At 41.4% G+C, this 55,000-nt stretch overlaps 2 protein-coding genes across 2 annotated transcripts; one reads left to right on the top strand and one right to left on the bottom strand.

Moving 5' to 3' along the window:
• The first annotated feature begins 11,396 nt into the window (after positions 1-11,396).
• Positions 11,397-28,931, top strand: LOC147640320 (uncharacterized). The gene is made up of 19 exons (XM_086825134.1): positions 11,397-11,816; positions 12,205-12,371; positions 12,798-12,906; positions 13,047-13,111; positions 13,389-13,524; positions 13,773-13,882; positions 14,360-14,625; positions 15,617-15,757; positions 23,706-23,907; positions 24,007-24,107; positions 24,388-25,286; positions 25,381-25,791; positions 25,964-26,093; positions 26,195-26,293; positions 26,522-26,580; positions 27,028-27,091; positions 27,259-27,351; positions 27,434-27,895; positions 28,083-28,931. The coding sequence occupies exons 2-19, from the start codon at positions 12,230-12,232 to the stop codon at positions 28,929-28,931; spliced, it is 4,338 nt and encodes a 1,445-aa protein (XP_086681260.1). The 5' UTR covers positions 11,397-11,816; positions 12,205-12,229.
• Positions 16,292-23,447, bottom strand: LOC147640321 (uncharacterized). Its single transcript, XM_086781829.1, has 3 exons — positions 23,071-23,447; positions 18,375-18,405; positions 16,292-16,633 (listed from the first exon to the last, which is right to left on the bottom strand). The coding sequence occupies exons 1-3, from the start codon at positions 23,445-23,447 to the stop codon at positions 16,403-16,405; spliced, it is 639 nt and encodes a 212-aa protein (XP_086637955.1). The 3' UTR covers positions 16,292-16,402.
• Positions 28,932-55,000: the final 26,069 nt, after the last annotated feature.

Raw genomic sequence — 55,000 nt, 5'->3', positions numbered from 1 at the left:
GCAAGAGCTCCTCAGGATAAAATAAAAATTGTAGATATTACACATGATATTAACACGAGCCACGGTGGCAGAATAGGATGCCAGACGGGAGGAAGAGAAGAAGGCAAGAAAAGACAAGGATCAACAAGTAAAATTGAACCCAAAGAATCTCCACAAACAATACATCAAAGAAACAGAAGAGTTGGAGTCAGTCAACCTGGAGATACTAGTAAGGAGCTTATAGAGGGGCATTTTTGTCTTCGTCGTGAATATGGAAGATGGTGAGCAACAGCTCTCCCTTGACATCGTGGATGTCAGAACTTTGATGGAGAGGACATCACAAATCACATATACTATCCTATACGTCTGTTTAAAGTAGGTATTCGAATTGCAGTTTCTGATGATATGGTAGTTCGGTCTTTAGTTCTTCCCTTTTTCCTCAGTGAGTTACCCTTGTTTTTGCAGTTTAATAAAGTGCCGGCTTCCACGTGAGAGCCACTCTGAGGTGTTTATTCTCAACTCTCAGCTGGCACCACTGCTACTACGAAGTACTTCCCAGCAAAAGATTCAAAAGTGGTTCACCTATTTGAACATGCTGGAGGTTATCGTATTAATTTTTCCATACGAATCAAGGTATGTTACTCCTCTATCTTGTTAATTATATACATTTAATAGATAGCCTGGATGCCTTAGTTTTAGATATTTCTACTTTTGCTAGAACCATTGGAGCCTTGCCGTTATAGAATTGGATAAGAGAATCGTGTGGACTCTTAATTCAGTGTACCAAGATCACATCTTGAGTTAGGTCTGTAGTAGGTAAACATTCAAAGCACCTTTCTCTAGTATCTATGGCTCCTTGAAGTTGGTCTTGCTAAGAGGAATGTGTCCAAATCTTTGCAGACAAGCATGGTTCTCGCTATCTTCACTTGAAATAAGCTAAAAAGTTTCACAAACACAATAATTGGTAGGTAAATAATAATTTTTACTACACGAGTTGGAATGCTCCCTTGTAGGGAGCGTTGCAAATCCTTGAAGAGCTTGCTCTTTGCTGACTCCATTACTAAGGGGTCTGGGATAGGCCAATCCATGTAGTTCCACTCAGCTTGCAAAGGTAGCTCCTCCAAGCAGCCACGATTGTGTTTTTTGTTTAGCAGATGGTAGAAATGATCATAGAAAAACATTCCTGTATCTACAAGGGTTTTGTTGCTCCTTCCCTCATACTATAGCCGACCAATGTGTGCGTGAACCACATTCATAATTCCAATGATGGACTGAACTGGCTCCCACTCCTCATATGATGAAGGGTACACATCTGCAACCATAGACGTGGACAGTTTACACAGTTCATTAGACCATTATGAGAAAATGAAAGATTGACAAGCGATAGATTTACTTACAGTTTTGTCTATGTGAGGGTAATTTTATGTCATCTGGATTCTCAAGCACAAGCTCATTATGCATATATATATGCTGCACTAAGACTTCCTTGATAGTTGTCCTTCCAGTCTCTATCTTGAAGTCTTTTACTCTTCCTTTCCATGACGCCCTAAATGTATTCTTGTTGCTTGTCTTTCGTTTCTTCCTTGACTGCATAAGGACCCATGTGCCCTTGGTGATTAGCACTTCTGTCCACTAATTTTACGCATTGAGAGAGTTGGATACAAGTATAGCAAACACTGATGATCTTGGTCTCCTTGCCCTAGGAATTGAATCATCTATAGCAAACACTGATGATCTTGGTCTGTCCACTTCTGTCCACTAATTTTGCGCATTGAGAGAGTTGGATACAAGTATAGCAAACACTGATGATCTTGGTCTCCTTGCCCTAGGAATTGAATCATCTATGATGGCATTAGTGGGGAAAAATCGGGATGATATAAAACGAGATTTGCTACCCATCTTTTCAAGAAGGAATGTAGTACAAAAGCCTGAAGCTTCAGAAAATGGAGTGCAGCAGAAGGTAGAGGAAATGAAAAGAGTGTGAGATATTGTTTAAGGCCAAGAGGAAGTTTGAGAGGGGGGGAATTTTCCCTTCTTTTCAAAAAGGTGTATTTAATACATGGATTCGAATAGAAGTTTCCCTCCCTACAAAAGTGTAGGTGTGTTTAATGCATTCGGGTGTGAAAAGTGACTATCAAGTGTAAGTAGAGTATATTTGACATGAGAAAGAAGAGTTTTTGGATTTAGAAAAAAGAAATAACCTATTTTTCAACGTAACGTTGCCTTCTTCCTGATTGGATGCGCTCATTTTTCTCTCTTTACTAAAAGGCCCTACGAATGACCTCCAAAATGTCCTAATGGCACATACATCTTCTTTGTGTACAACCAACATAAATAAGTACTCGGGCCTAAATACGACAACATTATACCACCTTTAGTGTAGCAAGAAGAAATCTATGTGATGTAGGCTGCCAGTGGCCCCATCAGCAACAAATAAGCTTATTTTTTTGGTTGGCTTTGAGAAAACTTAGAAAGATAAATTGGTGTAAATTTTTTTACATAAGAGGAGGTTCATATAGCTAAGAGTAAATGACATTTGAAAAGGGATTTAAAGGTAAGTCCTTGTTCACATGGGTTTATAAGATTTACCAATGTCTTTTGAACCAATAATAATGACATTGATATCTTTGATGGTATCAGTGCCACAATGTGGCCACCATGGGTGTCATCAAATGGATCTACATTGACTCACATGAAATTGACAAGATCACCATTGGATCATGCAACACTAATGATAAGATCACCATTGGATCAAGCATCACAAATGACAAGATCACCATTGGATTGGGCACCAACAAATTCTTCATCAAAATTTCTTCTACATTTTAATCTTTGTTAGAAATAGTTGAGTTGAGGCATGAAAATATTTAAGTTATGTGTGTCAAGAGTTTGGGATCTTAGGCTCATTTTAAGTAAATAAGGGCATGGATTCACTTTATAGGTCTATCACCTCTTCCCTAAATTGTAATGTTGTTTCCAGTTGGTTAGGGTGGCATTAAGGTGGTCCATCTAGTTGTGAACTTGACATTTATACCCTAGGATGTATGGACACAAAAGGAAAGCATCACCAAAGGGAAATGTTAAAATTATGGTGATGGTGGACATTGTGTTATTGAGGGGAACCAAGAACCTTTAGATCATTGTTGTTTAGATATGGTTCATTAGAGTAAAGTTTGATTGGTTATTGTCAAGGGCTATTGGTGATTGTGAATGGGTGAACGTGAAGATGCCATTTATAAGGCACATGGATTGGATGGGGTTACATGCTTCATACTCATCACATAAGGTGTACCATGGGGTGAAAAAAGTGTATCATTAATGCTCTTGGATAGACTTAAAGAAGTATTTAGGTGAGATACTTGATGTAATGTAATGATATGTTTTAGAGTGTTCTTATTGTTTATTAGGTTTTCATAGTAGCTTCAAAAATCATTAATTATTTTATTTGATGTATTCATGACTTTGAGCCTGTATACATCTCAATTTTAACTTATGTGTGTGCTTGTGTGTGCTTGTGTGTGTGTGTGTGTGTGTGTGTGTGTGTGTGTGTGTGTGTGTGTGTGTGGTGTATATGCAGGTATGTACGTACGTACGTACGTACGCATTATAGCCATTTATTTGGTAGTGATGTGTGGACATAGGCTACTAATGGGCCGGGAACCTTTTTCCCTTTTTAGGAGGTTTTTTCCCTTAAGTGTATATACATACTCTTATGAGTGTGTGTAAGTGACCTTATCATGTCACTTTACTTGTACTTCACTTATTCTCTACTTGGAGTGTTGTGCATCTATTTATCTCTCGTTGATTGCTACATCTATGTATGTATTGCTACCTTGATCTCGACTTCAACAATCGGTATCACATTAGGTTCTCTTGGGTCTTGCCCCATTTTCTCCTTGAATCAATCTTTTAATTGTCTCAGATTGAGCTATCCTCTTAGGTCGAGAAGGTATACCCTATAGTGTAATGTTAACTTTGTTCTTTCTTGTTTTAGGGCATTTACAGATGCGTTATGGGGCTCGTTTGCATGCTATAAAGTTTTCGTAGACTTTGTGGGGGAGTGTTAATTCGAACTATCTTTATTCAATTTTGGGTTTTCTACACTACAACAACATTTGGTGCGTAGATAGGTCCATCGTCATCTTCGGCATCACATCTTTAATCTCATCATTAAAAGCTTCAACATCATCGTCAACATTATCTTTGATTTTTACATTCCTGCTAAGTAACATTTCCACACTCTACACTGCTATAAGCTTTGTAAATTTCATTTATCACATCGGTGATCTATTAGTACCCATCTCAGTTACATTCAATGGGCATTGATAGTACCTACAAAAGTAGTTACGATATTCGCATTTTTGTGTCAGAGATTAGTTATTTGTAGGGCAAAATGCCAAGCAACGATGTATTTAGGATGCTTTCCACACTAAGGATAAGCTTGATGGGACTAATTAACTATTGTGGTCATATATAATACATAATGTATACAAAGGGCTTTGGAATGTTGTCATTGGTATGGAGGCACACCCTATCTCATTTAGCACAAGATAGTACATGTACTTTGGAAGGTGACACTAGTTCAGATATGATTGTGACATATATCTTTGTACCTCCCACAATAATGAAACAAACTAGGTGGAATGATAGGGATGCATAGACACATGCATTGGTGGCACTTTCTGTAAAGACGATCATTATTCCTTATAATCACTCATGTAAAATTGTAAAGCAGTCTTGGGATGCGCTTGGTATGCTTTACCAAGTGCACAACGAGGCACAAGTGGCCTATTTACACAAGCAGTTTAAGAGTGCGAGCATATGAATGAGGGAGATTTAATGGATGAGTTTCTCACAAGGATCAAAGATCTCAGGGATTGGCTTGCATATATTGATGAGACCTATCTAGATTATTCATTGGTGTCTACTATTCTCACAGCTTTACTAGATTTATACGAGGGTTTTGCATCCACACTTTGGCTCATGAGATGAAGGGTGACCCCAAAGCCCTTATGTTTGATGAATTGGTTGTAGTACATGTACTTTGGAAGGTGACACTAGTTCAGATATGATTGTGACATATATCTTTGTACCTCCCACAATAATGAAACAAACTAGGTGGAATGATAGGGATGCATAGACACATGCATTGGTGGCACTTTCTGTAAAGACGATCATTATTCCTTATAATCACTCATGTAAAATTGTAAAGCAGTCTTGGGATGCGCTTGGTATGCTTTACCAAGTGCACAACGAGGCACAAGTGGCCTATTTACACAAGCAGTTAAGAGTGCGAGCATATGAATGAGGGAGATTTAATGGATGAGTTTCTCACAAGGATCAAAGATCTCAGGGATTGGCTTGCATATATTGATGAGACCTATCTAGATTATTCATTGGTGTCTACTATTCTCACAGCTTTACTAGATTTATACGAGGGTTTTGCATCCACACTTTGGCTCATGAGATGAAGGGTGACCCCAAAGCCCTTATGTTTGATGAATTGGTTGTACTAATCTTGTAAGAAGAGCAATCTCGACAAAATTGAATTAGTATGCCAATCAAACAGGTAAAGGAAAATCCTTTTCCTACGGTGGCTATAAGCCAAAGCCAAAATCAGCCTAGTGTTCTAGCAAACGATGTCGAGAAGGGGGGCGATAAGCCTAAGAAGAAAGAAAATATAATTACTCTATCGAAAGCCATGCTATTATATTAATGTAGGCAGAAAAAGGCTGGAGAAAAAGAAGAAGAAAGACTCAATCATGGCTTTTCTTGATACTTTAGCACCAAGTGCTCTGGGTGATACATCCACACCAAGTGCTCAAAAGAAGGAGTCAATAAACTATGCACATGTTGATTAGTTATGACCCTTCTATCCATGATGATGTATGCATGTTAGTGCATATATGCATATAAGCATGTCTGGTACTTTGATAGTGGTGCTAGCAACCAAGCACATTATTTTTGAGTGTGATTTGTTTTCTTTCCTCGAGCATGCTCCTCAAGGAGGCATCATTACATGTGTAAACAACTCCTCATATCTAGTGAAATGAGTTGGTAAGGTTATTCTCACTACTATAAAATGGTGAGACAATCACTCTGTGAGATCCCCCCTCCGGGGTTCCGACAGCGCGGCAGAAGCGGCGTTAGCCTCCCGTGCGGGGCGGGGATCCACACTTGGGGCCTCGCCCGTGGATGTCCGAACGAGAGACTAGCCCGGCAGTTCCTCCGAAATCGAGCTCGAAAAAACTCCCCTCGCTTGGAAGAAGGCACGGGCGATTCCACCATGGGAAAATCTTCTAACGGGGGAATTACTCTAACGAGTTAAAATCTTAACTAGTTAAACTGATCTGACTAAACTTGAAGTCACATGGTCAAATCAAGAAGAGACTTGCACTTGGTCCATCACTGATTTTTTCCTCATTTACGAGCAACATCCCCGCTGATCCCCTCCCACAGAACAAGGTCTTCTCAGGATTTAATTTAATGAACGTAACTAATCGTATCTAGTTGTTTCATAGGAATCCTCCGATCCACCCCATCTGGCCCATGGGTTAGCCAACCACCTGACCACTATATTGGTGGGATTCTTTTATAAAGATTTGGTTGTGTTTTTGCCCACGTACCAAGGAAAAGAGTTCCCAGGCCCTTAGCCGGTGATTCATGCAAAAATTAAGGTAGGCATACCACGTACACACCTAATATGAAATTGCCATTTATAATAGATTCGATTGGCCTCCATCATATGTCTCTCAACTTCACTTTCAATATGTATTGCTATCTTATGCACATGTCTTGTAACTAATTTCAGCATTGAGTTATTTGCAGTTGTTTTGTTATTCATCTACCATCTTCAATATCTTTTTCCTGTGCATAACCATTTGTAAAAAGCCTTGCTTTTATATTACTCTACACTACTGTCAGCTTTACGTTTAAGCTTGTAAACCCATTTCGTGCCAATGGCCTTCTTGCCATGAGGCAAATCAAACAACTCCCAAGTACTATTTTTGAGTAAAGCATCATATTCACATTGCATAGCACTCATCTATTGTTTCGATTACTCTGCTTCATCAAAGGAGATTCCTTCGCTTCATCAAAGGAGATAGGTTCATATTCACATTGCATAGCACTCATCCATTGTCCGATTCCTCCGCTTCATCAAAGGAGACATGCTCATCTTCATTACATAAGCTTTTAATAAGAATTCACACAAGAATCTAGTTGGTAGCACGATGATAGATATTAGAGATGGTAACCTTTATTTTTCGAGCTATACCCACAAAAATACATTTAACAACCTTATCGTCAAGCTTGCTACAAATTTTCTTAGCACAAGTACATAAGCAAGACAACCAAAAATGCATAAGGGAGCCACAAAGGATTCCAAGCTTTAGAAGGCATAACTGTCAAAGTCTTTGTAGGAAACCTGTTCAAAATATATGTTACACACATGACTGCTTCTAGCTAGAAACTGAGGTAACTGCTCACTTTTAACCATACAACGTGCTATCTCCATGAGAGACTTGTATTTGCATTCGGATACATCGTTTTGCTAAGGTGTATAGGACATAGTACATTAATGTTTTATCCCATGATCAGCCATGTATGCATGAAACTCCTTAGACATATGCTCCCCCTTGTTTGCGATCAGTACATTCAAGGTACCAATCTTACATGTAGAAACATTTTCAACCATAATAACAAAGTGCTTAAAGCACATAAAAACCCCTGATTTTTGTTTCAATGGATTTACCATGTATGTTTGGAATAATCATCAATGAACGTGACAAAATAGAGGTAGCCCCTAATAGATGGTGTCCTCTCATAGGAGAACCACATACATCACTGTGTATAAGCAATAATTTTTTGATAGCTCTAGTTGAACTATCTTTGGGAAATGATGCTGGTGCACTGATTTTTCAAGAATACATCCCTCACAAACATGTTTGATAGGGGCTTCAAGATATTGCAGCTCAGACACCATGTCATACTTTAAATGCAAATCTAGCAAACTGTCAAAGTTCAAGTGACCAAAGCGTGCATGCCACAACTTAGCATCACCCATTTCCTTTATGGCAAAAACTGTATATAAAACATGCTTTTATCTTTTATATGCATCTAGCCTATAGAGGCCATGAGACAAAGTACTAGAAGCAACAATTGTATTACCATCACACTATGATTATGAACAATACATATGTTATCCACAAACTGAACCACTAAGTCCTTCTTGATCCTTGCTACATATAATACATCTGAGAGCATGATTGTTCCACCATTTGCAACAGTGAGAACAGTTTTACCATCTCCTTTTATATGATACGAGGAGTTATTTGCACATGTAGCAGTGTTTCCTTGTGGAGCAGATTCAAGTGATGAGAACAAACTAAACGTGCTTACTAGCACCAATGTCAAAATACCAGACACGTACATCTATAAACAACCATGCATACATCCTTATGGGAAGGGTCAAAACTGGATTGCATAATGAAAGCCCAATAATCATGTGCATAGTTTGTAGATTCTTTGTTTTCTGCATTACAACCATACCCGAGTCTTTCTTTTTCTCCTTCTCTAGTTGCTTCCTACACTCATTAATGTAGTGACCGTGTGTCTTGCAATAGTTGCATTTGCCCTTTTTCATTGGCTTGTTCGTCTTCTTTGTTTGGTAGGCTTGCCCAAATGACTCTAATTTTGGCTTGTAACTACCCAGAGGAAAGGATTTACCTTTGCCTCTTTGTTGGCTGCTGGGAGAAAAAGCCCGATCTCCTGTATGCATGACAACTCTATTTTTCATGTATTGCTCTTCTTGCAAGAGCATAGAAACCAACTCCTCAAACTTCAAGGCATTTGGACGGCCTTTCATTTCACGAGTTTGATGGTAGAAGCAAAACTTTGATACGAGTTTGGCAATGCATTTAAGACAGTAGCACCAATGAACTGTCAAGATATAATTCATCAACATTGGCCAACTACCCCTTAAAATCCTTGATTTTTATAAGGAAATTGTCCACGAAGTCTTCCTTATTTATATGCTCTGACTCTAATTGCTTGCATAGATAAGCAATACGTGCTTCATTACGTACATGTGGTATAATGGCGCAAGTTCATCCCAAGAATGTTTAGTAGTCCTGCATGATTGAATGTGAGGAACGATACTTCTCTTGATTGACAAAGCAAGCAACGCATGTGCTTGCGTATCTCTCCCATCCCACTTTGTTTGTTCATGCGTAGGAGGTAATGTACCATGTGAAATTGAGTCTATGTCTTTAGATGTGCCTTTTGCATTATGCTCATTAGAGGATCCAAGATATTTCTTAGTACTAACCATAAAATCCCATAGCCCTTTGGCTACCAATATATGTTACATCATATAGGACCATAATGGGTAGCTGGTCTCGTCAAGCTTATCCTCAGTAGTGGATAACATTCGAAATACATCACTGTCTGCCATTTTGATAATACCCAAGCAAGTAATCATGCAAACTATAAGTGATAAGTGATCCTTTAATGCAACCAAGGTGGATGTAATAAGGCCATTGACAATGGAGGCCTCCAAGGCGTATGAAAGAAATGTAAAGTGAGTAGAAATTTTACTCTAAGATGTAGAGATTGATGTCGTTGAAGTGTAGCTTGTAGACAAGATCCAGTGTGGTGAGTGTATCATGATGCTTTCGCGTGTATCTGCACACCCATCTAGCAGATTTGATAATATTACTCCAAAATCTGATGAAGAACAGTGCAAATATGGTCCCTCAAAGATGTTTGTAAAAAACCAGAAACCAGAAAACACACCCAAAATGAAAATTAGTACAAAGTACTACACACTTCACAATCCTCTTTCTTCTCTCAGAAGGTCTAGATGTTGGAAACCGGGTTGCAAGAATGCACGCATGCACGTATGTACCCACGCGCACGCGCACGCGCACACACACACACACACACACACATATACACACACACACACACACACGTGTACACATACACACACACACACATAAACAAAATATACGTGTATGTGTCTAAGTATACAAACACACACACACACACATTATCTACATTTACAAACACTCCCACATACACATGAGGCCAAGGGTCGCATGGGGGGAGGGGGGGTGGGGGGGTGGAGGAGAAGGAGGAGGAGAGACTACATTGTAATCTAGCATGAGAGGAAGAGAGTGGGGACTGCAAGTAGTTGGAAGTTCACCGATGAGAAATACCTTAATCTTAAGGGAATTAATTTATAAAAAGCCATGTTAGTGGCATTTTATAAAGTAATGCCCATGAGATAAAAGGTGTGAATAGATACATGTGTTGGCACAAATAGGGAAATACAAGTTAGGCTATCCTGTTTTACTTTGCTTGCATACACAACAACTTAATAATGTAGAGAGAAACTATACCACCACACAAAAAGAAGAATTGGCCATGGTCTATGTTGTGAAAGAAGTATAGTCATTATCTATTAGCCAATAAGTTTTTTTTGTGGACCATCAAGCTCTAACTGCTCACAAAGTTCTCCAGGTAGGTTTATGGTGGCCAACATTATGTTTGGTGATGCCCACATGGTGACACACTTAATCACCACCAAATTGGTCCTTTCACTAAATGGCCAGAGACCAAGCCTTTGCGAAAGTTGACGCTCGTACCACTGCTAAAACTTCTTGTATGAGTAAGTCATTTTCGTATTGGGTGCCCAATAAAGCTAGTAAGTAATCAAGGATCACACTTTGTCAACGAGGTTATTGAGTACCTTTGAAGGGTTTCTTGGTGGTCCATCTCCATATTATCCACAAGCCAATGATGGCTAGGCCAAGAGCTTTAACAAAACGTAAAGTGAAATCCTTACATTGTTGAGGCCATCCATAATGATTGGACAAATAATCTTACAACTAAGTTTCATGACAGTGATATGATTTAATGTTATCTTTGTAGAAACTTGACTATAGAGTTTTAATGCACATTTTGTTGAATGATGCTACCCTAATCACCTTCTAGGCTATAGTGCCCATGTCTCTCTACTACTATTGAGGTATTGCATTTCAACCTACCCCATGAAAAAACCTGAATATAGACTGAGAACACATACATTTTCGAAGGCGCGGGGGGAGTAGCCCAACAATAAAGCTTCGGCTTCGAAAGCTAGGCTCATGGGTCCAATGCTAGAATCATCCCATGAGGTATGGAATTTAAAAACCTCCTCACAATTTAAAAAAAACACACATATATTTTGGTGCATTATGACCTTCACAAGTTTACAAGGTAAATATATGATATCTTTCTAATCATGTAATTTTAAGGGAGCTAGCAATCTGTCACTCATTCACACACGTTTAAAAGTGGCTTAAAACATGTGTGTGTACATAGACTAAGTGGCAAATCATGGGCAGGCAAACTTGATCAAGTGTGCGGATAAATTCGGTCCTTTTAGTGGTAATAGTGATATTTATAGAGGGTTTTATAGTGGGCTTTCTTTCATTTTGAGTTTGCGTCCAGAGCTTGCGCTGCAGTGGCTATGGCGGAAAAGCTTCTTAAACTGCAGCCTTCATCCTCTTCTCCTTCTTTGCCCTCTCTTTCCTTGACATAGCCACATCCAATCTTTTATTTTCTCTTCTTTCTCTTGATTAGTGGGCTTCAATTACCCCTTGAATTGTAATAATGTATCTTTGTGCTAATCTCTGCGACTCTCTAGATGACTTGATGGGCGAAAACCCTTCTCTTTGCACGCAAGCTTGAATCCTAATTTTCCTGTATCCATAGCAGGAAGTGCATCTCAACTTGCTGATCCACTTTTGGACTCCATCAAGTTAGATCTTTCCTTTCCGGAACATTAAAATGTAATAATCACAGCTTTAAAACCTCATATCAGTCATAAAATTTCCGGATAATTGGCGCTTGGAATGCTAGCAATTTCCACAGTACAGTGAAGTAATTAAAACCCAAGCGTTATTGCCTATTTGCATGAACTTGTGCCGAGTCAGTGTTCATCCTTTCTTAGAGTTTCCAGTAATCATGTAGCGATTTTTAAAATTTCATATCCACACAAGAAATGCAGTATATTAATGGGCAGATTTAATGAAAGTACAGGTTTATTCTGTGTTTCTAACTTCTAATTAGTGTGAAAGACTTTCTTGAAAACATTATGATTTGAGTTAAAATTAGAAACGTTGAAGGAAAAAGCTCAGTATACTGTTGATTTGGCGTAACTGATTGTTCCTTGTGCAGCCTGGCGCAAAACCTACTGCTAAACATGCAGTCTCCTCTGTATGATGAGATGCAAGAAGCCACTCACACGACGAAATCCAGGTGGTTAAGCCCCCCCTTTGATGAAATTAATGGCCGCAAAGTGTTCCGTGACTGCCAGACCACCTCTATGGAACGGATTTCAACAGGTAATAAAATCTGCAAAAGAGATCAGGGCTAACTATGGAGCCCTAATCACTTCTCCAGAAGCCTGTAATTGGATACTAAAACATGGAGCGATGTAGCTTGCAAATGCTTATTAGACTAGACTCGATTGGGTTAATCCGTTTATAGTTTAATCTGTTAGTTAGCAAGAGAGCAAAATGAGTCCAGATGGGTTAATATGTTGGGAATTCAGGGTTAAGGTTATTGGTTAATCTGGATGATTTTGCTTTTACGGTTAGATGAGTAAATTTAGCAAACTCAAGGAGAGTAGAGTTGTGATTAGTCTGCAAATTAATCTTTGCATGTTTTTTAGTAACAATAATGTAGGCATTTTTGTTTCTCGTCTCCCTTTCTTAAGTGATGGGTGATTAGACTTCAGCAAAGTAATCTTTGCATGCTTTTAAACGCAGGCGACTTTGTTCATCTTCTCCCTGAGGACCCTTGCATGGAGCTCTATGTTGGTAGAATCGAGAGTATGTATGAGGATGAGAACGCCCTCAAGTGTATTCACGTTCGCTGGTAATTATGATCTGCTTTTGGGTTGAGGTTACCAATTAATTAGGATCCTAAGCAGCAGAATATATATTAAGTTTTGCATGTTGATTCTTGAAGTCTATTCTTAGTTATACTCCTTAATTATCTTTGTGGGCTTAATCCAGGTTCTACAGACCGCAAGATCTTCAACACGATCCGCCATTGCACCCTTTGGAGAACGAAGTTTACCGTATCCTGCAACTTTTAGCAGCAAATTGCAGAGCAGATAGCCTGTTTTTGCACGAGATTTCAGATGCAAGATTAACTAAAGGAAGGCACAAAAGTGAATTAGTTTGCATTTACAGATGCAGGATTAATCACCTGTAGGAAAACTAATTGGGTTAACTCGGAAATTTTACATGCAAGATCAGCACTAAAAATGAATTAATTAGCTGTTTCAGATAATTAAGATTAACGAGTCATACTGAATTGGTCATGTCAAACCCTTAACTTATCCCTTCTTAAAGACACAAGCTATTATGACTGTCAATTGGTCGAATCAGTTGTAGGGCGATGCGAGATTATCCAAAGGGAAAACTATTTGAGAATGAAAACCAGGCAAGAATTAGTGTTTTACGAGGTCCTTTACATTTTCTTCCTTTTGTAACTCGAGCTGCGCACTGGGTTAGCGCAGCTAAACTGCCGTCGACTTTGTGATAAACTCCTGGTGCATAAGGAGATGAACTCCTGATTTATGTGTATTATAAGCAGCTGAGCTTCTGTTTTTGTGATACAAGAACATAACTGTTCAAAACATAAATACATGTTTTCAAGTGGTGAATTAACAGATAGAATCTTGTTCTGTGCGATGGATTAGCACCTAAAGTTCTGTATTTGTGATGGATTAACAGGAGTATTAGTGCGCAAACCACTGAACATCAAGCAGACATCTATGCTTGTGGGTACTCGTATTCCGCAGAGGCAGGCGTGTTTGCCACTATCCAAGCGGAGGATCTTGCAGGTGCGCCTGCAGAGCAACAGGCCCATGCCATGCTTTAAAACACTAAGGGTTTATGCTTGAATCCCAGGGTTAACCAGTAAGCTTATGCTATCCGTAGTCAGGGCAGGAGAAAGAAGGTGTCTTGGAATTGTCTAAACCCCAAATTAACATATAAAGCTTTTCAGCAGATGATTTTAATGCATTCTGTTCATTCTGTAAGTAGGTTCCATTGTTTGGCTATAAGGTTATTTTAATTTAAATAATATTGTAACAGTTTTGTCAAATTAAAAAAAACAGATGATTTATGATTATTCAGTGTTCTGTAAGGCAGTTTGGTCTTAAGGTATCACCACAAACTTATATATATATATATGTAAATCAAGATGGTCTCCTGCTTTGTGGGCGCTGATGTGTGTGAGCATGAATTTCTGAGGACGATTTCTCAGAAATTTTAACAACTTTTTTACCATTATTTTTCTGGTTTTTTGGGGTGCCCAGAAGGTCATGCAGCAGATCTGCCTTATCTAGACGCGAACGAAAATGGGACTGGAGAAATTAGCCATGAGGACGCTGCGATTGCAAAAGAGCACGCCAACGTATACGTATATGCTGTTTTCGTAAAAACAGTTTTTGCTTTTTTATTAGAAAACCACACCCTCTCATATAAGCCTATCCCCCATGATATGTTGCAGGCCCTTATAAGCATTGACCGATGTGTGCCACGGGAGGTAACAAGGGCAGCCTGGTCGACAGCTAAACGACTGGTAATCCGGCATTTTCACCACTAATTACTTTACCAATTTTGCTGCGAATTAGTGACAATTAGGTAATAATGATCACGGGTGCTGCAGTACAGAAATAATTAGCGCACTGATTAGCATTGCAAGGCCGCAGCTCATAATGCAAAAAATCATAAGATATACTGGGTTGATAAAATGTATAAGGAGAATGGTCTCATAATTGATGAGTGCAACTTTAGCACCTACTTGCAGCCGAGCAGTTAAGAAATGGACTTCGGGGCTGCTTGATGATCTTATTATTGAAGGAATGATGATAGCCGATTGCAGCTAATTGGTGAAGAAAGCACTTACCCCACATGCATAGCTCTTGATAGTTTACAATGCTATCTTATTTAGCTAGCTGCAACCCACTAAGTAATGGGCTAGTTAAGAAATGGGCAATATTAGGTTCATGGGCTATTAGTGAAGAAATGGCCTTTGAGGTTCATGTAACTTATTGCAGCTAATTGGTAACGTTTAGTGAAGAAATGGTCTATTGGTCTCTACAGTTTGGTGCGATGGGCTAGCTTATGGCAACTACTCTACGAAGAAAAGGGTTACTGGGGACATGGGATCAGCAAATGTCATTCAATTAAGTTGTGGATTGCATTCATTCCTCATGGTGTGAAGCAATTTGATACTTAATTCTAACTAATTAGGAGTTAATTAGTGAAGAAACGGGCCACACAGGTGTGCTTTTTTTTTTTCTAGTGCTTTGATGGTAACTAATAACAAGCAATTAGTGAAGAAAACGAATGCATTGTGTTCACTTTTCATGATATAATGTGGGTTCATGAATTATATATAAATGGATTGACACTGGCTTCCATGTGTTGTTAATGATAGGCCTAATGGGTTCTTGACACTGGCTTCCATGCCTTGTTATTATATTAAAATTGGTTTATGAATATTTCTTTATATTGCATGCCTGATTTGACTCCACAAAAATCATGTCCTTTGATTTTCACACGTGCAGCCTTGGGTACTGAAAGCGAAAAACGCAATGACTCTGGAGGACTTGAAACAGCTCTTAATCGAATTGGAGAGTGGACTGGAGGTCTTCAAAGATCAAAGTGGGTGGAGGAAAAGCGTACATGCCATTGCTTCTTTTGATACGGTCAGTAGTAAATGATCAGTTGCAAAGCTCTGCAACAGGAAGTAGCTATAGTGTTAGTGCTAGTCCAAAACAGGAATTCACTAACTATGATCTGTTATACTAAAGTGGGCTGTGGATGTTAGGGTGGCTTTACAAATCCAATGGCTATGGCACTTGTCCAGGGATTGCGTCCAAGGGCCGCCCCATGAACTAGCAGGACCTGGACACCCAGTTTGGTGTTCACCTTCTTACGCCACCCTTAGTACAAGCTTGAAGGAGGACTTGGCAAGCTATGTTAGTATAAGCTGAACAGATGAATTAAAGGCCTGTGTTTTTTAACGTGGAGGACAAAACTTAATAGCTCTGCATTACCCAAGATAAAGAAGGGAATAAATATAAAATAGAGGCATGAACTATATTGTACATGGTATAGCTTCAAAAACAAAAGAGAGAGAGAGAGAGAGAGAGAGAGAGAGAGAGAGAGAGTCATATTAACGTCCATGGAATGCCTTGAAGGCATATGGGACCAAAACCCAATACCTCACAGCAGTCATTACAATGCACTTTGGGGTGCACTTAGGCACAAGCAAAAGATTAATGAAAACCCTAGGATGATAAACAACTATCTGTGATACAAAAAATGCCGATGGCACATTAGAATGCTAGTCAATTGGGTTTAGGCTTACGGAAGTCCTCGATTATTGCCCTTCCGTCGCGGTAGACTGCCCACTTTCCAGCTTGGCGGGCTGCTCGGACTTTGGCGAGTTCTGCACTTTTGTTTTTAAGCTGTAGGGGAGTCAGTTCATCAGCTAACCAGAGCATGGTGCCCTGTAATGATTTGGACTGTCGGAGAACTTGGATCTTGTCCTGTTTGTTGTGATATTTCGCAATGACATGCTTGTCATGTGCACAATGTGTATCTACCGTATGCTACACGCACACAAGACTAGCTTCGAGGTTTGGGGAAGCTTGGAGCTAGGCGGCTGATTGGCGAGCTGAGTTAGGGATAGACTAACGAAGTATGGACAGGCGGGCACCCAAGTGTGGACGCTCAATGACCGGCCAAGAGCCTATAAAAGGGTGGCCAAGGTTGGTCATTAGTCATATAGAGTCTCCCGTGATTTGTGAGAGCTCTATGGTCTGGAGCTTGGATCTAGTGCAGACGTGCACATGCTTTACGCAGCCAAGGCCGGCAGCAATCTCGAGGCCCGCGAGGGTAGCTTCGTGGCGGTATGGGACGTCGCGAGGTAGAGATTGGTCGGTACGTCAACCTAGTTAGCTTAGCTCGTGGCTCGGTGGGGACAGCCAAGATTGTGGGCTTGCCCACGGCTGTCATGGTTGGGTGGTGAGTCAGGCCTGCACCCCCCTTCTTGTTTGTTTGTTTGTTTGCAGGTTTCGAGTCTCGTACCAAGAGCATTCTACGAGGAGATCCTTTGACAGTGGTATCAGAGCGTGCCTCGTGAACGAGCAAGTCGGTAGGTAGAGAAGATGAGGTTGAAGAAAGGTACGTGTTCAAGAAGCTTGCTGTTTTGTTTATGCATGCTGCTGTTTTTTTCAGATAGTATGTTGCTTTTTCATCAAAGAAACCCGTGATGATGGAGATGGTGGTCTAGAAAGGGTTGTTTGTTTAGCAAGAAGAAGGCTAGATTCGTTGTTTGTGCAAGTCGCATGAACGGTTGAGAGAGAGAGAGAGAAAAAGCATGTTCGCTTTTGGGTTGAACGAGAGAGAGAGAGAGAGAGAGAACGTGAGAAGCGATCGTGGCAGTGCTGGTCGCGTGCGGGTCGTGGGCTACCGAACGTTCCAGGCGCAAGCGAGTAGGCGCACGCGTGTAGGCAGCCAGGCCTACGCAGGCGGCTAGGCTGGCAGCCGGCCAGGCCTACGTAGGCGGCCATGCTCGCATGCGCCTAGGCCTACTACGCAGGCAGGCAGGCTGGCGGGTGCCTAGGTCTACGCAGCCAGGCGGCCAAGCCCAGGCGTAGGCTGGCACAGACCGACGCAGGCCACCTGAGTGAACACAGGCACCGGCAGCAGTGTAGGTGGCGGCAGCGTGTCAGGCGACGGCAGCAACGCAGGTGGCAGCGCTAATTCCATGGAAAAAAAACCAGTAAAAGCATCCCGCCGACTGGGCTGTTTTTGTTTTTTTAAAGATTAAACTTAAAAAAAAAAGAGTTCAAAGATCCCTAAGATTTAAAGGTGTTTTTTTAAGAAAATAGAATATATATATATATAAACACACAAAAGCAAAAGCTCAACTTGCTTTTGGGGAAGATTATATAAACCCCTTAAGTGGGCTTCTTGCCACACATCTTTCAAGTTTTCAAGCTCTCAAGCTCTCTCAAGTTCTCTCGCACTATTCTTATGCGAGATCGAATTTTCTCTCCACTTGTCCTCTTCAAGATGTCGACCCAAGAATCTGAGTTGGAGCCCCTTGTCGAACGCGAAGGCTTGCCGGCTATGGAAGATACCGATGCCGATCTTTTTGACGATTATGTGTCGAAATCAGATTTCCAAGAGTTCAAAGTAGCTCTCGAAGCTTCTTCTTCGGAACGTCAGGCACAAATAGCCGCCCAGATGCAAGCTTTGCCAAACTCCATCTCTCTTGACCACTACCCTATCTACTCTTTCGGGTATGGATACCTTGGCCTCTGCTTTAGGGCCCAACATTACTCTGGAACAGTTCGGGGGCGAGCAAAAGCAGTGTACCAAGGAGATCGTGGACACTTGGCTACATAAGTGGCAGGTCCATTTTCAGTTTTATCCATATGATGATGGAAAAAAGATACAGTTAGCAGTAGGTTTCCTCTCAGGCAAAGCTTTGCTTTGGTGGAAGGAAATTAACCCTAAGCCAACAACTTGGGCACAATTTGAAGACGTCTTCAAGAAGGAATTCCTTAAGAAAGAGGATGATTATGATGTTGTTGCCCGGTTTACAGCTTTGACCATGACCTCGCAGCACCTCACTTATGAGGTCTACCCCTCCAGAAGTTTAGGGACTTGCAGATGAAAGCTATAAAGATGGATCCCACAACTCTTTTGGGGTTCTTCGTATGTGGTTTACCAGACTCATACCGTTACAGGTTAAAAATAACAAATGCAAAACATTGGACGAAGCCATTCATTCAGCTCGTATCTATGATGATACAATGCTCTCTTCCAAGTCTAAACCCCTTACCGAGCAGGGGAACAAGCATAAAAGAAAGTTCTCTGCACCTATGGCTAACACGACTGAAGGAAAGTCTTCGGACCAACCTTCGAAGAATTCAAGTTCGACACCAGCGAAGAGGAAACGACTCCTTAAGGCTTTGAAGCTCAAGGAGGAAGGACGTTGTTTTATTTGCGAAGAAAAAGGACACATGCGTAATGAGTGTCCGAAACAAAAGGGTGCAAAGACCAACGCAGGACCCAAGCCAAAGGCAACTAACCAGTTGTCTTTGACAGGTACGTTAGTTACTGTACTTTCTCGCCCTAGTACATGTTCTGATTGTCTGTTCAACTCTAAAGTTTTTGGCTTGCATGATCTTCTCCAAGTTTATGGAAAAGTGAATGGCCATAGAATCCACATTCTTCTAGACCCTGGCAGCTCACACAACTTTGTTAACTACAAACTTGTGCAGAAATTGAGTCTTGATATGACACCCAGCGATCATACCTATAAGGTACGCCTACCTGCAGGAAGGCAAATATGGGATCGAAAGGTGGAGATGCTACCAATCCGGATTCAGGACTACAAAGATACTCTGGAATGCTATATTATGCACCTAGACAATGTAGACTTGCTATTAGGGATTGAGTGGTTTAAGACTCTTCAAGTCTAGATCGATTGGTCTAGTCTAGATCAACATAGGAACACCCTGATTGTATACATCCCTCTCAGGGATCTCTTGTAAATACAGTTGATTTTGGAAATATAAGGGATTCTTCTTTGTATACTGCTTTCCATTGTGTATTAATTCCACTTTCTTCATTTCTCATACCTTCCATGGATGTCAATGAATTAAGTGTATTTGAAACCAAAGAATTACAGAAGATACTTGATTCGTTTCAAGATGTATTTCCTAAGGAACTGCCATCGGGTTTACCACCTGAAAGGGTAGTAGATCATCGTATTGACTTGATCCCTGGTGCTCATCCTGTCAGTATTCCACCTTACAGGATGAGCCAAGCTGAGGAAGATGAATTGGCTAAACAACTCGAAGACTGTTTGAGGATGGGACAGTGTGTTGCTTATAGGAGAAAGGACAACACCTGGAGAATGTGTATAGATTACAAGAGATTGAACAAGCTGACAATTAAGAACCGTTCTCCTCTTCCTAGATCAGATGACCTGATTGACTGGTTAGCAGGAGCGAAATATTTCACGAAGATAGATTTACGTGTACTGGTTTGTGGTGGTGTTCTTGGATGATATTTTGACATATAGTCGTACTCTTGAGAATCATGTTCGACACCTCACGATTGTCTTATCTATTTTAAGACAGAATCGACTATATGCTAAATTAAGTAAATGTGAGTTTTTTATGACAGACATCATTTACTTGGGACACAAGATCACTAGAGATGGATTGAGCATTGACTATGATCGAGTTCAGAAGGTTCTGGACTGGCCTATACCAAGAACAGTGAAACAACTTCGTTCTTTTCTCGGTTTTGTTGTTTTTCTTCGAAAATCTGTGCGGGAGTACTCTCAGCTCACTCTACCGATGACCGACTTGTTGAAAGGTCATGGACGTAAGTCAAATCAGCCTATCACTTGGAATAACGATTTGGATATGGCCTTCAGACTTTTGAAAGATAAAGTCAAGGAAGCACCTATCTTAGCATTACCCGATCCTAGTCGGCCTTATGTTCTTGAAACTGATGCCAGTGACTATGCCATCAGGACTGCTCTATTTCAAGATGATAGACCAGTTGCTTTTGAAAGTAAAAAGCTAGACGACACTCAATCTTGTTGGCCAACCCTTGAGAAGGAGCTTTATGCTGTGATTCACGCTCTCAAAGTTTGGAGACATAATTTATATGGCTCCAAGTTTGTGGTATTGACTGATCATCAGTCAATCAAGTATGTGTGTGATGCGGATGATTTGAGAGGAAGGAAAGCTCGTTGGGCTGAGTTAATGCAAGATTTTGATTTTGAGATTCGTTATCGAAAAGGGTCCATGAATAGTGTTGCAGATACGCTTAGTCGAATTAGAGAGGTGAATACTTTGTCGTTCACCGAGATTTCTACTGACTTATTTTAGTCATTGACTTTGCAAGACTGATAGTTATTTTGGTCCATTTTGGCAGAAGATCCAGGACGGGAGCTCATTGATTGACCAAGACTCGATGACTGAACAGTCTACCATTCAGGCTGCAGGAGGCCAGTGGATGATTCGGAATGGTTTACTATTCCGTAATGACAAAATTTGTGTACCACAGATCCCGGACATTAGGTCCATGATTCTTAAGGAGTGTCACGACGCACCTTCTGCTGGACACCGTGGGGTACACAGGACATTATCGTTAGTGAAACACACTTTTTATTGGCCAAAGATAAAAGGGTATGTAGAAGATTATGTTCTCAAGTGTCAAATTTGTCAAGCAAATAAAGCTGAACACTTTAGACAGGCTGGGTTGTTGCATCCTTTGCAAATCCCAGGTAATAAATGGGAAAGTATTCCATGGATTTTATTACCGGATTGCCAAGAACACATCAAGGCCACGATTCTATTTGGGTTGTGGTAGATCGTTTGACAAAAATGGCTAGATTTTTACTGACCCGAAAGACTCTTACAGCTACGCAATTAGCAAGGCAGTTTATCGAGCAATTGTTTAGACTGTACGGGTTACCGCAGGACATAGTCAGTGATAGGGACTCTAAGTTTACGAGTGATTTTTGGAAACTTCTTTTTGAGAAGTTGGAAACAACTTTGAATTTGAGTTTCTCATATCATCCTCAATCTGATGGCCAGACAGAAAGAGTGAATCAAATTTTGGAGGATATGCTTCGAGCATATGTATCCAAAAGACAGAGTTCATGGGAGGATTATCTTCCTATGTTAGAATTTGCATATAACAGTACTAAGCATATGAGTACAGGTTTTAGTCCTTTCATGCTTATGTATGGATTTCAACCTAGATCACCTGTTACAGTGGGATTCTCAGGACTTTAGTATGATGCAGCACGTAATTTTTTGCAAGATATGCAAGAAATGTTACAAGTTGTGAAGGAATCTATTAGAAGTGCTCAAGACCGAGACAGATGTTATTCTAATAGACATCGTTCACCCAGAGAGTTCTCTGAAAGAACGATGGTGTATTTGCGAGTTCTGAAAGATTCCGAGACTTTACGGACAAGTCGATCTCCGAAATTATCCCCTAGATACTGTGGACCATTTCGTATTACACGACGGATTGGTTCAGTTGCATATGAATTGGATTTGCCTTCTCATGTGAAAGTTCATCCTGTATTTCATGTTAGTAGACTTAAGGAAGTACTGGGTGGAATAGACCAGTTAATTACTCCTCAAGAAATCATAGATGTCAAGGACATGACATTTGTTCCACACGAACCTGAAACACGAACCTGAAAAGATTCTTGGATTTCGTGAAAGAAGATTGCGTAATACCCTTATCACGAAATACAAGATCAAGTGGAAGGATCGTGTTGAGGACGGGGAGACATTGACTACTCTTCAGAGAGATTACCCTGGCTTTTTAGTGAGCTTAGGAGTGAGCTCTTAGAGGAAGGGGAGTATGTCATGTGCACAGTGTGTATCTACCGTGTGCTACACGCACACAAGACTAGCTTCGAGGTTTGGGAAAGCTTGGAGCTAGGCAGGCTGATTGGCGAGCTGAGTTAGGGATAGACTAACGAGCAAGCACCCAAGTATGGACGGGCGGGCACCGAAGTGTGGACGCCCAATGACCGGCCAAGAGCCTATAAAAGGGTGGCCAAGGTTAGTCATTAGTCATATAGAGTCTTGCGTGATTTGTGAGAGCTCTATGGTCTGGAGCCTGGATCTAGTCACCTGCTTTACGCAGCCAAGGCTGGCAACAATCTCGAGGCCCGCGAGGGTAGCTTCGTGGCGGTGTGGGACGTCGCGAGGTAGAGATTGGTTGGTACGTCAACCTAGTTAGCTCAGCTCGTGGCTCGGTGGTGGGGACAGCCAAGATTGTGGGCTTGCCCACGGCTGTCATGGTTGGGTGGTGGGTCAGGCCTGCACTCCCCTTCTTGTTTGTTTGTTTGTTTACAGGTTTCGAGTCTCGTACCAGGAGTGTTCTATGAGGAGATCCTATGGGGTTTTGACAATGCTTCCCTTTCTTGACAATGGTTCAATCAATTTCCGTTTGCTCTCTGACTTCTTGCTCGTCCCAACCCTCCGGGAGTCCACCTACTCGGAGATGCTCAGCAATGCTTTCTCGGAGTTCTTCTTTCTTGATGGTTGACATGATATCTGCGGTAAGATGTTGCTCCATACCTTCTGTAGCTTCAATGAACTTTGCTTTGGCTGCATGAATCTGCTCTTGAACTGCGTGAACTGGGTCGGGCTTGCCCTCAAGGGAGGCCAGTCGGGTTTCAAATTCGGTGAGCTGATTCTTCAGCTTGCCATTCTCCTCTCGTAGCTTCTCGATTTCTGTTAGGCGGAACACCTCCCATGAGCTCGAGCTTTGACTGGTTAGGGTTATGGTCAGTGTTACCAGGGCACGAGCGTACGACTTCTTTGGCATCGTGGATCGCTGGTAGGGCTAGGTCGTCTGTACCACCTGCATCTGTATCATCAGCTATGACAAGGCGGGCCCCCTATCTGAGGTAACCGCCATGGCTGGCGGTGCCTTGCACCAGGCCTCGCAAGAATGAGCAGAGGCGAGAGGCAAGGGCAAGGAGGGTAGGCGAGGGCGAGAGGAGAGAGAGAGAGAGAGAGAGAGAGAGAGAGAGAGGGGTGTTATGACTTGTGCAGTTGGGCAATTGGTTTATTGCTCGTGCAGCTGGGCAATCATATACAATACCTCAAGCACAATGCACAACGGAAAGTAGATGACGCATTCAAGAAGCCCAGAAAGATGAACCCTCCTTCGAGCCAAATGCAGCTGGATGAGCGAACCAAAAAAAGAAAAGCTTTTACTGTCCATGGGCTGGAACCACATAAGCGGCAAGCAATCGAAGGTGGTAGCCCATCAGCAATGGAAGGTTGTTGCAAGCTTTGATAGAGCTGCTTTGATGTATTGAAACAAGCATTATTATTGCTCTTTTGGGTCTTGAACATGGTTTTGTGGAGCTTGTTTGCAGGCACAATCAAGAAAATCAATGCTGGCAGTGCCTACGAAATAGATCACACACATTTGCCTCCTGATGCTCCGACAGACCTTAAGTCCCTACGCGTTGTCTTGGTAAGAACTTTATAGATCGAAAAGGTGCATGGGTGGGGATGCAAGGGGGAAATGTAGTTCACAGGCACTGCCATCTGTGTTCGTGACCCTTACAAAAACACTTTTGCATGCCCTGTGTGTGTGGGATATAATAAGGCATCTCCGGTCTTTTATGAATGTAACAATGCTTGTTAGTATTTGAATCATGCTTACCTCATATGTAAAAACACAGTAGTATTACACATACATTTGCAAAACTGCAACATGAACTGATATTTCAAAATCTTGGAGACAACTACAGGTTGTCCATTCAACAAACGATTATGTTACCATCAAGTTTCCTAGCATTTCATCATTAACCGAGTACTTCAGAAGAAGTCTCAACAACAAAAGTTCCCCAGCAGCAGCAGCAGATCAACAGAGGCCAGCAACAAGAAGCTGCAGCTTTGTAGAGCCACACACAGCTATTGGCACGAAGCCGATTCTGGATGGACAGTTTGTCTTGCCACAGAGTTTGGTAGAAAGGGTGCTGAAGCGACTCATCTCGTGCACGGAATATCTCCATCAGGGCCATCTTGAAACATTCTGGCTATGCTCCAATCTCCATCTCAGAGGCCACGAGTCTCAATCCAGGGATATGAGTGGGCAAGCCAAACTGATTACGAGCAAGCCTGCACTTTTGAATGGATTGCAGCAGACAATGCCATCAACTGCCAGCCTGGAAGCCTCAGTAACCAAAACAGAAAATCCAGAGAGCCCTTACTATACTCATAAAAAGTTTGGAAGAACCAAGATGCAAAAATCTGTGTTATGCAAGTGTAAGGATGAAATGCAGAAACGTAGTAAGTTTTTCCCTGCAGATCAAATTTTCCCACGAGATTTATATCCTGGAGGTCTTCTAGGTGTGGAGAAAAAACTAACACCAGAATCTCACCACACTTCCGATGGATATGATGCATCAGTACGATGGGGAGCTCGAAAAAAAATCATTTATCAACAAAGGTCCCAAGCAAACAGCTTGAGTGGTAACGATTCTGGACACAAAGAACACACTTCAGAGGACTCTGAAGTGCATAGCCAGGGCAGGGCACATTTAAGGCTGAACCTCAATGGACAATTCACAACAACAGTGGACAGCAGAGGAAAAATAACCATCCTCCGAGTCCCCAAAGACATGCAAGGGAGATGGTCCAGTGAAAGGTTTTCTTCTTAACCCTCACCTTCTGAAGTAAAACTAAGCGTAAACAAGGCAGACACATGCTAACAGAAAAATACCACTCATGTTCCCTTGCAGATACAAGGCTGCTCAGCTTAAACTGTTGAGAATTATGCATGAGAAAGGTGCAGTTCCTGGAAGGCCGATCTTGAGACCCGCACTGCGAGAAGAAGCCAGAAAGCATATTGGTGACACAGGACTCCTTGATCATCTTCTGAAACATATGACTGACACTGTGGTCAGCAACGGAGAGCGCTTTCGCCGGCGCCACAACTCTGAGGGCGCCATGGAATACTGGCTGGAGGATGCTAGTCTTGTGGATATCCGAAAACAAGCAGGAGTTGAAGATCCATGTTGGATTCCTCCCCCAGGGTGGAAGCCTGGTGATGCTATACCTAAAAATTCTTTTTACGGGTTTGTGACACAGATGTCACCATCTCAAGCAGTGGAAATGAAGCAGTTGAAAGAGGATGTAGTGAAGCTAAAGAGGTAAACATCTCCTGCATCATTATCAATGACTTTGCACTTATAATCACCTACATGGTTTCCTTTGCAAAGCTATGCTTTCTGTCTGATTGTTGAGGATACCGCTAAGAAATAGCTGTCATCAACTGCCTAAAACCATGGAAGTGTGTTACTAACGTTGTTTTCCATACTACAGTCAGATGCACTCCCTATCAGTTCGAATGAAAGGGAGTCTTACAGAGTCTAGAGGCAATGCTCTTCCTGCTGCCCATGACATTTATCAATCCTGGGAACATTTTGAGGAAGACATCAGAAATCAGACACAGGTACACACAGCCTCAGAAAATCAAAGCTTATTTTCCTCAATGAACCACTGGAACTACTGCAATGTTATCCTAGACATTCAGACAATGCCTGTGGCCTGCAGGAGATTAAGCAGGATATAGTGCAGCTAACAGAAGCTCTCAGAGATGGTCAACCCTATACTGCAAGAGTGAATGAAAACCTGACTACTGGATCAGAGCCTGTGCGCTATTTCTTACACGAGTCCTTGCATTCTATATTTACTTTTATGGACATTTGAGAGCCATTTGTTATGTGTGAGATCAGAGCCTGTGCGCTATTTCTTACACGAGTCCTTGCATTCTATATTTACTTTTATGGACATTTGAGAGCCATTTGTTATGTGTGAGATCAACAAACACCATATTGTGCACCCTTGTTATTTAACAAAAAGTACCCAATATGAATGCAGGACAGACAAAACAAGTTGGAAGAACCTGGAAACGACTCAGATATGGGAAAGGCAAGAATGTAAGTTGTATATATCATATAATTCTGTTTCTTTTGAATTGAATTGCTGGGGAAAACCCAGGAACAAGGTTTCCAGCTCGTCAGACATACTCGAGAGTCGAATCATGAGACGAGGGAATTCCACATTCGAAAAGAATTCATCCCATTTCACTCAATCTTTGTGTAGGGAGGGCAGTGGGATGAATCCATGGCAAAACCCCTGCCACAGTTGCACCATTTTGTCTTCACTTCTTCAAAATACCAGCTCCAGACACCCCACTTTGCCTTCACTCTAAATACCTACTCCACAGCCACTCCACTTTGCATTCACTTCCAAATACCACCTCCACAGCCACCCCACTTGTACTTCAGTTCAAAATGGCCTTGTTTCACACTCAGTAATACATTGTGTTCATATCAAAATGGCCGCATCTTGAAAGACTGACACTATTTGCTTGCTGCAAATAGGACCCACTGTGACATAAAGAATCACTTGGAGAGGATTCACAACAACGTCACAATACTTGCTGAGGTAAAACTTAGCCCAAAACACTTGACAAGATATTAGCTCTGCAAGTTTATACTACAATCATCTGTATGATCAATGAGAAAAAAGCACTACAGTGTATCATTGTCTATTCTGCAATTGTTTCATTTCCAGCGAGTATACTCATGAAATTTGAGTTTCTGGTATTCTAGGATGCAACCTCCAGGTACAGAAATCTTTCGAATGAGAAGAAACTGGTAGAAGAACAGCTGGATGACCTTTGGAAATCTGTTGAAGTGATGCAGGTTGGTTGTTTGCCTTCTCTATGGTCCATTACAGCTATATCATCCTACACGCTTATACGCTGATTTTTCCACGCCTTCCCAGGAAGACGTGTCTGTGGTCTTGAATTCCATAGGCATTTCTCAAGACGTACCGCTGCTTCTGCCATGTGAACCTGTTTCCAATGGTTTCCTTGCATTGACAGACAAAGCCATGGATGAATCAGGAGCATGGATACAAGATCCATGTGACACTGATATCGTGACACACAGCTTTGAGAGAGATACAGGAAGTGTTAGTAAAGATAATATTTCGCTCTTTCAAAGGGCAGCACAGGCGTCCTCCCAAATTCTCAACCAACATACTACAAGTGACCTTCCAAGCTCTAGATCCAAACCAACGATCATCAACACAACAGCAATGCCTTGTCCTCTTGCAGAAAAGCAGAACATTTCGCCTAAGGAAGAACATGATCGTTGTGGTTTTAGAGTCTGGAAGCCTGAAGGGAGCTTTCTATGGCCCAGTGCTGGGAAGTTCTCACCCCTGGCACGTGACACCAAAGAGCAGGTCAGTCAGTGTCCATAGGCCTCTGGCTTTCCACCTAGGCTGCATTGCTTCCCTTCATTCCTACGCTGCAAGTTAACCAAGAGCATATATGTTGATTATGTTTTGGCTATAAATCACCTCAAAGATACCTTTTAAGTTGCTTTGAAAGGGTTGCTAAAAAGGATGTTTTCTGTGCACATTGATGCAGGTCAATGAAGGGGCCTCCTCTATCCAGGCCTCACAGACTGCCATACCCTCCAAAGGGAAGGTTTTAGAGACTCCTGATACTGCCGGGGCCATGGCCTCAACTAGGTTATCAGGCCACAGATCAGACTGTGATTCAAGAGCGCTGCAAGATGCAGAAGATGGCCGGATCACAACATTGTGTCAAGCTATGGAGAAGCAGCTTCATTCTGAATCAGAATGCCACTCGCATGTGACACCGGCCATAGAAGAGACTCCATCACTAAACATGAAATCAAGCTCCGATTTCGAGCCAGATGATTCAGTTGTTGTACAGAGATCAGAAGAAGACTTACCTGTGGAGGCGTACGAAGTGAACCTTTTGGGAAACCCTAATAAAGGTGAAGTGGATGAGGGGAAGCCTCTACAAGGGTTCTACTCTATGCGTCCCTCCATGATCACTTCTGCTTCCTCATCGTCATCTTGTGTAGATCTCTGCACAGCGATGGTGCAGGAGCCTCTCTTTCCTCCCCCTTCCATTCATAACCATGGCATGGAGCTGTTGCAGACTGCAGACCTTAAACAACAGCTTCTTCTTAGTCACCATCATTATCAGGCTATGGCCATGGCGGCATCGCCTGCTTACAGCTATGCGCAGGCCGGGGCTGCAATCAGTAGCAAGGGCCAGGCTTTGCCCCCTGCAGGCTGGGGATTAGGAATAGGATCAGTGTTTCCATGGCGCGCGGATGGAGGTCTGATGGTTTCACCTGCAGCAGATAGTCTAGGGTTTTCCCCATGGCGTACTGATGCAGGCCATATGGCTTCAGCTGCAGACATGGCAGGGGTCCTCATGCGGGCTTCAGCTGATTCTTGACAGCATTTCAAATTCTTTCAAGTCCCATGTTTACGCATTCGCGTTGGATTCTGAAGGGAGTGATGCTAATTGAAGTCCTTCGTTTGAATTGGGACCTAATTTTTGAATCGTATGCTGAAAGCTTGTATATTTTCTACCAGTCTCCTTATCGCCCTCCCCAGTGTACCCCTGTGTGCCGAGCGACACACACACACACACACAGCTCTGGCTCACAGCAGCTAGACGACACCTACCTAACCTTGCTCTGTTAGGTTTTCAGAGAGAAACACAGGGGAAGAGACAGCACGCGAGCTCCTTCTTCCCTTCTAATTTGCATAGAGATTGCACAGACCTCTCCTCCAATCCGTTCATATAGCGTAGCCTCCCTGCAATCCCCTCCTCAAAGAGTCATGCTCCTCCATGGCCTGCCAATCCTCTCTCTCTTGCTACATAGCATCCTTCACAGCATGCAAGTTTGACATCTATTCTTATCTCTATATTATCTTATCTATTCTTATCTCTATATCTCTATTCTCTATATTATCTTAAGGAAAAGTTTCACAAAGCTGCCACTTGGCAAGAATTTGGAGGTTCTAGAAGGGGAGGAGGAGGTCTGGGTAGAATTTGAATTTGGAGTCTCAAAAGACGTGCGAAGCATGGGTTACCCACTAGTTACCAAAAAGAGAGATCTTGAGAATTTAAAACACAAATAAGGCGGGTATTTCCAAGGTAATTGGCTTTTTCTTTAAAGAATGGCATATTCAGTCTCCAAAACGTTTTTAGTGCCTATATTAATTAATTTTCTACTACGCCTAATAAAGTTGTTTTGGAGGTTTTAGGAAGCTATTTTTTTTCCGTTGAGTATAAAGGCAATCTGCCTTTTTTAGCATGTGAAAAAACGTGGCTGTTTTTTTTTTCATGCATTTGTTCTAGTTTTTTCGAAGTTGTAGGTCGTCTCCTCTTCAAGGTAGCTAATCACAGCCGATTCCTTGTGCCCTTCTCTCTCTCTCTCTCTCTCTCTTGTGATATCCTGTGCAGTGCCCCCCTCAAAGAAGGTCTGCACCCTTTAGAGAAGGGACACTTTTCCATCGATAGAGAAGGTGTGCACTAGAGAAGGTATGCACCCTTTAGAGAAGGGATGGTGTGCACTAGAGAAGGTATGCACCCTTTAGAGAAGGGATCTGTCATCTGCCTGCGAGACGATTAATGTAGGGCGGAGGCTGCTACATCGGTAGGGAGTAGAGAGTGAGGGAGGCAGGTGAGCAGGGGAGGGGGGTGATGGTGAAGGGAGGAAGTTTGTACAAAGGTTCGATATATGACATATTCATTAGTTATTTAGGAGCACTATAATTAATAATCATTGCGAAGGTTACAACCTTAAAATAAATTAAGGTTTCAACCTTAATTTATATCAAATAAATTGAAAGCTTAAAATGTAAAGGCAAACAAAGACAGCGAGGTGCAAATTGATATCTCGTTTTTTTTAAATTTTCCATAATTTTTCAATTTAAAAGACCACATATTCGCGGCTCTCTCCCTCAATCAGTACTCGTCGAACATTTTTGTAAAGAAAAAAAAATCCAACTTTCTCACTCTCTCTTGCACTGCTCACGCACCATAATATTCAACATCATATCTCTCTCGCGCATAGAAATCACCACCTCCCTAGTCTACCAACAGTGAGGTACCGTCCTCTAGTTTTGCAGCACCACCTCTCTCCCTCTCTCTTGTGCGCACGCGGAGGCTAATGCCCTGGATTGAGAATGCGAGGAGGGGGCTTTTAAGCCTTCCCTAGAACCCTCTAGAAAAATCGAGTGTACCATGCCGCCACGTGTGTAAAGAGCCAAAAATGTCGCCACATCATATTAAGGTATAAAAATGTTCACATCAGTAAGGTTCTCTTCTCTCACCTAATTAATTAATCTGAAGGAAAATTTGGCAACCATATTGGCTTTAATGACGGCTAAACAAGGCTTATTTCATAAAATTAAAATATGTGAGCTTAGTTTATATGAAAAAGACGTGAACCTACAAACATGAGCCTACACGCACATTAGCCTATTTATGTGAGCTTGTAGATATGAACTTGTGTACGTGAGCTTGTAGATGTGAGTCTAGAGGCATGAACCTAGCCAAAACAAAAAACAAAAAACTCAAACTCAAAAAAAGACTTTCTTTAAAGATTGAGCAGAACAAACACATATGAAATCAGTTTTAGCCCCGCTTTAGGAGCACTAAAGACCTTTGATCTGAACCTCATCTAAACTAATTGTTAGAAATACCAATACAGTCAACGACTACTATAGCGCATCAAACCACGCTTCCTCAAACTCACCAAGCCTTTGGTCCTAGCAAATGACTCCCTGTTAAGAAGGCAAAAGCGAGGAGCCTTGGGAAGAAATGAGCCAACTAAACACAGACGTTTTTTTAGTGCTTGGGTTGAATTCTCTTTTTTTAAAACATTTTTTAGTGGTTTGTAGGTTGTATGTTTTTTGTACAATTTACACAAGAATTTTAGTTTTTTTTATTTCTCTGAAATTATAACCATTTTTATAAATTAATATTTTTTTCATAATTATTAGGCTCAAACAACTAGAAAATTCATTCTTTATTTTATCTCATTAATAATGAATGCTTTCTAAAATACAAATATCAATACGCTACAATAGTACATTACATTACATTGACATCTTTGTTGTAGTACAAATTGTGAATTGTGAATTTTGGCATCATTTGTGTCATTTGTATTAAACTATTGTATTTTTTTCTAAAATAAAAATATCAATACACTACAATAGTGCATTACATTACATCGACATCTTTGTTCTAGTGTAAATTATGAATTATAAATTTGATATCACTCTATGGAATGTATTGAATTATTGTATTTTAGAAATAGTGGGTCTCTTATTGTACTAATATCTTAGAGATGGAGATAGATTCATGCAATATTTGTGCAAAGTATGGGTGTAATATTTCCAAAAGAATTTATATAGATGTTTGCTTTGTGGGTGTTTTTTTTATGGATGAGCATCCCTTATCACATTGGCCATTGACTATATGGGCATCCCACCAAGATGACTACACGGGTGAGATGGGCACCCAAGTATGGATAGCCTCTACTTATGTATAGATAGCTTCTACTTTTCTATTATTGCATTGCTTCCTCACCATATAGTGAGCTTATACATTCTCCCTTCCTCACTCTTCCTTCTGTCTATTACACTCTCTCCTTCTATATTCTCTCTCAGATTCCCATCCTCTCTCCCTTCTCATACCCTATTTAAAATGTCTTTATCCACACAATAGCAACCCCCAATCTCTCAAGGATACCCTTCATGATGTGATCCACAAGGTTATGAATCAAGTACAAGAGGGTGCGATGACCAAGATGACGTAGCACGTCCACACAATCTATATATATATATGTATATATGTATATATGTATATATGTATATATGTATATATATATATATATGTATATATGTATATATATATATATATATGTATATATACATATATACATATATACATACATACATACATATATATATATATATATACCTAGATGAATCCAGGAACATGCCCAAATTCACCTTTTAGAAACGTGCATGTTATATACTCATGGTAGTCAATCCACAAGACTATATAACTATCAACTCCATTATGCATAGTATGGACTAGATACTATGACATCCCCACTAACGTCATCAGTGCCCAATAGTGGGTGTAGAACTCTGTATCAAGATGTGCTCTCACCCACGCACGACGCACATGTACGCGCACACACGCACACACACACACACACACACACACACACACACACACACACACACAAGAGCATATATTCACACAAAGCCCTTCGTACTGAGTTTTTGTCAAACCTCCGGAGATGCAATAGAAAAAGCACTGAACATGTGGATGAAGATTTTTAACTAATGAAGAAGCTATTGACTTTGGGGACCTCTACATATGGAGCACGAGGATCCATAATGCAATTAGTACTCTTCATGTGTTCGCCTACGTCTATGAAGAATACAAAACTTGTCTTCAACAAGAGCTGGATACTGTGGTGGCCTCTAAGACCACATAGCTTGTTTAGGAGCTCCTATGGCTTTAACGTGCACACGTCACTAGGAGGGTATGATGCTTTCATAAATAAATGAGATGTTTTCTCCATAGTAGATAATAATCCCCTCTTTCTCAAGAGGATTTGTTTGATGTAATTGCTTTTTAATGGAATGAAACAATCATAGTCTTTCTTCTCTCATTCTTGTGTTTTCCATTGTTGTTAATTTTTTAATGTATTGCTATTGAAAAGCATAATAAAGTAGGAAAATAGAGTACGAGAGCATGTATTTTTGAATATTAGAGTATTTTTTTATATCAAATTATTATTTTTCTTGTAAAATACAAATTTTGCTAAATTACTACTCTATGAATATTGTTATGCATAAATGTAAAAAATGCGATATGTCATGAGACAACTTGGAGAGACGTCATCTATTGTGAGAATAAAAGTAAAAATAGGATTTCTTTCAAAATGGTGAAGAAATTACAAAAATTAAAATAAATGCACATAAATAGAATAACAACTATGAGAGTAACCTTGGATAGCTACAAGGTTCTCCTTGTGCTAGACATTCTTATTAGGCCTTCCTTCTTAAGTGTTGGTTGGTGGATGAACATATTGTGATTCTCATCTAAGCCAAATATACATTCTAATTAGGTCTTCCTTGTTAAGTGTTGGTTGGTGGATGAACATATTATGATTATCATCTAAGGCAAGTATATATGTACACATATACATGTATATATACATACACACACACACACACACACACACACACACACACACACACACACACACACACACAATGTATATATACATACACACACACACACAATGTATGTGTGTGTGTGTGTGTGTGTGTTTTCGGTCTTCTACAACAGCAGTCAGAAAAACTCCAAGAACCTTATCCAACTTGACCAATAAAAACATTAAACATGATTATATAACAATAGATTTGTGTACAATAATCATGTTACAAGTAAATGGAGCCAACGACTCCATTAAGTGAAAAAGATTTTTTTGTTGTAGAGCATAAACCATGAAAATATTTTGAGAGAATAGATCCTGTTACCTACATCCATTGAAACAGACAAGCAAAGAGAGCCTGTGTGTGTCTTGCAGGTGTCAAAGGACTTATCACGTGTTATAGATGTCACCCAAAATAGCTTATGGTTTATGCAGTGATGGGATCAATCCCCTTGATACATCTTGAATATAGTATCATCCAAAGTAAAGGGGTAATTCACCAATTGGAAAATAATTGGCTACATATTAATCTCAATTAGAGAGATCCAATATTGTTTCCTATGAAAAAATAAGTAACATCTTAGTAGTCCTAAAAAGAATCAATAGATATCTCTAATCATATCAGTAGAACAACCTATCAAGGGATAAGTACTCGAGTATCTCAAAGGATAGTCCCTAGAAAATATCACAACAATCCTCATATTGTTCATCATGTTAAACTTGTCGTAGGAGAATTCAAAAAACTACCTATATGTAAAAAATCATCATTATCACTACATATCAGTAGTATTATGAAATACATTCTGGTGGTGCCTATTTTGCCTACGTTGGCTTGTAGACTAGAATCTATGTTCATTCTCATATGCACATGACCTCTGTTTATCTAACTAACCTGAGGGTTAAATTCTCAATTTGTGAGTTATTTTAACTAATTCTTTGGCTTGTATTGAGGTCTGAGAGAATTTCCAAAGTCCGCCTAGTGTATCAGCATTGGGTACCATCAGCCGTGCATGACCAATCACACAGGCCAATTAACTATATGCTGGTTATCATATTCGGTGTGCCATCCATTTGGGGTTAATTTAGCTTTTGAGGATAAATCTCCATATGCCAGTATCAATCCTCATCTACTGCTAAACAATTTGTATTAATCCTACAAAAAAACCTAAAAAATATGATATTGAATCCCTAGTTAATACAACCCAAAAAATCAAAAAATATATCATAAATGATACAAAATCAGCCTCATTAGCCCTGCTCATCCCTCGGTAATACAGGATCATCACGCACAAAAAACCAGAGATATGATATTGAATCCATGTAATGAGCCGTACACAAATTTATTTAAAATGTCTGAAAAAACAGAGTGCATAACAAGACTCATATTCTAGTGTAGCCTGTTTTATTCATAAGATATGCACAACCAAGTATCATTGGTTAAATTTTATTATTTTAAAACTTGATGCTTGCATAAAGACTAAGAATCTTTTCTGAAAAACAATTAAGACTTGATAGTGGTATAAGAACTAAGAAACATCTCTAAAAATCGGCATGTATATTATCCAAAATCGAATATATATCCCATGTAGGATTCCCCAAAGGTCATCATCCAATCACGCGATACAAGTCATACACATGCGTATGGACATAGCACAATACGGGTTTCCATACAGTCATTAACCCATAAGTCTGTACTAAGCGTAGAGTTACCATCTTTAATTATAAAGGGATTCAATCATCATGCGAGGTAGATCAACAAGAGTTACCTGAGAGGAGGAACTCCCAGCTAATGCTAGCACAAGAGACATGGCAAACAACCACAAGAAACAATACACGGGCTAAGTGAGTGTCTAAGCACTCACCTTGCTCCATTTATATAGGTAGAGCTTGAAGGAAGCTTCCAAAACGCCATAACCGTACCTCGCTAGCACATCTGCAGAATCATAACACGCCTTCGTTGGCTCTCACCATATTATGTGTAGGGTCATAAACAATAGCCAGCTAGAGCCGGCTCACAAGAAAGAAAGCACTGTCATGCGGCTAGAGTTGGCTCAGCGGAGATGAACACCTTGTTAGGCGAGTTAATCCTCACATGCATGAGATTAGGTGTGGTTAATCATTAAAGAGTCGTTGTATACGAATGGTCCCGAATTATAGGGTCGTATGTGTGAATTAACTTATCAAGGATTAACACTAAGGGCTGCACCCAAAATAAGATGTGCAAGTGAGAGTGTTTGTGTGTGTTTGTAGGAGATGGAGATAGAGGATTATTTTTTAGTGCGTTTAAAAATGGGAAAGGTTCGGTCCATGATTCCTTCTGTTGATGTAGAAAAGTGGAGGCTCCTATGGATGCAACCAAACTCTGGCAAGTGCTAGATCATGGTCAGTATATTTTCCTCCTAGGTGGAGTATTGAACCTTAGAAATAGTGTCTAGCCCTCCTCCCTCTTTGTCCTTTCCCATCATCTAACATGTTCAAATCCCCTCCTAAGCACTAGAAACTTTCATGAGGACACTCATGCGACAACTGAATCTAGAACTCTATCAACCCCACCACCCTGTTAAGGGCATAAATATTGAGGAGTCTTCCCCACCACCGTATTGGGGGTGTAAATATTAAGGAAACCCACATGGTCTTCCCCAATCTTGATGATCACCCAATGGGTCTCACTAGGTCAACCCTAGACCATGGGGGCTAAATCTAGAATTGAAGGGAGCAACTCATCATCACTAATTGGGATGCACACCCCTCTAGAAAATGGTGCCTGAATCTGAAAGTGAAGGGAGTAATTCTTGCCTTCATTATTAGGACCAAAAGAGGGTGAGGAGAAGGTGTGAGTCCATGAAGGCAAGACTTTCCCACCTCTACGGGTACACTATGGTGAAAGGCCTACTAAATGTGCTGTTTGTAAAAGAAAAGACTATCACTGACCTTCGACTACTCTCCCCGACAGTTATGAGAAAGCGAGGAGGCATACCTATCCCTTGAACGCTTCAGAAGATAATCTGCATAGCTAAGGAGGGGTGAAGTGAGTGATGCCTAGAGGGTTTTCCAAGATGGTTTGGAGGGGGAGTAGGTGTAGTTTATTTGTTGGGATTGATCTATCCAATCAAAGGAGCTAGGTGGTTTGGAAGGGTAGTAGTCACAATTTATCTAGAGCCAGAGCTGATCTTGCCTTCCCCATTTAAGGCCCACCTAGGTCTCGCCTAGACTCGAGGCTCCATCCATCACAATAAAGATAGTAGTATGCAGACATAAGGGGCATTGCCACTACCAAATCTGTGTAGTCCACACTAACTATAGTCCACCAAAGGCTTCCACCCACCAAAGGCTTCCAACCATTAATTAATGGGTGGCCAAGCGTTTATTTAATTAATTAATAGGAGGCCCCATTAATTAATTAAAAAGGATACCTAAGGTTAAACTTTAGCCTCATAAGGTTTAATCTTTTATCAAATATTCTTTCTGTTCACAGCTACCCTTCTTCCACCTCTATCTTTTTCTCTTGTGCCAAAGGCTACCCTCGCTCCCCCTCTATCTTCTTTTCATTCATCTAACTCAAAAAGTTGGTCATTTGCTCTCTCTCTCTCTCTCTCTCTCTCTCTCTATATATATATATGCAACGTCGTTTCAGCTTTTAAAAACAAAGTCTCTCTCTCGCGGGGCTTCAGCCCACTTGAGAAAGCAACAAGACGAGCGTATAAAGCTTGCTGTAAAGCTTCCAAAGATCAATCTTTCGAGATCGATCTAGACATTAAGCGAAATTTTTTTCTACCTTTCGCCAGTTTAAAGGTTAACCTTACTTTTTTTTTCCCATAAACTTTACCCCCCAGCCCGCCATTCACTAATTAATTAATGCAAAAAAAAGAAATTTGGTCCCATACATGGGGCTAGCCACCAGGAGACTCTCGAGGTAAGTTCAACCATGGGGATGCTGCAATCATCATTTCCTATTATTTAAGCAATACAATGAAAATGATTATGAATCCCTATGTTTTTTGTGTAAGATTTCATCTTAAGGGTGTGCCCTTAACATAACAGCATGTAGCAGCCCCTTAGGACTTCTAAAAGAGAGGGCAAACAATCCCAAAGTTTAACATATCAATGAGGAAATACTCAAACTTTAAACAAACAAACTTTTCCATCTCCACAATCTCCACAAGGTCAAAGAATTGATGAATTAGGTAGCACATAGAACTAGAATATAGGCACTGAGAAGGATGCTTGACTGGGGTGGTGTGCATGAAGAGAAGAGGGGGGTGGCACTGGGGTGGGGGCGAGGGAAGAAGGAGAGGGGACCTCAATAGAAGGAGGGGTATAAGAGATCTAAGGGGGGAGATCACCTACTTGAGATCCTTAGGAGAACCGAAGTCTGGACCAAGAAACTGAAACCTCCTGTATGAGATGAAATAACCTTCCTCGTCGTTAAAATCGTGGTCCTTTACTAAAGGGGGTACCAAAGATCTAGGGGGGGGATCACGTGCTCGAGATCCTTAGGAGAACTGAAATCTAGACCAAGGAAATTGGAACCTCCTATATGGGATGAAAGGAGCTACCTCGCTGCCAAAATCGTGGTCCTATGCTAAATGCTCACATAACAGTGGGAAGTTACATTTGTAGCTCTTTGGTGAAGTTCCCAATGACACGACTCGGCAACTTAAGGTCTACTTTGGCATAACTACAAAAGAACTAGCCTTTGAGCTTAGCTTCAAATCTAAATCTATTTCAAGATATATCGATTAGTTAATATTTACCCATGTTGATATGGGGGTTAGGTATCGATCACCTAACATTTCAAGCTATATCAATCTCCTAACATTTACTGGTGCATTAGCCTTGCGCATCGGACTCTGGCCTACTGCTAGTAAGGGCTAATTGTCTACCTGCTCCTCTCCTATCGGGGCATCTATGTGCAAGTAAAACATTGTGACTTGAATACTCAACTTGCTACATAAGGTGGCCCTCATGGAGACTGGGGGAGCTTGCTCAACAATCAAACCAACCAAGGTCACAGATTGCATTTTGTTATATTCTTATGTTACATCAATAAGTAATGTTTTGTTATATTCTTATGTACCATCAATGAATAATGTTTTGTTATATGTTCTTATGTACCATCAATGAGTAATATTTTGTTATATGTTACATCAAAAAGTAATATTTAATGCAATTATGGAATGTTTGGTTTTGCTAGGCATAACAAAGTTTCTTCTTTATAGTCTTATAATATAAGGCCTAAGGTGTCACATTTGGTGCTGACCCATTCCTCCCTCTTCTAGGCTACCATCTAGAAGATCCAATGTTAGATTAGAGGGTGTCGTGTCAACACCACAACTCTTATCAATCCTACTCTTATGTGTTCACACTCGGTTTTCTCTTTCCTAGACTTGAATGCTAGTGCTCACTTCCCACTATGGGATGCCTAGATTTGAGAGGCTTTGGTTTGTGAGCTTTTGTATTTGAACCTTAAACCTCAAGGCCCAAGGCTCAAGAAGGCTCAAGGCTCAAGGCTCAAGGCCCAAGGCTCAAGGCTCAAGGCTCAAGGCCCAAGGCTCAAGGCTCAAGGCTCAAAGCTCAAGGGCCATGGCTCGTGGCCAAGCCTGTGCCTCAAGGCTCCATGCTATTTTCTTACAAATTCTAAAATATCCATTTTATTTCTCCCTTAGCTTCCTCTAGTAGTGAAGGTGTTCCCCTCTCCAAGTTCCTCTAGATGTGTACAATGGAAGGGGTTGCTCTCCCATTGGGTTTCACACAACTTCCCTCTCGATTCCTACCCTTTTCACCCACTTCCTCTTTTGTAGTCACTTCTACTCACTCAAAGGTCATCTCAGGTCACAAACTCTATTTCTTGCCTCCAGCTCCCACTCCCACTCCCTATAATGCAAAATCAAAGCAAGAGATATTGCTCTATCACTCAAGATATCTCTATGTAAGCTATCTCACACAGAACCATAACATTGTCATGACAACGGAATTACTAGGAGCCTAGAGAGCTCAACTGTCCGGACAAGGCACGGGCGGGGTTTAGGGGAGACAAAAGACCGGTTATGCACTCTAAAGTGACCGGGCACTAATAAGAGTGGCCATGCACGTGTGAAGAGCATAATGCTATTGTATGAGTTTGAGTCTAGATATAGGAACCATGTAGCTTTTGGCTGTGTTCGGGAGGTGAATCGAAGGGGCTCTCAGCACTCTATTTTGGAGAAGAAGGTTGTGCAGTTATGGAAGCCCTTATAAACATAAAGCGACATCTTGTGCTAATCTCGCATGCAACCATAACATTAAGCTAAATATTATGCTAATCCCATAAAAATTCATCAAATACAATCTCAAAGTAGAGCTAAGACACCCACAATTAAAATGAAACTCACAAATCCCGAAGAGAAACTTGCATTCACAAGAGGGGAACATGCACAAAACTCACTTATATCTTACTCTAGCTCTCTACCTCTTTCTTACAAAATAATTTAGCCTAGGCACATTATCGATCATACCCTAGTGCATACCCTAGTGCTACGTGGGATTTTAGTGCATTCCCTAGTGCTGCCATGGGCTTCTAGTGACACACAATACTCTCTAATGACAAACAAGGCCAAATTAACTTCCTATTTCATTCAGTCTGGTTGCATTCAATTATCATTGGGAATTTGTCTTTGGTCAATGTAGATGGTTGATTTATTAAAGTTATAGGGAAATGATGAAATGCCAAGTTTAAGTTGGTTGTTGCTTATATGGTTTGAACTCTAAAGTTCAATGGGCAAAGGCAAAAGCCTTGAATTAATCTCATGAAAAATTTAAGGAGTAGTCTGTAGAAGCACATGGGTAGCCCACTTGTGATGAAAAGAATGGATATGGTTTGGAGTAAATGAAGGTAAAGGTGGGAGATAAGGCCAAGGGGCCTATTCATATGCTTTTTGTACTTAAAGTTTCATAGTTTTCCATTCTTGAGTCTACTTCTAATTGTTCATTTGCATGCTTGTATTCTTACTCTTGTTCAATGGATTTGTTTAGATCCTAGAATCTGTCATGGTATTAGAGCTATGGCTATGCATTAGGTCTATGGTGGATTTGTAGGTCCTTTGATTAGGGTTTCCAATGTTTTTTTTCTTGCCATCTTCTTTTTAAAACACACACACACACTTATATAAAACACACAACACCAAACACCAAACATACAACACCAAACAACAATATATATCTCTCTCTCTCTCTCTCACACACACACACACACACACACACACACACACACACACTTACCCCACACCAATATCTCTCTCTCTCTCTCACACACACACTTACCCCACACCAATATCTCTCTCTCTCTCTCACACACACACTTACCCCACACCAATATCTCTCTCTCTCTCTCTCTCTCTCTCTCACACACACACACACACACACACACACACACACACACTTACCCCACACACGTCATGCAACACCAAACATATTAGACAACACCAACACCAAACACACTATACATGCTCTCTCACACACACACTTACATCACACACGTCATGCACAACACAAAGCGCGCACATACAACCACACTGGCATAAGATAAACAACCTCTTAAACGCCAGCTAGCAAAGCCTGCGCAGAAGCTTGGCAGCAAAGCTAAGGGGCGCATTAGCTCCACACCGCGCATAGGCTCCAACGCATAAGCAAGTGTAAGAGCTAGAAGAGAGAGAGGGGTGCAAAATTATCACTAGTGACATAGTCGTTTGATTTTTGCGAGTGATTTCCCTTCTCTCTCTTTCTCTATAAATCTTTTTTATCTTTCCTTTTTAAAACAAAATAAAAAATCTTTTGTTTATACTAATTCTCTCTTTATCTTTCTCTTTTTTACCCCTTAAAAAAAGCTCATTACTAAAACAAAATACGAATTCTCTCTCTCTCTCTCTCTCTCTCTCTCTCTCTCTCTTTGGCCCTCTATGTCTCTTTGACTCTTCTCTCTTTCTCTTTCTACTTTCTAACTCTCTCTCTCTCTCTCTCTCACTCTATGTAATTCTCTCTACCTCTCTCTCACTCTCAATTTCTCTCTCTTTTATTCTCTCTAATTATCTCGATTTCTCTCAAATTGGCCAACTCTCTCTAATACACACTCTCTAACTCTCTAACTCTCTAATACACACTCTCTAACTCTCTCTCTCACCCTCTCTTTCTCTCTCTAACACTCACTTTCTCTCTCTCTCACTCCCTCTCTAACTCACGTTCTTTACCTTTGTCTAACTCTCTCTTTTGAACTCTCTGTAACTCTCTTTCTATCTCACTCTCACTCACTCTATGTCTCTCTTTAACTCTCTTAAGCTCTTTTACTCTCTTAAGCTCTTTTACTCTCTTTGCCTCTCTCTATTTCTCTTAAATTGGCAACTCTCTCTGTCTCTCTCTCTCTCTCTCTCTCTCTCTCTCTTTCTCTCTCTAACACTCACTTTCTCTCTCTCTCTCTCTCTCTCTCACTCCCTCTCTAACTCACGTTCTTTACCTTTGTCTAACTCTCTCTTTTGAACTCTCTGTAACTCTCTTTCTATCTCACTCTCACTCACTCTATGTCTCTCTTTAACTCTCTTAAGCTCTTTTACTCTCTTTGCCTCTCTCTATTTCTCTTAAATTGGCAACTCTCTCCCTCTCTCTCTCCCTCTCTCTCTAACTCTCTATAACACACATTCTCTCTCTACCTCTCCATATAATTCTCTCTCTCTCTCTCTCTCTCTCTCTCTCTCTCTCTCTCTCTCTCTCTCTCTAAATCTCTCTTTGACTCTCTCTAATTGTCTCTTTGACTCTCGATCTAAATCTCTCTCTCTCTCTCTCTCTCTCTCTCTCTCTCTAAATCTCTCTTTGACTCTCTCTAATGGTCTCTTTCTCTCGATCTAACCAATTCTCTCTAACACACACACACACACACTCTCTCTCTCTCTCTCTCTCTCTCTCTCTCTTTAACACTCACTCTCTCTCTCTAACTCTCTCTCTCTCTCTCTCTCTCTCTCTCTCTCCCCTTAACTCTCTTAATCTCTTTTACTCTCTCTAACTCTCTCTATTTTACTCAAACTGGCCAACTCTCTCTCTATTTCTCTCTCTCTCTCTCTCTCTCTCTCTCTCTCTCTCTCTCTAACACTCACTTTCTCTCTAACCCGCTCTCTTTACCTTTCTCTAACTCACTCTTCTAACTCTCTCTAGCTCTCTTTTTCTTTAACTCTTTGTGACTTTCTCTCTTCATCACCCTCTCTCTCTCTCTCTCTCTCTCTCTCTTTAACTCTCTTACTCTGTCTAACCCTCTCTATTTCTCTCAAATTGGCTAACTCTCTCTCTCTCTCTCTCTCTCTCTCTCTCTCTCTAAAACTCTCTCTAATTATCTCTCTCTCTCTCTCTCTCTCTCTCTCTAAGTCTTCTCTCTAACTCACTCTCTTTACCTTTCTCTAAGTCACTCTCTAAAACTCTCTCTCTCTCTCTCTCTCTCTTTCAATATCTCCTACTCTCTGTAACTCACTCTATTTCTCTCTCTCTCTCTCTCTCTCTCTCTCTCTCTCTCTCTCTCTCTCAATATCTCCTACTCTCTGTAACTCACTTTATTTCTTTCTCTAACTCGCTAACTCTCTCTTTTTTCTAATTCTCTCTCTAATTCTCTCTCTCTCTCTCTCTCTCTCTCTCTCTCTCTCTCTCTCTCTCTTTTCTAATTCTCTCTCTAACTCTCTCTCTCTCTCTCTCTCTCTCTCTCTCTCTCTCTCTCTTATTTTGTCTCTATTTCCCCTCGAGTAGGCTAATCTCTCTCTCTCTCTCTCTCTCTCTCTCTCTCTCTCTCTCTTCTTGTCTAACTCTTTGTAAATCTCTTTATCTCAGTCTCAGTCTCTCTCTCTATCTCTCTTATTTTGTCTCTATTTCTCTCGAGCTGGCTAATCTCTCTCTCTCTCTCTCTCTCTCTCTCTCTTTAACACTCACCCCCTCTCTCCCTCTCTCTCCCTCTCCCTCTCCTTAACTCTCTCAATCTCTCCTACTCACCTAACTCTCTCTCTTTCTATTTCTCTCTAACTCACTCTTTCTCCCTAACCTACTCTCTTTATCTCTCTCTAAATTCTTCTCTAACACTCCCTTTTGAACTCCTCTCTCTCTCTCTCTCTCTCTCTCTCTCTCTCTCTCTACCTTACTCTCTTTAACTCTTTGTTGTGACTCTGTCTTCTACGTCACTCTCACTCTCTCACTCTCTCTCTCTCTCTCTCACTCACTCTCTCTCTCTCTCTCTCTCTCTCTCTCTCTAACTCTTTCAAACTCTCTCGAACTGGCTAACTCTCTCTCTCTCTCTCTCTCTCTCTCTCTCTCTCTCTCTCTCTCTCCAACTCTCTTTCTCTAACACTCTCCCTCTAACACTCTCTCTGTAACTTTCCTCTCTAATTCACTCTTTTTACCTTTCTTTAACTCTCCTCTCTAATTCACTCTCTTTACCTTGGGGATTTTTTTTGGTGAGCATTTTCTAGCGAGCACTTTTTGGGAATCGGGGTGAGTGGATTCCAAAAAGATACCCTCCATGAAGAGAGAGAGGTGCAAAGACAATTGGGGAGAGTAACATGACATAATTATTTGAGAGGGAGAGGGCGATAAAGAGCCAGAGGGAGTGAAAACAGAAAAACATGACAACATCACATCCTCTACATTGAGGTTATTGCTTCAAATTGAAAATAAAACCAAGTTCATTTATGTACAACTTCCAAATATAGAAATGTGAAAACTATCATCTTTACTACTATGGGCCTTGCTTGTCCTCTGGGGGGTGTAGGCACAAAGTAGGCAAATGGTGTTTGTACCCTTCCGCACTTCCTCTAGCAAGACACACTTAGACGATTCATCAATAAAACCATGGGCTCACCATATCGCAATTAAGCCCACCACTTTGGCCTTCACTACTTGAGAAATAGCATCATCATTACTAGGAAGTGGAAAGGATGTGAGACCTTTCCATGCTTGTGCACCATCTATGGTCTTCTGCTTGACCTCCACATTGGTGGCCTCCCTATGGATACGCGCATCAACAAGTTCATTTGATGAGGCCATCTCAAACAAAACAAAGGAGGGTTTAGGCCTACTAACAAGGCTTGGTGGCAATGGTGATTAACAAAGTGCTTTGGAGCTTTCCTCTACATTTATAGTAGTGGGAGAGGTGCACTCTACTTTTACCACAAACAAAATAAAAATCAAATTTGTTTTTTTAAATGTTAATAATAAAGGCATCTTTCCTCGAATTTCTACACCACAATAATAAAGGCATCTTTTGAACTTTTTTGGGAAAGAGCAAGTATGTATTGGAGCACCTTCACCCTCTCTCTTCTCTCTTGTTCTCACCGTTCCCCTATCATTTTTGTAGGATTTCAAACCGATGAATGCTCGTAACGTGAATATCATTAATCAATACATGTCAACATTCTATTGAAAATGCACAACCCATAGTGAGAGGGGGAAGAGGGAGGGAGGGGGGGAGGGGGAAAAATATATTGCATAATTAAACCCTCTACAATGAGGTTGCTTCCACAGAGGTTACATAGGTCCCATAATACTATAGGTTAACTGATTATCCATGCATTCAATTGTCTAAATTAAGGTAGGTTCTCCTATACGAGACAAGGCATTGTAAAGCTTAAGGTTCGATAGGATAGGTTGGTGGATGAACATATTCTCGCTTTGGTTTAAGCCTAGCACACGCAAATAAATGAAGTACAAGTGCTTGCATGCAAGATACAACTTTTTCTTGGATTCTCTATCTGCAAATTTGGACATGTACAGCACGGTTCGTCTTTCACATGCACATCATATTTTCCCATGTGTGCATCATCCCCATGCAATTCGATCTTGAAAACTTCATTCTTGTGCTCCACTCTTTCTGCACTTCTTCTACCACCGTAGCTTTCATTTTCAAAGCGGCCTTTATTTTTTTGGCCGCTTCCTTTGATATCGATGTGCGGTACTTGACTCTTGTGCCATTTTGCATTCCTGAGTCACTAGCCTCTATGTTAGTAGTGGACCCATATGGCGGTTCTTTTGAAGTTGCAGTTGTAATAAAGAACCTTGAAGCCCTACTACTACGCGGTGGGGTGGGCATAAGGCATTCTTGCTCTCCACCTGGTATCCACCTTTCCATAATGAATATACATCCTCATCTGTGAGGTTAGTTCCTATAGCAATTGGTTATATCTTGGGTGGTGGATTGGGCTTTGTGTCTATGTTGGTGTCCACAATATAGAAATCAAGCACATGGTGAGAGCAGAACCACATCCATTGTCTATTGAGACCATTAGGGTGCTTGCGAGCCTTCAAAAGATGGTGCATGCACACCCTTTGCAGATCCAACTATGTGTTGCCCACACCTCTTACCCCCACGAGGCATTCCGTTGCATGTGACCTTGTTGCCAATGCATGTCCTTTGGATTACCCACATTGTTCATTCACCTTACGCTTAATGACACTGCCCTCTGTGACTTCTGCTATTCTTTTTAGAGTACTACTTGTATCATGCTCCTTAAAAATGATCTTTTGTGGCCTCCTAGCATTGCGGTGTCTTACATGTGTGTTGTACTCTGGTTGATGCGTAGCCTCATCATCAATATCAATGACCATAGTGACATGCACTTTCTTTGTCATCGGTGAGAGGGGTAGGCGACTTGTGCTTTGCAAAATTTCATTTGCCATATTGGTAGTACATGCATCATAAAGAGAAATCTTGCGTAGTACATCCTTCCCCTGTTAGCCAACTTCCATGCTTTTTTTTGCTAGGTTTGTTCTTTGGGTATTTGGACTATCATTACTTCTCTCTATTGTTGTCTCATGACTGGGCCCCAATGTGCTATACGCACCACCCACTAGCTCAACCAAGAGTCCATTGCTGACATATTCCTATCCATCACATGACCATTGCGCCACCATTGATGTATCAATCGAGCCTCCACTGATGTAGCTTCCCTGGTAGGAGCTATGCACCACTTCTTTCTTGCACATTACTTTGTGCTCTCCTTGAGACATAACATAGCCTCCACTGATGTAGCTTCCCTGGAAGGAGCTATGCACAACTTCTTGCACATTGCTTTGTGCTCTCCTTGAGACATAACACACACATACTTTGTTGTGTGGGAACCATGCTTTACTCCCAAAATGAAATAGGCAAGACCTCTCCTTATCTATTAGGACATTATTTTTTCCACCATTGAACACATATTGAACTGTATTCTAGTTAGCTTGAGCCTCGTCTACCCCATGAAACCAAAGAAATCTGCCCTTTCACAACCATGGTTTTCCATCACTTTATTAATGTATTCCCAAAACAGAAATTAGGCCTCCATATCCTCCTCTTTCATTTCACATGTCGCAATGATCCTACATGCTACGTGAAAACTCTAGTCATTTATGAGGTAACACAATTGACCAGCTCTAACTACCTTAAAACTCTAGTCATTTATGAGGTAACACAATTGACCAGCTCTAACTACCTTAATACTCTACATTGGTAATATGCTACCTTGGATCATACACATGACAAGCCATGGTCACCCAACAATCTGATGTTTGTCGGGTGTGGAACTATATCCACGCATGTTACAGGTTGTCAAAGCCGGTCTGTCGCATTCAATTCGCCAAATCCAACCCTAAAGCAGGTCCAATGGTGGACATCTTGAAAACATAAGATTTCTCACCTAAGGACCCTTGACTTGGAACCTACTTCTGTGGAAGAAGTCATAAGTGCACTCTCGCTTCAGCTTCAGAAGTGCATCCAAGCCAAAGCTCTCCTTTGAAGGCCCTTGTCGGGCAGTGACAGACCTCCGAAACCTGAAAATCAAATTGTTCAAATTTCACACTTTACTTATCTAAATTTTAATAACTCTTTTACAGAAACATAATTGCCCAACCAAATTAGCCCACATGTCTTCCACTAGTGGTCCCATCTCCTGTGCAATGTTGATGAACTCTTGTTCCCTAATGAAATATGAGAAACCACCTTCTTGCACTAGTGCTGCCATTACAATTTCTTTGGCCTCACACATTTGTACCTTCCTTGCCCTAGCATTGCAATCTACCCTTAGTACCTTGGACACCATTTGCCTTGTCTTATCAATTAGTGCCTTTGATGTGCCTGCCCGTACATTATGTTGATGGAAACCAATGTGTATCATTAATCTACTCATCATTTGGTTTGAGGACATCACATAATAGATGTAGCAATTGCATGTAGTAATGCAAGAGTAATGCACATTATCGTCACTGAGAAGTAATGGCAAAGGAGCTTTCCAGATGCATTGTTACACTCCTCTCCAGTGGTGGTTAGTGCCTTTAGCATGCTTTCAGGAAAATGTGATGTATTTGACACCTTGTGGTTCTTTAAATGTGGGAAAAGCTCATTCACACACTTCAAACTACCTAGGCAATGGCTTCTCCGACATACTCCAGGGAAGGCAATGTTAGAGGTTTGTGGCTTTGACCACCAGTGGGTGGGGATCATACTTATGCTCCATGGAATCCATTCTTGAATGTGTTGCCATGGTTGGTGGGAACTCAAATGCAATATCACCATTATATTGCCTAGGAATCCTCACAACCTTGATAACCTCTTTGACATTCAAAAAAATCTTTGTTAATGTGTTTCCCTTCTTCATGCTCCAAAGGTATTCCAAAATGCCCTTACTATCTCCTCTTGTAAACAGTGGATGAGCCTGATGCATCGGTTTTGTTGTTATCTTGAAAGGGGTTGCATAAATCTATCACATTGGTATGAGTTGGAAGTCCTATGGGGGCGGCGGGCTGTCTAACATGGCTATTGTGGGTTTGAGTTCAACAAAGCATCAACTATTGCGGAGTAATTAGCTGAAAGAGAGTCCTCAAGTATATAGAACTCCTCCCCCTCATGATTAGAGGTTGCCTCGAGAGGGACATGCAACTCTTGGGACCCAATATTTACTATGGCTTGCAATCCATAGAATGAGCGGGGAGCTACTTGTTCTTGTAAAAACTTTGCACTCACGAGAACTTGTCCATTGTTTTGCTGAAGCTTAGACTCTTCTTTAGAAGATGTGAATGTGATTGTACAGCTCATTGTAAAGAGGAAAAAAAAGTACACAAGAATAAGAAAGAATGACACAACATGTACCAAGTACACAAGTAATGAATAGTGATTAACACCCTTAAATAAGTTGGCCATTTTTAATTCGATCATTTTAAAATAATTATTATTTTTAAAAAATTATTAATTCCAAAAAAATATTAATTCCCAAAAAAACAAGTTCTGTGAGATATATATATATATATATATATATATGTGTGTGTGTGTGTGTGTGTGTGTGTGTGTGTGTGTGTGTGTGTGTGTGAAATATAGCATTCCTACATTCTCTCTCTCTCCCTAAATAATTATGTGCTCTTAATTCTTATGGCATAGTTAATTGGTTTTACACTTCTTTTTCAGTTAAAAAAAATCATAAATGAATCTCTCTCTCTCTCTCTCTCTCTCTCCGTCCTCTCTCTTCTCTCTCCCTCCCTCCTCCCTCCTCTATCCCTCTCTCCTCTCTCCCTCCCTCCTTCCTCCTCTCTCCCTCTCTCCTCTCTCCCTCCCTCCCTCTCCCTCCTTCCTCTCTCTCTCTCTCTCCTCTCCTCTCTCTCCCTCCCTTCTCTTTCTCTCCTCTCTTCCCTCTTCTCTCTCCCTCCCTTTCTTTCCCTCTCTCCCCTCTTCTCTCTCTCTCTCTCTCTCTCTCTCTCTCTCTCCCTTCCTCCTCTCTCCCTCCCTTTCTTTCTCTCCTCCTCCCCCCCCCCTCTCTCTCTCTCTCTCTCTCTCTCTCTCTCTCCCCCCCCCCTCTTCTCTCCTCTCTCCCTCCCTCCCTCCCTCCCTCCTCTCTCCCTCTCCCTCTCCCTCTTATTTCTCTCTTCATCCTCTTTCTCTCCTCTCTCCCCTCTCTTCTCTCCCTTCATCCTCTTTCTCTCCTCTCTCCCCTCTTCTCTCTCCCTCCCTCCTCTCTCTTCTCTTTCTCTCTCTCTCCTCTCTCCACTCTCTCTCTCTCTCTCTCTCTCTCTCTCTCTCTCTCCCCCCTCCTCTTTCTCTCTTCTCTTCTCTTCTCTCTCTCTCTCTCTCTCTCTCTCTCTCTCTCTCTCTCTCTCTCTCTCTCTCTCTCTCTCTCCATTGCCTACGTGGACAAAAGTTCTACGTGACAGATGCCACATGTAATGCTCGAGTTGCATTACATGTGGCAACCGCCACGTGTAATGCACATGGTCGGGCATTACACATTCAACTGACTTGCATTCCTCTTGGGGAAGGGCAAGGCCCATACCTTGTCATAAGCCCCCCCCACCAATAGATAGGGATAAATGGAAATGATAGAGCCATATCCACGGAATGCCGGTACTACCGAGCAGCTGCTTAGAAGCCAAAGTGATGCGAAGGACTAAAATGACTTGTATATTACACATGGCGCCAATGATTTTGTGCCATGTGTAATGCCTGAGCTCAAGCATTACACGTGGCATGCCACGTAGATTGTGTAGTCCATGTGGCATGCCACGTGTAATGCATGAGCTCAAGCATTACACGTGGCATGCCACGTAGATTGTGTAGTCCATGTGGCATGCGGCACATGCCACACTATGCGGTGTGGGGCCTATGGGCTGTCCAATGGCTGTAAAACCGTTGGACAGCCACAGAAGGCTCACAAAGCCCTTTGTGAGCCCTCCCTCATCGTGCCCCCTCTTCTCCCTCAACGCGCCCTCGCGCCCCTCCCCTGTCTCCTCCCTCAATTACCCTCTCTCCCTCGTGCCCCTCTATCCTTCCTCACCGTGCCCTCGCTCCCTCAACACGCCCTCGTGCCCCCCTCTCCTCCCTCAATGCGCCCTCGCACCCCCCTCCTCATGCCACCCCTTCATTCCATTGAAACAATTCTCACGCCGCCAGCTCATTCTTTCAACACTTGACCGCGGCCACCGCGGCCAAAAGGTGCCCTCAAATTTTGTCAACACTCAACATGACATCTTTTAAGGCAACATATTTCAAGCCAAAATGCCTCCTGGACTTGTTTGTAATCAAAGGGGTTCACTGAAAATCAAGATGAGATCACAATATCGCAAGACGTGGGCATATCACAAGTGGCCACATCAAGCGAGGTAACGAACACATCTCAATTGTAGTTGACTTTGGAGGCTGGTTCTTTAACACCCGCCGCCGCCAACAATTATATGGCCATCAATAGTGCCACGATTGTTGAAGAAGAGGAGACAGAAGGATGGAAACACATGGTTGGGAAGATGTTTGTTGTCTGGGATGGTGACCATCGACTCAAAGCATGTAAAGAATGGGAAAAAACCAATCGAGTTAAAAGAGAAAAATTTCCCAAGGTGATTTGCATAGTGGTATGATTCCTTGAGGAAGAGGAGACAGAGTTCTTGTTGGTGCTGCACATGATCAACAAGAGGATTGTACATTGTTTTTTTGTGAATAAAATGAACAAACATTTTATATGTCATCATTTACCTTGTTTAACATGTGTGCAAAATTTCTAGGGTCACTACCATTCATGTGCCAAACACAATGGCACATGATATATTTATGATGCAGCAGCGTGTGGGTCTTGTCAATCCACAATCATTGTTGTACAAGTGCAATGATGCTGATCGTCGTGATGAATGGGCCGAGAAAGCTACTACTCATCGGGGACCTAATAGATTGAAGTGGCTGAAGCTTCCCATGGCACTCCTCTCACAATTAGTTTTCAAGGTATGTGTGCACCTCGTTTTCTCAAACCACAATAAAGCCATATTTTGATTTTAAAATATGTTTCTTAAACATAAAAGCATTGTAGTCGGAGTTTGATGCCACATACCTAGCCATAATCAGTGGCTTGCCTGAGCGAGGGAGTAGAGAACACCTTTTGAATGTAGAAATGTTCATTGACAAAAGAACTACAGAGATGCCCTGTGAAGGAGACATAGGCACTATTTACTAAGAGGGGATATGAGTTGGCACAAAAGAGTTTTTCAAAATGTGGAAAAGAGTTTTTCAAAAAAGTGATCTCATACTAGGGCTGGGGTGAAAAGGCTAGCAAATTCACTACTCCTAAGCTAGCAGAGATTGCTCAAACACATATTCCAAATGGAGAGTAAGATCTCTAACTCTCTTGATGCATTATTATTTTTTTGAATGTAGGTACATAATGCTCGTTCACAATGGAGGAAATGTAGGCTACTTGACATATTGGTGGGTGGCGAGTTTGCTATGAGGGATGCCCAGATTCTGCCAGCCGCCATCGCGGGACAGAGCGTTCTTCATGTGGATCCATTGTCATGTGTACTGGTTCCAATTTACTGAGTACATGCTACACTTGTACACGAAGTTGGAGATGGTCTCACCCGTTGTAGCCGGCATGCACGAGAGAGAGTATGGGGTAGGTATCACGAATGCCCTAAAATCTTACAGGAAGACTCACTTCGAGAAGGCATTCGTAAAACGTGGAAAGGAAAAATGCATGCCAACTTGAATCTTGACCAACAACCACACCTATCGTGCACATCACATCTCTTGTACAGGTATGTAGTAGCATGCCACAATACTATTTTTTTAAAATTTTTTAACCTTACGTGGTGGAGAAGTTGTTATTCTTATTATATTGGTTTCTTAGATAATTTTAATGTTTCGGTATTAGGTGGTCGAGAAGTAGTGTGTGTGATCGGGTATATATTCCCAAGCACCCTTCTAACACATGTGTTATTCTAAGACAGAGGAGATAGGATTTACCCCGAAGAGTGGATCGACGAGCTTTGGGGTAAGGACACATGGATACTGTGCTCGTGATGGCTAGACTACCCAAAGGGGGAGTTTCCTCCAGAGGAGGCAGAGTACGTTTTATTGTGTGTATGACATATCATTTGCATAAACTAGAAGCGTGTTTTTGGGAATTTAAAGTTCCTATGTTGGTTGAATGTAGTAGCAAAGAAGGGCAAGAAGCCTAGCACCGAGCATCAATCGGCCCTCGAGAAGACAAAGGGTAAGAAATCAACAAACGAGGAGCCTCCATCATCCACTATTGTGTTACCAACACCCAAAAGAAGGTCACAGCCAAAGTGGAAGGGGATGGAATTTATGAGGGTTATGAGGATAGCCAATCCAAGGATGATGAGCATGATGATGAGTAGCAGTCCCATGCACACGGTGATGAGCAGGTGACCCCGCATGGTGAGAGCAAAGGGCAAGGGTGGGAGAGTTTAAAAGAAGACAAGGTAGCCCTCTTAGGATCTAGTAAGTGAACTTAACATGTTTGAACATTCATTAGTTCACTTATTGATCAATAGTAATAACATGTATTTGGTGTTGTCTAAATGAAGACTACCATCTTGGTGTGGTGGACCCCTTGCACTTAGTTTTGAGCTCCAACATTGATCACCTCCATCTCGTGCTTTTGGGAAAGTAAACACACAGGTAAGATCTCTAACTTGAGCTACTGACTCTCTCCATTGATCGTCATTATAGTGTTTGCAATCCACTTATATGCTTTGTTTTTCCAGGATTCTTGTAGTATTGTAATGATTCATGGGATCTCTGATGAGGTGGGGAAGCATGGATGCCTTTGATAGCCTTAGAGGCATGCACTTCATGTGGGTGATTTCCCAACAGGTCTCTGTCTCTACAAGGACGATTTTGTGGTTCCTCGATGGAATGTTTTTAGGGAGGTACTTGTGGAGTCAGCTTTTGTGCTTGCTATAGAGTTCCTACAGGCCGCCGACGGCACTATGGTGTACACTTTATGTGCAGAGCACCTGAGGATTGCTATGCAAGAGGCAAGATCTTGGAGCTTCACATTGCAAAGGAATTTGTTCTTGCGGTTCCGCAATACATGTATGTCATGTCAGAAGATGGCCAAGAAGAGGTGAGTGCTAGTTTTTATTAAATTGAAGCTCAATGATTTCCCTCCCTAGCATACTTACTAGTGTGTGAATGTAGGTCACTATTTTGGTCATCGCCATCTTCACACACCCCATTGAGAGTACGTCTAGTCATCCAAGTTATGATAGGCAACAAGGAGGTGGATGACGATATCTTCTTGGAGCTGAAACCGCAAGAGGAAACCTTGCCATACATGTTGGATGCAGACGGGAATCCCATCCAAGATGTTGTTGAGCGTAGCAAGTCTTTCGCAAGGTAATTATAGCACTCACTTCCATTACAACTCGATTCGAGTAGTGTAATTGTTATATAGTCATTGTCTTTTATATTGTCATCCATTTATATATATGCCAATTTTGGGCTTGTATTATGGCAGGTGGTTACTTGAGATGTCATCGATTGTTGTGAGCTTATACTATGGCAGATGGTTACTTGGGACATTCACCGATTGTGAGCTTATATTATGGCAAGTAGTTACACAAGACGTTCACCGACGGCGGGGGATGCAGTTCTAGATTGCTTTTCCAGTACTAGGACCATGTCTAGAGCATAAAAGATACTACCAACAACGACATTGCATCAGCGTGGAGAGTGACAAGGTGTGCCTTAGTTCGTGTCTGTGCGACCACTTCCCTACATGCACGATGATTTGGGTCACCAATTTTTAGGGGTGAGGCCAGTGAATATGCTCAACAGGAGCAACAAATGGATGTGGGGGCACCGTCTCCACACGTTCCTCAGCCATATCCTCCACTCATCCTAGTACCCACCATGACCAACATAGTCAAGTGCCACCTAGTGTTCCAAGGGAGCCCCAATATATCGACATGTCATGCCACATATATCCCCCATGGGTTCTTTTACAATATGCCCTCATCATGGGTACTATAGCCTAAACTTGCAAGGCCACTATTTCCACCCATACCTGCACCATTTGGTAGAGCTCCCTACCCCATACCACCTTCCTTCTTCCACCAGCACCATCCACGACGTCCGTACTGATGTATTTCACTAGCTTGTAATGAAAGAAATATATTGTTTTAGACATTACTGTTGTACACTCAAATTATGTCAATGGCAATGTTTTTAGCTTCTTCCGTGACCGTTTAGGTAATTAAATTGACAATTGAGAGATAATGGAGAAATTGCAAAGAGATCTCAAAACGACACGAGAGAGAGTGCGAGTGAAAGAGAAAAAGTGAGTTTGAGCGAGACCTTGAAATAATTACATTTGTGCTTAAAATAGTTATTTTTATGCTTAAAATGGTAATTTTTATTTCCAAGAAGTTATAGATACAGTGGAGATTACCATGTTCCAATACTTTTCTTCTAGGCACACATCCCACCCCATCCTCCCGTTATATCTTCATATTGCAATAGGCT

The sequence above is a fragment of the Cibotium barometz genome, chromosome 3 (genome assembly GCF_041138505.1).
Source record: "Cibotium barometz isolate CiBa-2024 chromosome 3, ASM4113850v1, whole genome shotgun sequence".
Taxonomy (NCBI): domain Eukaryota; kingdom Viridiplantae; phylum Streptophyta; class Polypodiopsida; order Cyatheales; family Cibotiaceae; genus Cibotium; species Cibotium barometz.
Note: the sequence above shows the minus strand (reverse complement) of the source record. Positions and strands in the feature narration are given on the sequence as shown.

Bases quoted from the DNA above. Each gene is read 5' to 3' on its own strand.
- LOC147640320 (XM_086825134.1), top strand. From the start codon at position 12,230: ATGCAGTCTCCTCTGTATGATGAGATGCAAGAAGCCACTCACACGACG. The intron at 26,094-26,194 runs GTACACACAGCC...TGTGGCCTGCAG, and splicing joins ACATCAGAAATCAGACACAG to GAGATTAAGCAGGATATAGT. The intron at 27,896-28,082 runs GTCAGTCAGTGT...ACATTGATGCAG, and splicing joins CACGTGACACCAAAGAGCAG to GTCAATGAAGGGGCCTCCTC.
- LOC147640321 (XM_086781829.1), bottom strand. From the start codon at position 23,447: ATGCCAAAGAAGTCGTACGCTCGTGCCCTGGTAACACTGACCATAACC. The intron at 18,406-23,070 runs GCAAACGGAAAT...GAACTGTTCCAG, and splicing joins GACGAGCAAGAAGTCAGAGA to AGTAATGTTGGGCCCTAAAG. The intron at 16,634-18,374 runs GTATCCATACCC...GCACATGACAAG, and splicing joins GCCCTAAAGCAGAGGCCAAG to CATGTCATTGCGAAATATCA.